The sequence below is a fragment of the Vitis vinifera genome, chromosome 3, assembly GCF_030704535.1.
Source record: "Vitis vinifera cultivar Pinot Noir 40024 chromosome 3, ASM3070453v1".
Taxonomy (NCBI): Eukaryota; Viridiplantae; Streptophyta; class Magnoliopsida; order Vitales; family Vitaceae; genus Vitis; species Vitis vinifera.
This window is the reverse complement of record NC_081807.1, coordinates 19,464,402-19,536,490: the sequence shown is the minus strand read 5'-3', so window position 1 is coordinate 19,536,490 and position 72,089 is coordinate 19,464,402. Positions and strand designations below refer to the sequence as shown.

Genomic DNA, 72,089 nt, shown 5'->3' with positions numbered 1-72,089 from the left:
CAAGAAAATCTCACATAAAAGCTTGCCATTTTTTCCTCTTAAACCAAGATTACAAAGACTATTTATGTCAAGGCATACAGCAAGTGATATGAGGTGGCATAAAGAAAAGCAAGTAGATGATGGTGTGCTAAGGCATTCGGCTGATGCTGAAGCATGGAAGTCGTTTGATAGAATGTACCCCTCTTTTAGTAGTGAATCAAGAAATGTGAGGTTAGGTCTTTCATCAGATGGTTTTAATCCATTTGGTAACATGAGTCACTCATATAGTATGTGGCCTGTTATACTAGTGCCATATAACTTGCCTCCTTCGAAATGCATGAAAGAACTATTCTTAATGATGTCACTTTTGATTCCAGGTCCACATTCTCCTAGAAAAGAAATTGACGTTTACTTACGCCCATTAATTGATGAACTCAAAGAGTTATGGCATGATGGCATAGAGACTTATGATGTCTCTATTGGTCAATATTTTAAAATGCATGCAGCAATTTTATGGACAATAAATGATTTTCCTGCGTATGGCATGTTATCCGGTTGGAGTACCAAAGGTTACATGGCTTGCCTTGTTTGCAATGTTGACACATCATCTCAATCATTGAGAAGCAAAATATGTTATATGGGTCATCGTCGTTATATGCCGACTAATCATCCTTGGCGTAAAAGTAGATTGCATGATGGTAAGTTGGAAATGAATCCAGCACCCCAAAGTTTTTCTAGTGATGACATATTAAAGCAATTAGAAAATGTTGATCATGTTATTTTGGGTAAGAATCCAAACAAAAAAGATAAGAAAAGGAAGCAAATACCTAGTGAATTAAATTGGACCAAGAGAAGTATATTTTTTGAATTGGAATATTGGTGAAAATTAAGTATAAGACATATTCTTGATGTTATGCATATTGAGAAAAATGTATGTGACAATGTGATGGGGACACTATTGAATATTGAAGGGAAGACAAAGGAAACATATAAAGCTCGATTAGATTTACAAGACATGAAAATAAGAAAGGAGTTGCATTTAGTGTTGCATGGTAACAAATACTTGAAGCCTCATGCATGCTACACATTAACATCAATGGAAAGAAGAGAATTTTGTCCTTTTTGAAATCAATCAAGTTTCCTGATGGATATGCCGCAAATATTTCAAAGCATGTGAACATAGAAGATGGAAAGATATTAGGTCTCAAAAGTCATGATTGCCACATGTTGCTCCAACGACTTCTCCCAATTGGAATCCGTAAATTTCTAAGGAAGGATATTAGTACAACACTAACAGAACTCTCATGTTTTTTCCAAAAGTTATGTGCAAAATCATTGAGGATACAAGATTTGGAAATATTAGAACATGATATTGTGTTGATTCTTTGTAAGCTTGAGAGGATCTTTCCACCTGCTTTTTTTGATGTTATGGTACATTTACTTGTACATTTACCACATGAGGTAAAACTTGCTGGACCTATTGGACTTAGATGGATGTATCCTATTGAAAGGTAATATTTATAAACTTTATATTCAATTTTAAAAATTAATTTCTTTAACAATTTGAATAATGTTTCAATGACCTTTGTTTTTATTTAGGATTTTATCGACTTATAAGAGTTATGTAAGAAATAAGGCTTACCTAGAAGGTTCAATAGCAGAGGCTTATATTGTGAATGAATCATTAACATTTTGTTCCCAATATCTTCTTGGAATTGAGACTAAATTTAATCGACCAGATCGAAATGTTGATGATTTGAATGATCAGTCAAATGGGTTTTCTGTTTTTTCTCAAAGAGCTCGCCCATTTGGAAGTTACCAGCAGCTTGAGTTCTCTCGTGCCGAAATAGAGAAAACTCACTGGTATATCTTGAAAAACTGTAAAGAACTACAATCATATTTATGGTAAGACATAAAATTATTTTTGCAACCATTTATAATTATTTATGACTCAATAGCTAATTAATGCAGTGTACTAATAAAAATGTGTACAACTAGAGAACACATGGAGCAGTTGGAAAAGGAAACCAATGATAATTTATTTCAAAGGCAAAAACAGCTATTCCCAAAGTGGTTTGCGAATCATGTATGTATATCTAAAGACATTTTTTCTCTTAAACAAATTTAATTAGAATGATATTCTTAATTACATATCTTCTCAATTATGCAGATGAAAATATTACGCCATCAAGGATCACCAGAAGCTATTGATGAGTTGTATTCATTAGCCTCTAGACCTGATCGTAGAGTATCTTTATATCATAGTTGTGTGGTAAATGGAATTCAATTTCACACTAAAGATCGAGATGATCGACACACAACTCAAAATAGTGGTGTTCTTGTATTGGGTGACCATTATGAGGATATGATTGATTTCTATGGTGTGTTGCTGAATGTTGTTGTGTTAGATTATATCTTCAACAACCAAGTTGTTCTATTCAAGTGTGAATGGTTTGATACTGATCCCAATAAAAAGAGATTGCAAGATGATGGTGTCCTTAGGTGCATTAATGTGGATAATAAGTGGTATGAAGAAGATCCTTATGTTCTTGCAAGCCAAGCACAACAAATCTTTTACGTAAATGATCCAAAGTTAGGATCAAGTTGGAAAGTGGTGCAAAAAGTACTTCATAGACACATATTTGATGTCCCAGAGCAAACTACAACAAATGATAGTGAAAATGATAATGAAGATCCAACAACAGAAGAAGCATATCAAGAAAATGATTCAACTGATATTGTTTGGTCAGTAAACCAAGATTGTAATGTTCTACAATATCAAAGGGCATATGGTGATCCAAGCTATATTGATATTGAAAATGTGGTTGATCATGGGAGAAGATTTGAAAATGATGATTTAACTGCTTTCATAAATGACCAAGATGAAACACTTGTAGACTATTGTAGTGAGGATAATGAAAATAGTGATGAAGAAGATCATGATAGTGATAGTGATAGTGATAGTTAGTTTTATTATTTTAATGTCAATTTCAGTTAGACTTTTCTTGTTTATCATCTTATTGTTTTTATTTCATTACAATTTGATAGAGTTGCATAAAATAATTCAATTATGATGTTCATATGAGTTTTGAATTTCATTTAGTTTAATAATATAGTATTATGTTTATATTTCATATCAAATTTACATTTTTTGTACTATTTTGAGTTATTTATTTAATGCATATACATGATGTATCCCCTAAACTAAATTTTTTTTAAATCTCATTTATTACATCTTATGTGGAATTGAAGAACATAAATGAAAATATTTTATGTAACTATGTATTTGTCTAACTGAATTTAGTGCAGGAAGTATTATCATAGATGGAGCGTGGAAATCGACGTCGCCTTAAATATACTTCTAACATTAAGTCTCGAGCTCCCCCCAAGAATATGAATAATCATACTAAAACCACTACTAGGGTTGTCTCTCCTCCTCCTCCTCCTCCTCCACCACCACCACCACCTCTTCCTTCTCCTCCAATTTCTTCAACTCCTACTCCTACTAATAGTAATATGCCATCATCAATGCAGACAATAGTTAGGAATAGCACTGGTAAGAATACATTTTTTAAGTTTTTGTTTTTATTTTTATCATTAACTATGCATTCTAACTTTGTTTTTAAATTGTAGATTCATATCCACCATTAAAGAAGGGTCGTGGACCTACAAGAGGTAAGGGCACAGATACTATTGTACAAATGTCAGGGAAAATCAAGTTAGATTTCAACACAGAGAGTGGAAGACCAAAAGATAGTGATAAATCTGCAAAGTTTTCTAATGAGTGTGGATATCTCATTAGAAAATTTGCTCCACTACAATTCGAGAAATGGTCAGCTATTCCAACTATGGATACACAACCATTAGTTGATCGCCTTTTAGTAAGAGTTCTTATTAGTTAAAAATGTTTTAATTAATTAGTTAATCTATAATTATACTAACACATTATAATGCTTTTTATTTTATATTTATTTTAAATTTCAGTCAAAATTTGATCTAGATATGTCAAAAACATACATTACAAAGTATGTGCATGAGATTATGGGACAACGTTATCGAACATATAGATATGATCTTCACCAGCATTTCAAGCAGTTTGAGACAGTGGAGGAGGCACGTTTGCACCCGCTAGATGATGTCACACAAGAAGATTGGGATTACTTGTGCAATCTTTTTTCTCTTGAAAAATTTAAGGTATTGTGCATATTTAACATAATTACATATGAAATAGTAAACATATTTGATGTTGTGTGGGTATACTAGAGCATCTTGATCATTGGTATTTGGTATATTTTGAAGTAAAAAAGTAGGAATTTGTCACTTGAAACAAGTTGAAAATTGAAATGTTGTGTTGGATTGTTAGTTCCTTATGAATAATTAAAATATTATATTAGAATGTTTGTTTACCATGAATTATTGAAATGTTATATGTATTGGAATGTTGGTTTATTACCAAAAATTAAAATTTTATATATGAGAATATATATATATATAGTATAAATAATGGAGAAGATTTTACTAAAATCTTGGTAGAAAGACTACATTTTGTTACATGTTTCATTGTTTGTAAGGTTTTTATTTAACATATTTTCTTAATTCTTAGGTTACTATAATTTGTTTCATTTTCTTTTACTTACTCTTTTAGTAATATTATTGTGTAGAAAAGGGCTACTATAAATAGTGAAAATCGTGAAAAGCTTCCATTTAATCATCGTGGTGGATCTAAACCATTTGCATTTCATCGTCAGCATAACTCAATGGTATGACATATTTTTCTAAATTATATCTTTAAAATAATAGTTTTATTTTATTCTATTTATTTAAAAGACATGTTCCACCTAGAAAGTTGAAAAGGGAGTTTATTACTTATCTTTAAAAATAACTAAATTATTTTTTTATGTGCATGTAAAAGAGTGTTGCCACTGGAGAGTTGCAAGGGGAAGTGAAGTTATTTCATGCCACTCACTACAATGAAAGTAAGGGATGGATCAATGACACAGCTAAATCTCGATATGTAAGAGTCATGTTACTTGTAGTTGCAAAAATTAAAATTTTCTTTTCATTATATGCTATGTAACATGTTCACTAATTGAAAACTATATTTCTTAGGAAGAGATGCGTAAGCTTCAAGAGCAAAGTACCCAAGATGGAGATACTCCTATCTCTGACTTGGAGATAACTCAAAGAGTACTAGGGAAGCGATCAGGTTATATTCGAGGTTTGGGATATGGGTCACGACTTAAGCGTTCAACTACAACTGAATTTCCTGATGAAGAAACGGAGAGGTTACGACAACAAATCACAAAGTTAAAGGAGTTTAAAACAACAGCTACCACTCAATTGGAGGAGTTAAAGGCAATGATCCAGACTTTGATGCCACAACAATCCAACACTTCTAACCAACCACCACCTCATTCTAGCTCAACTTCCCAACCACCACCGTCACCATCGAGTTGATATTATTATGTGGTTTGCCATTATTTATTGGTCACTTTTATTTTAGACAATATTCGAATGGTACTTGGACAATGTTATTTGCACGTATGTTTTGCATTGATGAAACAAATGTTTTAATGTTTACTTATTTTCTATATATTATTCTATTTTTACATTATTAAATGTTTTATTTATATAATATCATTGTATATTTGAAATCGTTCAATATCATATAGGTTTATGTAGGTTTCAATAGGATTATTTAAAATTTTAAAAATTAACAATAATATTATATTTAGAGAGGAAATTATTTCATCCGAAAATAATACAAAGAGGAACTTCGTTTCATTATTTCATCTCCTATATGAATTCGAGATAAAATTATTTTATTGCCTATAAACATTATTAGTTTTTTAAGATGAAATCATTTTGTCTCCAATTGTAATTGAAACATTTAGAGACAAAATTTGTTTGTTACTCAAACTATCTGTCAACATTTTGGGACAAAAATAGTTTCTCCCCAAATGTAAGTGGAAGTATATGGAGATAAAATTATTTCGTTGTAGAAACTATGGGTTAACATGATGGAGATGAAAAAATTGTCTCCTAATATATGAAGTAACATTTAGAGACAAAATTTGTTTGTTACCCAAACTAATTGTCAACAATTTGAGACGAAAATATTTCCTCTCCAAATGTAAGTGGAAATATATGGAGATAAAATTATTTCGTTGTAGAAACCATGTGTCAACATAATGGAGATGAAAATAGTTTGTCTCCTAATGTACAAGGTAACATGTAGTGACAAAAATTTTTTGTTGCCAAATGAAATATTTTGTTACCAAATAGTTTACTCGATATTTGAAAATCTAATTCCAAACAAAACATTTTATCTTAGGCCACAAAAAAAACTCGTTTCCAAATAGTGTCGGCCACAAAATTTTGTTTTGTCATAAATATATTTTCGTAACAAACGTTAATTATTCGTCTCCAAAAACATAGGGTGACACAAATATCGAGACAATGAACGAGACGAAACTTTTCGTTAGGAAAGCCTTTTGGCTACAAAAGGCATATTGTTGGAGACAAAACATTTCATCCATGATCATGTACTTTGTTGTAGTTTTGGAGTAGGCACCAAGCTTAGTGCATGACTCCCAATGTTGATACATCGCCTCTAAAGTTCTAGTGCGAAAAATTTCTGGCAAACCCCCTAGAAGGTCTTGAGGATACCCAAACTACCTAGAAAACCAATGAGGATAATACAGTTGGATCACCCAATGGTTACCTTGTCGCAAAGATAAATAGCTAGAGCGAAGACTTATGAGATAAGAAGTTTTAGTAGCACTAATGGATTCATTATCAATCTAGTACACATGGTCTTTGTGTCGCAATGCCAAGTGGTCCGATTTTTCACCTTTACAAGACATTATCAAAGCCTGAGCTTGTGAATCTTTGAAACACTTAGTAGAAAACTCATCAATGTAATAAGTCATCCATGGGGGATGGTTCCAAGAAGGAGAAATGAAATGGGTATCAAAATATTCACCTAATCATTCATATAAATAATGAATAGGGAAAATATATGCATTGGTCTCAAGCTTTGAAGAACAAGCAATTTCATTTAAGCCATTGTAAATGCTTGCTAACACCAAAACAGCAAGGCTAAATGTCTCACCTTGAGCCATTTTTCTAGCTACCTTGAAGACTCCAAGATGAATCAAACTGACACCTCCCTAAAGAAGAATGAACTTGCATAACCAGCATGCTGGGAAAACAGCCAAGTAAGTTTCCTTAACATCTGCCTTAACTGTGCCAAGGTCGTCAAAAACTTCCATCTCCGACTAAGTACAAGATTTAACAAGATCAATATCCCCGGAGGGGTTATGAGTCTCCTTAGGCCTCTACGCCTTATTCCTTGTACTCTTTTTTGGGGGTTTTGCATACTTCATGGAGCCTTTGTACCAAAATGACACCCAAGAGGCTAACTTGATTGAAGGAGCTTCCCCATTTGGCCTCTCTATCACAAACACAAGAGCTCAACAATCCAAATTCATCATGAACTTTAGTAGTAGTTAGATGGGAGGAATTCAATAGTAGAACATCATAAACAAGTTTCACCTTATTGAGTTTTGAATTGTTGATATTTGTAATCTTTCAAGATTCAACTCGAGACTAAGAAAAAATGTGTAATGGATCCTTTATCACTGGCACTGAAAAAGATTGAAGGTCAGTAAGTGACTTATGCACTGACAAGGTAGTCCCCTCCTTAAAATCTTCACTATCATCTTCAAGAATGGTTATAATCTTCTCCTTGAAACATTTGAAGAACGTCATCCTACAAAAAAAAAAAAAGTAGAGAGAAAGATGAATAAAATATGGGTCTAATTTTTTATACACCACTATGCATTTAAGTCAGGTCAATTCGCATGAGTGAAGACCTTAACACTTAAGTTGTATTAAGTGCTAAAAGTACAACACCGCATAGCATCAGAGCCATAACTTGTTTGCATAGATACCAAGTATTATTATGGTTTTACTTAAATGTTTAAACTTGAACACCACTATACATTCAAGTCAAGCCAATTTGCATGAGTGAGACTTTAGCACATAAGTGCCAAAAATACAACACCACTTCATGTCAGGGCTACAACTTGATTACATGAGGGTCAAACTTTAAATATTCATTTTTATGGATATTTAAATTTATTAAAAATTCCTCCTCAAGTATTAAGGTAATTTAAAAAAAAAATACTTGAAATCAAATTTGTCTCCTCAAATAATGAAGGTCAACTCGCATTTGAGAAAGGCAAGTCTTTTCCTTTCTTAAAAAAAGAAAAAAAAAGTTAGCCAAAAATAAATAAAAAATTAAATAGGGAGGTCATGTGTCAAAATACATATATATAGAAACTTCCCATCAACCATTTTCCAGGAAACTTCCCATATATATATATATAAAAACCATCATCCACTGGTAGCCATTCATATATATTTACATATATGTATGTTGGTTGTAGTTGCTTCACAACCCCACGCATGCCACAAACAGGCTCCTATATTTGGCCACTATTGACGCCTCTCCACAACATGATCTTCATGGCATGGTCACTCCACGACGTGATCTCTATGTCCCTATGGTGAGCTATATATATATATGCACATAAAAAATAAAAAAAAAATAAAAAAAACACACACACACTTACAAGTTTGAAAAAGTGAAGACTTCTTGTAGTGAATTCAAGTTCAGTTTCTTAAAATTGGGTTGGAGATCACCCAAATTTTGAAAGAATTTTTTTAAAGAATTCAAGTCGGGTTCCTCAAGTTGATCGAAGAACGTCCAAAGATTGAAAGAATTCTTTGAAAAATTTCAAGTTGGGTTTCTCAACTATTGTCCCCTTTATATATATATATATAAATGTATATAGGGATGACAAATTGGAAGAGGATTCAAAGTGTAAAGCAAGAAGGAAAATGAATTGTAAGAGGATTCAAAGTGTGAAGTAAAACGGAAAATGAAGTGGAGTTTGGAAAAAAGTGGGCAAGAGATATTTTAAAAATAGGAAACTTCCTATTAAAATATTTCTTCAAAAAAAAAAAAAAACTTCAAGACTCACCCCATCCACATGACAATGCATGTACGTGATGCGTCTTGAAGTGGGGGTATTTGTAGACATAAAAATTTTAGTGGATTAAATTACCACTAATTTGGTCTTCAAAATGAATATAAAAAAAAGATATGGATAAGTTTCCAAAAAAAAACACACGCACACACACACACACAAATCTCCAACTATAAAAAAATATAATAATAATAATAATAATAAGAAAACTATTATTATTATTATTATTATTATTGTCTTGTTGGTAAAACCTCCTGAGAGAATAAAATTTGCTAAAATCAAGGAACTAAATCCCTTGAATTAAGTAACTAAATTTCAAGAATTCGAAATTCAAATTTCTTATCTTCACTTATAAATAGAGGCGTCTTCTTTCAAGAACAGGGGATCAGAATGGAGGAGAAATTAAAAAAATCATAAATTAAGAAATTGGAAAAAAAAATCCTAAGGAGAAAATCCAGAAACGACTTCGTACGAGAAAAGAAGCTTCACAACAAAAGAAAAAACTTCATCAAATCTCCCTACAAGTTCAGTAAATGGCAAAAGAACTGCTACACGCATTCTTCGTCATTCAACAAGTTCATTCGAGAATAAGCCACTTATAGCCCTCAATTGATCTTCGAAATCAAGAAAACGTCATTGTCGTTCTTCAAGTTATGGCCAAAGCGAAAGAATCAGAGGAAAAATATTCTTTTGTAAAGAATATTTTTTTTAGATTGAACCCCAATATTTTTAATTTCGATAAATATTTTGTTCGCATTATTTTTGCCATTGTTTTGCTTACATCATAGGACCATTTATGAAATATGTGTGTACAACTTCTTTTAATGATTTTTGTGTTTTTCTTGATTGATCTCATGTTTATGATATGTTTGATTGTTGATACGAGGTGGGTGAAGTAAGCGAATTAAAAGTTCCCTAAGAAATGAGGTATGAAGCAGAGCGATGTGAAGTTTTGGGTGTTAGGAAAGAAGCTTCATCAGTGAAATCGTGTAATTTTTTTTCAAAACATCTATACATGTTTCCTCCGTCTACAATATTTTATTTTCTCTTCTCATATGAAAGTATGATGATGATATAGAGTGATTGTTGTAGTTTTACTATAAGTACTCCATCAAAATTACTGTTTATTATATCCATTCTACCATTAATGCAAATTATTATCGCCCTGGTCTATTGACTCCACTCTACTATGAATGAGTAGGTGCTGAGAATGAAAGTAGTTTTGAGGAAAAAGTAAATCAAGGAATTGTTGTTTTCAGGATTGTGTAGGAAGTAATTATGGCACATGTGCCTAAGGTGTCAAGTCATTTAGGATAAAAATAAAAATAAATAAAAAATAAAAAAGAGTTTTGGGGCAAAATAGTGCTTTCTTGTAAAGGAATATAAGTTTTGGTCTCATGGCAAAACTTATGTTCAAAGTAAAGTAGCCCTTTTATTACCACTGTGACATAATTTTTTATTTTTTATTTTAATTTAAGTTGAAGCCTCAATTGCCAATTGATGCTTCATATTTGAACTAAAACCTTAATTTTCAATTGAGACTTCATTTTTAAACTGAAGTCTCAATTGGCAATTAAGGTTTCATTTTTTAACTAAATCCTCAATTGTCGATTGAGGTTTCAGTTAATTTTTTTTTTACTTAAAAATTTAATTAAATATATAAATTTGTAAATTATTGTTGAAATTAAAAATATCTACTTTAATAATAAAAAATTATCTATTTAAACTTGAAAGATCTAATATTACTTCAAAAAAGATAATTTATTGTATTTTTAAGATATAAAATTATATAATTTATTAATTTAAGTTATATCACATGTAGTACCTGTTACAATTAGGGAGAGATGTATTTTTTCCACTATATAAATATTTAGTAGATATTTTTTGTCACTTTGATGAAACTATTAAAAGTTACATGTTGTATTAGACTTTTTCTAATTAATTTTATTAACTAATTTTGAAATGTATCTTCAAGGCATATATATATATATATATATATATATATATATATATTTACATAAAATTATAAACATGTTTTAAAATAATGAAAAATCTATATATGAAAATTTAAGATAATACTATTATTTCAATAAAGATAAAATTTTCAAAATATAAATAAATTAATATCTTAAAAATACAATAAATTAAATATCTTAAATTAATAAATTATATCATTTTATATCTTATTTATATATCATATAATTTTATTATTTTAAGATTGTTAATTTATTGATAAATAAAATATTCATTTATCATGATATTTCTCTATCGATTTATCTTTATTGAAATAATACTAGATCATTAAGTTTAAATATATAAAATTTTTATTATTAAAGAATATTTTTTTAATTTCAACGATAATTTATAATTTTATATTTTTAATTAAATTTTAAAATAAAATAAAATAAAATAAAATAAAAAACCCTGAAATCTCATTATAGACCCCAAAATTTGTCCCAATTTTATTTTTACATTAATTTTGAACTCAATTTTATTAATAAATTTCAAACCCGATTACATTGGAATTAATTTTAGCTCATTCACCCTTTAATTCTTAGTTTTTCTTATTTTGTAAATTATTTTATTTTTATTTATTATTATATTATATTATATATATTTTTATATTATTTTCTTTCTTTTCTCTCTCCTCTCTCCTCTATCCTCTCCTCCACTTTCTCTCTCATCTCTCCTCTATCCTCTTTCTCCCCCACCTACCCTTACCGACCCCCCATTACCCACGTCCAAGCCATACCCCTATCCCCTCTATTTGGTTTTTTTTATTATATTTTCTTTTCTTTTCTTTTTTTCTTCTGGGGCCCCCATTCTTTTGGATATTTTTTTTTTCCACTCCCCCAACTGACACACTCCGCCCGGATTCTGAAGAGATAGGTGGCCGACCCCCCATTGCTGCTTCCTGCTCCATTTGCTCAGCTCTTTGCAACTTCTTCCTCTCATTCACTCCCCACACTCTCTCTCCTCCCATTTCTAGTCGGTAGCCCATCTCGACCCCCCATTTTTTTTTTCTTCTTCCCCCCGAACTTTAGCATAGACCACACCTTATACGATTAGTCACATCTTTGTCTTTTCCTTAGTTTGGTGACTTCGGTCATGACGACCACATCCCGTCTATTTTAGGTGCTTTCGGTCATTACGACCATGTCCCATTCCTTCTTCTATTTTCAGTGACTCTAGTCTTTGCACACCTTGTCCTCACAACTTCATATTTCATCTAACTTTTGTATAGTGGATGTGTGGTTTCTTCCTTTGTGCACATTTATTCTTATGCTCCTTGGTGGTTCAACTACTACTCAACTTTGACATTGATCTTCAAGTCACTTTTGGAGACATTTTAAAGGGAGTCTAGATCCATAGCGCATCTTTAGAGGCATTCTAAGAGCTACCCTTCTCTTAGGATTTTAGAGCCCTTTTTGTTCATTTGTTGGTTTGAGCGAGATTGTGTTCTACTTGTGTACCTTTAGGGGTCTTTCTTGTTCTTCGGTAGAGTTCACTTCATTACACTCATTATTCACACTCTCATTTCATTTTGATGTTCACATGCTTTGCACTCTTGAACTCTACCAAAGAAGGGCATATTTGTAAACCCTTTTGTGGAAAAGGGTTTTTTGTTTTCTTTTTTTTACCATCCTGAGAAGAGCTGGCAGAGTCTTGGAGGAGTGGGCGCTCGACTTTTTCAAATACTCAGTTGCATGCATAGGACGCATAGGCTAAGAACATACTACCACCTCACCATGGTGGTGGTTGAGATGGGACTTTTTCTGAATGGATGGCAGATGAGTAGATAGGGAGCAATAAAGTTAGAATAGCCGGACAAAAAAAGGGAGCTAGGGTGAGGTAGAAAAAGAGAAAATGGGAGCTTTTCAGGAAGAGGTTTTAGAGGAGGACATCTGAAAATAGAGCAAGCAGATAGCTTAAATAAATAAATAAATAAATAAAAATAGAGGAGTAAAGGAGTGTGAAAAAATGAACAGAAGGGAGGAGCTCTTAGGAAAATTCATTGTGCATCTTTGGTTTTAGTTTCACTACCACTGTCCTTTATCTTCTCATTTTGCTGCTTGGGGTTTTGGTTTGCTCATTTGGTTATGGATAACCAAGGTTACACATGAGTTTTGTTGTTTTCCAGCTTGTTCATATGCTCAATATTGTTGGAACTCAGTGAGACTATTTCATTTTGCTTTATCTAAAGTTATTAGTTGTTTCTCTCTTATTTGAAATCTCCAAAACCCTCCACCAAAGACGCCTCTATCAAACCCAAGTCTTAAGCCAAACTAGTCCATGTTGCGAAGCATTCACTATATTTAAGTCGCCACCTTCAGCTTGTCACTTTGTGACAATCTCACCATCTTCCCATCTTTCGTATCCATTAAAACTGGTCACCACGCCCAACCCACTACATTCAACTCACCACCCCTCTCATCTTTCATACCTATTACCTTCAACCCATTCACCGAACTCAAACCACACTCACCATCATCAACTAAGCCATCAAACCCACTTCTCTCACTTTCTTCATACTCATCAAACTCACTTCTCTCACCACCACCGAAATTGTTCATCCCACCACCAGTCCCCATCCTTCACACTTACCCAACCTACCACCCCCACTATTCATCTCCTCAACAAGTCCATCAATATCCTTCATCCACCGAACCCATCACCACTACACCCACCTTTTTCAACTAATTTCTTTCCATTTTCCCATGTGCATGCAATGACCATTTCGATGCATGCATGACCTCCTTTAGACACCCTATATGCCTAACCCAACTTGTTACCAATCTCATTTTCCAATATGTCAACACTTGCAATTGTCATTGTGAACTCATACCAAGTTCTAGTCTTCTGCTTGGTTCTAAAATAGAGAACTGGAAGTGCCTTCTGAAGACTAGGAAGGTTGCTAGATGTTTCTTGAAACTCGTATTTCTTAGCTTGATGGTCAAGTTGTGGAGTCGATCTATTTTCTAATCAACAAAATGATGATGAATAACCAGGTCAATATAGAAGGGAAGGAGAAAGAGTGGGAAACCTCTTCATTACAAAGAGAGTACATTCCAAAGGCTTGTTTCCAACTTTATGATCCAAGGAAGTGATTTTACCCATGGTGATGGATGAGGTGGAAAGTCAATCTATGGTGAGAGGTTTGCCAATGAGAACTTTAAACTGAATCACACTCGTCCAAGACTTGTGTCAATGGCAAATACTGGGCTTGACTCCAATGGATCGCGATTCTTCATTACAATAGTAGCAACTCATTGGTTGGATGGCAGACATGTTGTGTTTGACAAGGTGCTTTCTAGGATGGAGGTGGTCTACAAAATTAAAGAGTTGGCACATGAAAATGGCTACAGAAAAATGATTGTTGTTGAGGAAGACGACACCACATGCCTTTGGTGGGCCATTCTTGGAGCATAAATGCCCATATTCCTTTTTGATCTTTTATGCTCACACGTTTTCACAAATTATTTTTTAAAATAATTTTCAAAATTCCAGATTTTCAAATAATCTTATTTTCACTTCAATTTTCAAATAATTTTTCAAAACTCCAATTTTTAAATTTTCCAAAATTTCATTGTAGAAATAATTTTCCAAAGTTCCAATTTTTAAATTTAATTTTTCGAAATTCCATTTTTGAATAATTTTCCAAAACTACCATTTTTCAAAATTTTCCAAATTTTCAAAATTCCAAAATTATTATTATTATTTTTTTAAAAATGCCATAATCAAATAAATTTTCCAAAAATTCCAATTTCCAAATTTAATTTTAAAATGCCATCTTCAAATAAATTTTCCAAAAATTCAAATTTTCAAATTTAATTTTTAAAATGCCATCTTCAAATAAATTTTCTAAAATTCCAATTTCCAAATTTAATTTTCAAGATTCCATTCTCAAAATAAAATTTCCAAAATTCCAATTTCCAATTTTTTTTTTTTTAAATTGCCATCTTCAAATAAATTTTTCAAAATACCAATTCTCAAATTTAATTTTTAAAAATCTCATTCTCAAATTTTTTTTTTTTCAGAATTCCTATTTTTAAATTTAATTTTTAAAACTCCCATTTTCTAAATTCCAATTGTTAAATTTAATTTTCAAGATTTCAAGTTTCAAATAAATTTCAAAACTCTAGTTTTCTTTCAAATAATTTTAATCTCACTTAAATTTTAAAATATTTTTTAATTCTACCACTTTTCATCCTTCATCAAGGTTTTATGTCACTAAAAATCCCGTTTTTAAATAGGCTTACTACATTTCCTTTCAGGTAAGCATTTTCACAAATTCTCTTTGATTTTAAAATAATTTTCCATTTTCCTTGATTTTAAATAAGTATGAATGATTTTTTTTCATAATTCCAAAATAATGGAATTTGTGGGACTAATTCATGCAAGATAAATTGGGCTTTGGTGGGGGCCCAATATTTAAGATATTTTCTTTAAAAATGATATGAGTGAAAGGCATAACTACCATTGAAGATTGCTTACTCTATTTTGTGACACATGCAATATATTTTGTATTCATTACTGTGCACTAACCTCATTTCATGATAGCACACTATGACTTGCTGCTAAGGTACAATCTCACTCCCACTTTGCTTATTCTCATACATGACTCATTTTATTATTTGATCATTCCATTGGTATTTATTGATTTCCTTATCAATTGTTGCATTTGTCTCACTTTATTTAGTAAAGACCCATTTTTAGGGACTCAGAGGGGTGTTACGGTTTTCTTACCGTACCTTCCCAATAGGTTACCTGACCCCTGAACCCAGACTTAGTTTTTCACAGACCTGTTTTTCTTTCAGGAGTCACACTTAGGGTTTTTCTTTCTTATTTTGTTTTTCCCTTTAAAAAAATTTAAATTAGTTGTGACTCCAAGTCTTTTTTTTTTTAAAAAAAAAAAATCCCATACGCCAGGCCCCAGATTTTTTTTTTTCCTTCTCCATCTTCTTCCTCTCTCACAACATTCCACCTCACCCCCCTTCCAGCAGCATGACCCCAACACCCATTCCTGTTGGCGCCTTTTCCAATGTCCCTTCATCCCTATTTTCTTTCTCCCATTTTATTTTATTTTATTTTGCTTCCCGAAAACCCGTCCACCCTCACTATCGCTGGTAGGGCCACCAACTAGTGGCGTCAACGAGCCACTACCGGCTAGCGACCCCTTCCATTATTATTATTATTATTTATTTGTGCAGTGATGACTTGTGATTTTAGGTTTAGACTATTTAGTTATTTATTTATTAAATTGAGTTTGGTTTTGATTGTGAATTGGGTTAGCATAGAGTGGGCTTAATTTTGGTTGTGAATTTGGGTTTCTTTATTAAATTAGGTTTGAATTATGAGAAATCAAATTTAGGCCTACTCGGATTTATTTTGATTTATTGTATTTGGGTTTGACTAATTGTGTTTATATTTTGGCTATTAATTTGGAAATTTTAGATTAGGGTCTATGACATGTGAGATATTTTTGTTGGGTTATATTTGCTAATTTGAGCTCGTTTGGATTGATGAAATTTATCTGATTAATTTGAAGTTTGGATTTGGGCTCGAATATTTGTTTTGGACTTTGTATATTTCTATATACTTACAATTGGACTATTTTTGTTTTTGCATGGGCCTATTCTGCAATTCTGCTGGCCAAGTATGGATTTATGACATGTAGAGCACAAAATTTCATGAAAGAAAGTAAGACTCAAAAAGCCTTAGGAAGACATTAAGCTTGTTGTAAGTTTTTTTGGGTACATATTTTATTTTCCACTCTTATTCGGTTTTTATTTCAATAAATATTTATCTGTGTATATTTACTTGTTATGTATAGAATTGAATATCGAGTAAACTAGAAATTTTGTTTAAATGAGAGGAAGAATTCGGTAAATATGTTTTAATAAAATAATAATTTTAAAATATTCTTCTTAATAAAAAAAAATGTTTTTTTATTATTAATAAAAGTTCAGAAAAATGTTTTTAGAAAAATCCAAAAAAAAATATTTTTAATAGAATTTGAAAATTTGTTTTTAATAAAATTGTGCAAAAATTTCTTTGTTTAATAAAAATTGTCCAAAATTTGTTTTGTAAATAAAGTTGTCCCAAAAATTAATTTTTAATAAAATTGTCCAAAAAAATGTTTTTTTAAATGAATTCTTTTTCCTTAATTAAAATGGGATTAAAAGTATTTTTTAGAAATTGAGGATTTAATATTTTTTTTTTTAATTAAAAATTATTTTGTAAATAAAGTTATTCTTTTTAATAATTTGTATAAGTCACTTTTTAAAAAAAAATGAAAACAAATTGAAATACTTTTGTAAATAAAATTGTAAAAATTCATTCTTTTTTTGTAAAAACAAGTGAAAATAATTTTTGTACCAAAATTGAAATTTTATAATAAATTCTTTTGATACAATAAGTGTAAATAATTTTTTTTTGAAAATTGAATATAAATGAAATTGAAAAAATAAATTGATTCTTTTTTTGTAAATAAATAAATTAAAATCATTAATTCAAAATCATTTTTAATAAAATCCTTTGAAATTTCTTGAAAACCATTTTATTTTATTTTATTTAGTTCAATGAATAATTTTTGCATAATCCTCTTGTCATTTATTTTGTGTATTTAGGTAATTAGATTTCATCATTATTTTTTTGTATATTGATTTTCACCATGACTTGTACATATTCATTTGCATGATTATTTTCCTTAGTATCCCTAATTAGTTAATTAATTGTCACAATTCCCTCAATTCGATTAGTAGAGACCGTATGTATACGGACTTAGAGGGGTGCTACGGCTCACCACCGTACCTTCCCAATAAGTAACCTGACCCTCGGACCTAGACTTGGTTTTTCACAGACTTGTTTTTCCTTCAGAAGTCATACTTAGGGTTTTTTCTTTCTTATTTTGTTTTCCCTTTAAAAAATAAAACAAAAATAAGTGGCAACTCCAAGTTATTTTCTAATAAATAAATCATTTTCAAATAAAAATCGAGCTCGCCATCGAGTGGAAACGCATGAGCCGAAATGCAGGGTCTACACTTACTTGGCAATTGAGGTTTCAACTTAAATGTTAAAAAAAAAATATTTTTTTTTATGCCACGGAGGCATTTGAACATGAGTTTTGCAATGAGGTTAAAACTTATATTTTTTTTCACATGAATGGGCTATTTTGCCCCAAAACTCCCAAGAGAAGGAAACAATATATGATGCATGCCATGCATTTACAAGAGGGCTAACTGTAAATGCTTCACATCATTTGTGAGACGTGGATGTTGGTTTGGGTAAGACATGGGGATTAAAAGGTACATATATGGATTCTGCCTTTATCATTATCTTCTTGCATGCTGATATATGACATCATCCTGGGCCATGAAGATGACCTGGGGATCTTGTATTGCAGAGCTATGCAAGCATCCTCTCAATTAGCCTGGCATTATTTTTTTATCTGAACATTTAGAGGTTGGTCAAGGGGACTCATTGTCACACCACTATCAGTTATGTTTGTGCTTCTTTTAATGATTTTTGTGTTTTTCTTGATTGATTTCATATTTATGCTATGTTTTGAAATTTGTGGATATGTCACAATTATGTAAAACAATGTTTTCAAAATTATTGAACCAAAAAAGTTATTGGTTCACAATTCATTGATCAGACCGGCAATTGAATTGTGGTCAAACCTATGGCATCATAAATACATATTTTATATATTATTAAATTATTAAAATAAATAAATAAAATACATATTTTAATGATTTTATTAATTTATTTAAACTCAAATTAGGTATTTTAAATATCAATATAAAATAAAAATAAATAAAATAAAAATAAAGTAAACAAATATGTAAAATCTAAAGTTTTAAACAAATGATTCAAATGAAATTTCAGTGAATAATGAATATTGATAATTTGATATTCAATAAATCAATATGCAATAAAATTATAAAATATTAAATATTTAAAAATAAAAATAAATTGCAAGATTCCAAAGTTTTTGCAATACACATTGGGAAGTTTCATATTTGGAATTCATTATCCAGTGGGGTCCTCGTTGGCGATAGCTCCAGCTCTAGGCAGCTCCTGGAGGCAAGGTGGAAACTAGAAAGACAATAGGGGGTGGCTAGGGTTGCTAGGAGAGGAGGAAGGTAAAAGGGCTTATATATAAATCAAAATGGCATCATTTGGATGCTAGATGCATCAAAACGATGTCATTTGGATGGCAAAAAGAAAAGAAAAAAGAATCAACTGTTTGGTTCGAGTAAAATCGGTTGATTAGTCCAGTTCATCTGTTCAATCGTCGGTTTGGACGGTTTGTGATCAGTCCAACCTCCGGACAGTTCAAATGATCGAACTTAACTGGAACGGTGATTGGTCGAGTTGGACCGACCAGTCTGATTCAATCCAATTTTTAAAACCATGATGTAAAGGGCCACAGGATAGTCGTGGATATTGGTTACTCATAAGAGCATGCTTCAGTTGGAGAAGGAGAAGATTCATCTACATGTTAAATTATCTCCTTAACAAAGAGACTAAGTCAAGATTATGGGATTTTTAACAAGAATGTGGTAGTTTAGAAAAATAATTCCTAAACTACCATAATGGAAAAAATAATTCTAAATCTACCATTGCTAAGAAGGAAAGAGAAAACTAAAAATCGTTATTTCCTTTTAAAATCATCTCTTCAAAAGACAATTTATTTCCTTTTAAAATCGTTTCTTCAAGAGACGATTTATTTACTTTTAAAAAAATTTATAAAAACCCCAACCTACCCCTCACATCAAGAGACATTCCCTCGTGACTCTCTCTTTCTTCCCCTCTTTATTTTTCTCTTCTCATTTTTCCTTCTTTTTAGGGGTTTTTTTTTTCTTTTTTTTCTTTTTTCTCTTTCTTTTTGGGGATTTTCTCTTTTTCTTCCTCCCCTTACTCCACCCATACTTCCAGAGACACACACAACCCTCTTTCTTTCCAGCCACTTCTCCCATTTTCTACCTCCCATTTATCTTTTTTTTACTCTTCCTTTTTCTTTTTTATTTTATTTTATTTTTGTTCCCAAAAACCCATCAACTCTCACTGTCGCTGATAGCACCACTGGTTAATCACAAGTCGCAACCCCTTCTTCCACTCTCTCAATTTTCCATTTCCCTCACTTTCTCTCTCATTCTCACCTCACCCATTTTCCTTTCTTTTTTCTCTTTATTTTATTTTGGTTTTTCTTTCTTTTATCTCCACTACCACTCTCTTCTCTTCCTAAAGATTTGAAATTGGGTAAGTTTTTTTTTTCTTTGATTTTAATAGTAATTGTGGCCTTTGTGTTTGGGTCTTGCATCATGAGATTTGGATATGCATATTGGATATCTCGTTGGACTTAATTAAATTTATTGGACTTTTTTTTTCTTATTGCATTTGGGCTTTACATAGTATCTTGATTTTGGTTATGGATCTAAGTTTGCTTATTAAATTATGCTTAGATTATGGGATATTAAATTTAGGCCTAATTAAATTTATTTTAATTTATCATATATTGGGCTTGTTGATGGCTATTGGATTATGCTTGTATATTGATTATTAATTTGAAAATCTTAGGCTAAAGCCTACAGCATGAGGGACATTTTTGTTGGGTTACATTTGCAAATTTAAACCAATTTTAATTGGTGAAATTTATTATATTAATTTGAAGTTTGAATTTGGGCTTGAATATATTTTTAAACATTGTAGTTTATGTATATTTACATTTGGGTTATTTTTGTTTCGCATGAGCCCATTCCACTACTCGTATTAATAGTTTGTTGGTTGAGCATACATTTATGGCACATGGAGAATCGAATTTCATGGAAAGGAAGGAGGCTTAGGAAGGTTGTAAATAGGGCGTTAAACTTGTTGTAGGTATTGGGATACACATTTTATTTCCCACTTCCATTTGGTTTTATTTCTATTGGTTCTTGTAAATATTTGTTTAGATATATTTATTGAGTGTGTACAGAATTGAATGTCAAACAAATTAGAATTTTTTTTTAAATAAGAGGAATAGTTCAGTAAATATGTTTTAATAAAATAATAGTTATAAAACATTCCTATTAATAAAAGAAAGTTTTTTTTAAAAAAAAAAATTATAATAAAAGTGTTTTTAGGAAAATCCAAAAAATTATTTTTAACAAAAATTTTTAAAAAAATGCTTTTAATAATAATTGTCCGAAAATTTATTTGTTTAATAAAAATTGTTGAGAAAATTGATTTTTAAATAAAATTGCCCAAAATGTTATTTTTTAATAAAATTATCCAAAAAATGATTTTTTTTTTAATATAAGTTCCCGTTTTTTAATTAGAATGTGACTAAAATTAATTTTTGTAAATAAAGATCTTAAATAATCTTTTAATGAAAATAGAATGAGAACCTTTTTTGCGATTTTGGATTGAAAATAATTTTGTAAATAAAGTTTGTAAAGAAATCAATTCATTTGTAAACAAAATCAAATTGAAAAACTTTTGTAAATAAATCAATTGAAATCATTAATTCAAATTTATTCTTAATAAACTCCTTTGAAATCTCTTGAAAAACTAATTTTTGAAATTTTCTTTTATTAAATTCCTTTAGTCATCTTAATAAATCAATATGCATAATTATCGTCATTTATTTTATATATTTTTATAATTTGCTTTTATCACTATTTTCCTTTATATTGATTTGTGTCTTTCTTTTTATCGGTATCCATGATCAGTCTATTAATTGTCACAGTTTCTTTCATAGTTTAGTAGAGATTGTACGTATATGAGTTTAGAGGGGTGTTACGGTTCACCATCATACATTTCCAATAAATAACTTGATCCTCGAATTCATATTCGGTTTTTGTAGACATATTTTTTCTAAATAATAAATCATATAGTGTTTTATTTCTTATTTTGTTTTCCTTTACAAAGAAAAAAAACTAGAATAAGTAGCAACTTCAACTCTTTTTTTTTTCAAAAAATTCAATTTTAGCTAGTCTTGCCTTTGAATGAGAACGCACGTGGAAAACACGGGTCAACACCTATATAGAAATAAGTAAATAATTAATAAAATTTAATCTAATTTTTTTAAATATTTTATTAACAACCAAACAATACTAAAAACCTAAATTATTATCTAATTACTACTAATTAATATCATTATAAACTTTTTTGTTATTGTAATTGATTTTACATTTTAAAATATTTGAAAATATATTAAATTTAAAGTAATAAATTAAATTATTTACTTCATATATAACAATTAATAGTATTTAAATTTTAATAAATACCAACTAATACTTGATGAATCTATATTTGTAGACTAAAATTAAATGTGCTTAAATAGAGTCTCACTCCACCATCTATCTAATCGGTACCTCTCATAAAATAGGATCAATCACATTGTGCCATGGACATACTTTATACTTTAGGTCAAATTATTTTGTACCCAAATCTCAATCCCATTACTTTCTATCTTTGTTTTGTTCTTTTTATATCTTGGTTTTATTTTATTTGTATCTTAAGACTTTTATATTTATACCCTTATCCAATTACGTAGATTTTATCGTACCATTCCAATGATCCAGATAGTAAGTCTACTGATTCGGTTTTTTTTTTTTTTCATTTAAAGATAAAAACAATGAACTTTCCTTATGCTTTGAATTTTCAGGATCCATATAAATGTTTGAAATTTATGTCTAATATGAAGCTCACTAAACTTGAGCCAGTCTGATCATCAAGCTTTACGCTTGAGTTCCATATCCTACTTGATCCAGGAATTTAAAGAAGAGAACAAGAAGAAAAAGAAGTGTGTTAATCTGTGATCATGGTAAGCTAAAACTGTGCACTGGGCAAGCTGGTGGCCCTCACCGGGGTGAAATACCAGAAACAGTGAGATGATTTGTAGAGGGATTACTGCTTGGAGATTGATCAAACTGAACACCTCTGCCAACAGAAAATGCGGGTTGCTTTGGTTCAGGAAGAGATACTGATTTACTTTCAACCAGAACAACCACAGATGAGATTGTGGGTCTGTCTGTTGGATCTTCCTGAACACACAAAAGCCCAATATGAACGCATCTAAGAATTTCCTCAGCGGGGCATGATTCTGTCAGCAAAGAATCCACTAATTCTAATTCGTTTCCTTCATTTCAAAGCCACCATGCCTGTCCATTAACAATTCTTTGAACTAATTCTCGAGGGAAAACATCCATTTGCAGGTTTTGCTTATAGATTAGGAGATTCTAATTAGAGCGGATAAAGAGAACCTACATATGCTAGGAGTGTCGGAGCAAGCTGTGTGAGGTAGAAGCCACTGTTTCTTTTCCGCTGATGATCTCAAGCAAGAGAACCATATCATGGTCTAGTAAGACATTGTTGGGCTTTAGATCCCTGTGAATGATTTTAAGCCGGGAGTCCTCACGGAGATAAAGAAGTCCTCCAGCGATTCCATGGATGATGTTATGGCGTGTCTCCCAATTGAGTTGTGACCCTTTCTCTTCATCTCAAATTAAAAGGCCTAGATATCTGCAAAGTAAAAGGAATATGGTGCAAGGGACAAACCAAATATGAAGATGTCAAGGCTTTTGTTGGGCATGAACTCGTATATGAGCAGCTTTTCGTCTCCCCCTATGCCACAGCCCAAGAGTCTCACAAGTTTTCTGTCCTGAAGTTTTGCAATTAGTATGATCTCATTCTTGAACTCCTCGGCCCCTTGCCATGATTTTCTTGACAGTCTTTTAACTGCTATCTATATTCCATTTGGTAGCACACCCTGAAAGGCTCTATTTGAATTTTCACACATCAGAAAAAGGCATCTAGGCCCATGAAGCTCAACCAGAAGAGGAGTCACCTTGAAAACAGTGCCAAATCCACCCTGTCCGAGCTTGTTTGAGTATAAAAAGTTGTCTGTAGCTGCCTTGACAGTTGCTAAGTCCATGAAGGGCAATTCCTGAGGACCGAGTAAACTGCCTTCTTGTATCATTGCAACTGTAGTGGGGATCGCCAACTCATGTAATAGTGTATGTTGGCTTTTCTCCTCATCTACAAGACAAGAAATTTAATAGATTGTATTTCCAATATTAACTAAGAGGGGCTTTCCATTTTGATAAGCATGCCATTTTGTGTTGCCTTCCTCCTCCGACAATAGAGAATGCAGGAGTCGATAAGAACTGCTAGTGCAAATATTGGTAGCTTCCATTCCCCTGCTGGACAAAGCTTGAATCTTATATAGGTTCCATATATCATATGAAGGACTATAAACTATATGCTAAAACCAAGCAGGGAATCAAGGTCTGATGATAAAACCTTTTTCAGACAACTCTGTAAATCTAGAAAAGGTAGATGTGGAGCATCATTTTACATAATAACCTAGTTGAACCTTGACATTTTCCATCCTAAATTTGATCAAATATAAATAATCCTTGGCGAATACAGAAAATTTACATACATGAACAATGAATCATCTATACATGCAAATCAATACACCTAGGGAAATCAATTCATCTATGAGGTGGTTAATTAAAGATACAGGGAACTTACCATGGACAGTTGGGACTTTGTAAAAGCGGTAAACCTCAAACCTCATGTTACAACTCCTACTAAGAATTGTCCCACCTTCATGAGTTTTGCAGCAACCTGAAAGATCTCCAAATGCAGACATCAAACAGTTACTACAGAAACCCCCAGGTTGGTCCCTGGATACTGTACAAGTCCATATATAGTAAGATTCCTCAACAATTTGGTTTCTCCAACTGCAAACATGAGCTTAGCATGATCAAATGCAGCATCATTTGTGAGGTTCCCCATTAAATCCTTGAAAACACTATAAAAATGGCCTGGATCAGAAACATATTTCTTCTGAGAATTTGAATCTGGATATTTTCCAGTATAAACCTTTACGCTGAACATCTGGTAGGAATATTGGACTTGGCAAAATTCATACCATGTAATTGCCTCTTCACTCTTGCAAACCTTCATGATTTCTTGGCTTGCATTTTCCACACAGTTCTCACAATCCTTAGCAGCAACATCCCCTCTACAATTAATGCTCTTCCATGAACCTGATTAATATTACTTCCAACAGAGGTACTGTTAAAACCTGTGAGATTTGTATTGGAAGATAGAGACCGGAGAAGGCCCTTCAGGTTATTTTCAAATGGGCTATTGGGTGTGTAGGTCTTATTTGAACAAACTTTATCGAGAGGATCTCCAGTAACAGGGGTAAGGAGTAAAACCAGGGAAGGAAGCAACAATAGCATAGCTGAAAGCGAATCTTTATTGGTCTTCATATTTTTGGAGCACATTGTATCACACCTTTCCCCAAAAAGTAGGGAAATGAAGATTTGAAAAGTGTTAGCACGTCTCAACAAATTGAGCTCTAATCATGCTAAATAACCTGTCATCTTTTGAACAAAAGGGTGTGGCCAATGCTGGCGTATAGTTGAACAACATTTTGAAGAAACAACCATACTTGAAGCAGGAAGCTGCCAGGAAAAAAAGTTGAGGGTAGGACCAAGTATGCCATATGATGATGGCAATTAGGCAGAGATCATCAATATATTTCAAAATCTTGACCAACCATTGTTGTATAAAGAACTCATTATCACATTATTTTCCAAAGTTTATCATAAATAAATCTCAGTAAGCCGGTTCTTCTCCCCTTGGTATGTGAAAAAAATAATAGTTTACTATCAGGAGAGTTCAAGAAGGGGCTTATTGATTCATGGGAAATTCATGGTCCATAACCTGCAGGAACTGAGTAATTTACTAGAAATAATAGTAGTTGGGTGGCTATATTGGTGACATTAATCTAATACACAGAAGACAAGTTTTCCGGTATGACCAACTTGGATTGAGAAGTCAAGGTCTTCCTGCAGCTTTGTGGTACTAAACCTTCAACACCATAGGATGAGACACTGGGTTAGGTACCACATGATACTAATGCATAGCAGAGTATCTAGAGAGACAACTGCTATTATAAAAATAACCATTAATTTCTCAAATATATAAGAAATGTATCCAAGTATAACAGAAGTTTATATCAATATCAAATGACTGAGATTCTTGTCTCTTCAGAAAGTAATGAACCAAAAATGAAGTTGAATATAATTTTGAATTTCATCTTTGAACCATACTGAAATCCATTTAAAATGCCCATGTGATGGGCTAAGGTAGGACAACCCACCAAAGGACAAAGCTTCAGCTCTTGGGCATATGCTGCAAGAACAAATACCATTGACCAAACCCAAGTGCGAAATTTAGGATAAATTGAGAACGAGGTTCTAAAGAATCACAAAACCAGCCTAAGTCAGCTTCATGGAAAGATCAATCAACTAATAATATTTCTTAATGAATTCTGCCAACGTCAAGCACCATTAGATATTTTAAATTGAATGTTTCTGGATATGCTTCTGTGGTTTGCAATGAATATCAATCCCAGTCTTGGCCTTGTTGGATCATATGGTGGATTATGATATTGTGTGTATCTGCAAGAGGCTGCTTAATAGCTTTTGTGGTCCACTTTGCATTGCATTTAAGAAATGTGTTCGTTTGTCATCATCCTTAATCTGTTTTATTATACATGAGAAGATGAAAATAGCTTTTAAGTCACTTTTCCTGAAGTCAAATACAACCTGTTGCCTGATAATTGTGCATTTCATAGAATTATGAGTTCGGTTCTTATCCTATTCTTCTGCTTAATTGTTTGTGTAATATAGACCCTCATAAGAATGATGGAACAAATTGTAGGTGATCTTGTTTGAAATCTTTGGAACATTTCAGTTTATTGAAATGAATCATCCTTCAAAAATCAAGTTAGAAACTGGAACTGAGATCAAATGTATTCATGAAAGTGATCTTTTCTGAATTATACAAGACAACAAGGATTTGACTACAGATAGCAATATTAGTGTATATCGGTCCACAATATGATGAAATTGTGTACTTGTTCACCAGCTCCATCAGCAAGGCCCGATATTTGAAATTGTCAAACCATTGACAGACAACCACAGACATTTTTTCATCGCAGTCGGTGAATCTCCCAATGGAGAAGGCAGGTCCTTCAGGCTGGCGAAGGGTCACAGTTTCACTTTTCAACATGACAACTACAGATGACATGGTTGGCCTGTCAAATGCATCTTCTTGAGCACATAGTAATCCAATATGGTAGCATCTCAAAAATTCATCCGGGCAGCATGATTCAGTCAATAATGGATCCATCAACTCCAACCCCTTTCCTTCATTCCATAGTTGCCATGCCTGCAGCATCATTCAGTGGGGTCAGGCTAAAGCAAAACTGAAACGGTGAATCTCAATAATGGAATACACCTAGAGGGGGGTGAATCGGTGTTGTAGAACAATTTAAAAATTCTCCCAACAAAGATTACCTAACTTTAAACTTTCTTAATGTCAAGAAATTTCTCTTCCAACAACTATTCAACAAATCATAACATCGACAAGCAAGAATGTATGCACCAACACTCTCCCAACAATTTATAAATGTCTTACAGATGCAAATGTATCACCAATCCTCAAAAATAAATCAAAAGAACAATTATCTCCTCAACTCATATCAATTTACTTCTTGATATCATTAACCAAAATGAGCAAAAAAATTATTAAGGATATTCCATGGATCATCACACTTATATCACCTCATATTTCTTCCATTCAACACGTATGCCCAAGTAATCAATGATATCAAAAACAGAAATTAAGTCAAAGAGTAGAGTGAGAAAAAGAGACAATTAACACTGGATTTTAATATGGAAAACCTCCGAAGAGATCAAAAACCACGGGCCTACCACCGATTGAAAAACTTCACTATGAAGAATAAAAACTGAGTACAAGGTTTTACCTAGCTCAAGCCAACCAATCCTTCCCAAACCACTTGACTAGTACCTTCACTTTCAGCTTCTCACCTTCATCTTTAGGAGCACACTTGGAGTCTGCACCAAGCTCAATCTTGGCCTCTTCTTGAATCCACACAAGAAGAAAATTGGTTTTTGCACAAATCCAAATAGAATGAAAGATTGAGATATGAATGAAGGAATTAATGAACCCATTTATTGCTCAAGAAAAGCCATTAAAAACTAGTTTGGAAAACATTAATAGAAGTGGATTTTCTTTGCAATCAAAAACCCCCAAATTAGGGAAAAATATGAGAAAATGAAGAACGCATGGAGTGGTTGTAACTCTCTCAACATTTTCTACAATCTCTACCCAAAAAATGAGAGAATATTGTTTTTTAAAGTGTAAAAAGAAACCCTTAATCTAATGGTTGAGATTTGATCTAAAAAACAAGTTGGTTGGATCGATCTGCCCCTACACCTGGATCGATCCAGAAACAAGGGAAAAAACAGTCTTGCACCAAAAACCATTTCTCCCAGGTTTCTAAGACATTTAAAGATTAAAAACAAGGTTGATTCACATTCAATCACCACACACTCGGCTACATACCTCAGCCTCTTAGTAAAGTCTTAGTCTTCAAAGTCAAGTAGTCTGAAGAGGGATTGGTAAACCGAGTTTAGGGACACTTAGGAATTTTGTCTGAAATAGCCAACCTAGCTAAACACTCACAATAACATAAAATAGCATTATCATCTGGAAAAGTATAGTTTAAGTTAATCCAGATAAACTCACATATGATAGGAGGCTAGGAGCGCGCTTGGAGAGATGGAAACCAGCATTCCTTCTCTCAGTCATGATCTTAAGCAAGAGAACTCTGAAGCCAAAAACATCAGACTTAATTGAATATAGCCCTTCCATAACATAGTTTGGAGCCATATATCCACTATCCAAAGAAAAATGGATGAAATCAAAGTTGGGGATGGCCAGGGCTAAGCATATAGCATGGTGATGGGTATTTTCTTGAAAAAATCAATACAATCTATTGTTTAGACAGTTAATCACCAGCAAGGAAAGCTACTGAAAATTAATCACTAAGGACTTACTGTATTCCAACTATTGTAGCGGTGTTAGTTTCACCTTCACTTCCTCCAAAGATCCTTGCCATTCCAAAGTTAGAGATCTTTGGATTCATATCACAGTCCAATACCACATTGCTTGCTTTTAGGTCCCTGTGAATGATTCTAAGTCGAGAATCTTTGTGAAGATAAAGAATTCCTCGAGCAATTCCACCAATAATATTAAGTTTACTTCTCCAATCAAGTTGTTCACGTCTCCTTGGATCTAAGCATACAAAGTAAAAAATGACAGTTTCTCTTTAAAGCAAGCCTTTTAGTATTGAACAAAAACAAATTCAAACCCAAAATTTAAGAACTTAGAGAGAACAAAATGATGTATACAAACCAAAGAAGAAGACTTCTAAGCTACTGTTGGGCATGTATTCATAGACACGCATCTTTTCCTCCCTGTCCACACAAAAGCCCAAAAGCCTGACCAGATTCTTATGTTGAAGTTTCATTATTAATAGAACTTCATTTGTGAATTTCTCTTAACCTTGCTTAGAATCGCTTGAAAGCCTCTTAACTGCTACTTCCTTGCCATTTTTTACTTTGTAAATAGGGTCAAAACCACCTTGTTCGAGCTTATTCAATTCAGAGACGTTATCAGTAGCTTCATGTATAGTTGCTAAATCAATAAAAGGAAATTCCTGAGAATTTAGATTTTTCCTTCCTTGAAATTGATATGGACCTGTGTAAGTGGGGTAGTGAATATCAGGTTTTTGAACTTGTCGATTTAGATTTTTTTTTTCTCTAAAACAAAAGGAAGAGAATGGGGTGTGTCAATACCAAGGGGATCCATGAGGTAGAGAGAAACCACAATTATTTATGAAAATATACATTAGTACAATCATTACTTTTTTCTTTCCATTCCTCGTTGCTAGACAATAGACATAGAAAGCCAAAGTTGCCATAACCAAAGATACTAATACACTTGTAATGATTAGAGTCATCCCTATTTTCCTTCTTCCATCTGCATTTGAAAAAACGCATGATTAAAAATCCAAAACTTCATTTGTTGTTTATCATTGATCTCATTTCATTTAATGAAAACTATAATGGTAAAGATTTTGACTATCTACAAATACTTGTTTTTCCTTGCCCCCGGATTTTGTGGAGAAACAAGAGCTTTGGGCTCAATTGCACCTTCATAAAAGGGGTAGAACTCATACCTTAGATAGCAACTACAACTGAGAAGCCTTGCGCCCTGTGAAAAATAATAGACCGCTAAGATTTTTGTTGTGGCAGTCTTAAGGCATATACTACAGTTATCTGGCGACAAGTCTGGAGTGCATTGCACTAAAGCATATAAGGTATCTATATCTGTAAAGACTACTAGTTTGGTGGCATACATGTCAGTTGAAGAATTGAAAGTTGCTTGCTTGATAAGGTTCTGTAAGGTATCGTTCACAACATATTTAAATCTCAATTATTTTGAATCTAAGTCTGAAACATTCTTCTTATCATCTAGCAGCATGTTTCTTGTAGTACTCAAATGGCCTAAGAATGTTTCATTAGAATAGAGCATTTGGCATTCTTCCTCCCATACGATGGCTTACTCATGCTTGGATAAAGTTTCTTGACATCATATGCAGTTTCTGCATTGGTCATTTTGTAATATAATTGAGGCACAGAAAGGCACCATTAACTCTGTTTAGGCCATTTCCAATGGAGGTATTGTCAAAGTGGGAGACAAAAGCTTTAGAAGGTAAGGAATCAAGGAGATTTTCAAGATTACTTTGAAATAGACTATTAACTCGTGGTGGTTGAACACGTTGAATTTTGAATTTTTCCTTAGTATATGCTAGAATTTGAATTTTGAAGTTAAATATTACAGTTGGAGTCTTGCACAAAATTTGTAACATCCAAATATTTTCTTGTTTTTATTTTATCAAGATTTGGTTTCTATTTTATAGGAAGTAGTTGTTCATCATCTAGTAGCTTGATTTTTTGCTATTCTAATTTCATTTCAGTTACAAGCTCATGTATAAATTCAGCACTCTTCATCAATAAATTGTGTGTTCCAACAGCCCAAAAATATATATTATGCATAAGTGTTTAATCTAAGGTCAACATTGTGGTATTAGAGCATAAGTTATCTTGAGGGGCCCATGAGTTGAGTGAGCCTGAATGCCTTGAGAGGGCCTAAACACCTAAAGACCCGTGAGGTGAGTGAACCCAAAACACCACGAGTGAACCCAAACACCTTCTAAAATCATCTAGCAATGGAGGAGTCAAGTCTCACAACTGCACCATCAATTCTTGATGGAGACAATTATGAAACTTGGGCTGTTAGAATGACAATTCATCTACAAGCACTTGATGTTTGGGAAGCAGTGGAAGAAAATTATGAAGTTCCTCCCTTGGGAGCCAATCCAACTGTGGCTCAAATGAAGTTGCATAAAGAAAGAAAGACAAGAAAGGCTAAAGTGAAGGCTTGCTTGTTTGCTGCAATTTCACCATCAATTCTCATCAAAATCATGAAAATTGATTCAGCTACAGAAATTTGGGAGTATCTCAAGGAGGAATACAAAGAAGATGAAAGAATCAAGAACATGCAAGTGATGAACTTTATTTGAGAATTTGAAATGAAGAAAATGAAGGAGTCTGATGCTGTTAAAGACTATGCTACACAACTTCTTTCAATAGCCGATAAAGTTAAGCTGCTTGGAAAAGAATTTTCCAATGAGAAGATTATTCAAAAGATATTGGTTACACTTCCTGAGAAATATAAACTACAATTTCCTCTTTGGAGAATTCAAAGGACCTGTCAACTTTTAGCTTAACATAATGATTACATTCCTTGGAGGCCATGGAACAAAGAAGACTCATGAGACAAGGAGATAATGTAGAAAGAGCATTTCAAGTAAGAATGCAGAAAAATGCAGGCCATAAAAATGGAAAGAAGAACAAGAAGAACAACAACAAACCAAGCAGCAACAACCAAAAAAAATGGAGTTTTTCCACCTTGTCCTCATTGTAAAAAGACAAATCATTCTCCACAAAAATGTTGGTGGAGACCAAATGTGAAATGCAACAAGTGTGGTAAACAAGGACATGTGGAAAGGATTTGAAAAAATCAACAGTAGAAAGAAACTAGTGCAGCAGTTGACCAATGCCAGGAAGAGCAATTGTTTGCAACAACGTGTTTTGCTAATAAAAGCACCTTTGAAAGCTAGCTTGTGGATAGTGGTTGTAAAAACCACATGATAAATGATCAAGATCTTTTTAGAGAACTTGATAGAACGACTATTTCCAAAGTCAGAATTGGAAATGGTGAGTATATTCTAGTGAAGGGCAAAGGAACGATTGCTATCAAAAGCCAAACAGGTTTGAAACTCATTTATGATGTTTTGTTTGTGCCTAACATTGACCAAAACTTACTCAGTGTTGGAAAGCTCATTGATAAAGGATTTAAAGTTTATTTTCAAGATAGGAACTACATTATCAATGATGCTGAAGGCAAAGAGGTGTTTAACATAAAAATGAAGGGCAAGAGTTTTGCCTTGAATTTACTGGAAGAGGAGCATGTTGTTCTTTTACAACAAGATAGCACAACCAAGTTTTGGCACAGAAGGCTCGAGCACTTTCATCATGATGTTATGCTCTACATGAAGAAAAATCAAATAGTTGAAGGACTTCCTAACTTAGAAAAAGATCTTTATATATGTGTTACTTGTCAATATGGGAAGCAAATTAAACTTCCTTTTCCAAAGAAAACATCCTGGAGAGCAACCCAAAAACTGCAATTAGTGGATACTGATGTTGGTAGACCTCAAAAGACGTCATCCTTGAAAGGGAATGCAGGCATTGTTCACCAACTCACTGCGCCATATAATCCACAACAAAATGGAGTCGTGGAGAGGAAAAATAGAACGATTTTGGAGATGACAAAATGTCTTCTGCATGAAAAAAATCTGCCTAAAAAATTTTAGGCTGAAACTGCAAGTACAGCAGTATATTTGCTGAATAGATTGCCAACAAAAGCATTAAAGAAGCAAACCCCTTTCGAAGCTTGGTTTGATTATCAACCTAAAGTAATGAATTTGAAAAGATTCGGTTACTTATGTTTCTATTTCGTTCCTAAGGTGAAAAGGGACAAGCTAGATAAACAATCAGAGATAGGAATTTTCGTCGGACACAGTGACACTTCAAAGGCTTATAGAATTTACTTACCACAAACTAATAAAATTGTGGTAAGTAGAGATGTCAAGTTTTTGGAAATAGAAAAATGGAGTTGGGATGAAAAGATGCAGCAGTATAATGATGAAAATGTTGATGAGCTTCCAATTAGAGGTACCCGAAAACTCTCTGATATTTACTGTAATGTTGTTGTCCTTGAACCAGTAGGGTTTGAAGAAGCAATTGAAGATGAAAAATGGCGGGTTGCAATGCAAGGCGAGCTAAATATGATTGAGAAAACAACATGTGGGAGCTGGTGGACAGACCTTCACACAAAAAACCTATCGGAGTTAAATGGGTTTATAGAACCAAACTCAATCCTGATGGTTCTATAAACAAGTATAAGGCAAGGTTGGTTGTTAAAGGTTATGAACAAATGTTTGGTGTGGATTTTTTTGAAACTTTTGCACCGGTAGCTTGTTTAGACACAATTAGAATGTTGTTGGCAATTACAGCACAAAAAGAATGGAAGATTTATTAGCTGGCTGTGAAGTTAGCCTTTTTAAATGGTGACAACCCGACTCTTGGTAGCTTGGCATGTAAGGGTATCAGCAAAATTTATACCTAAGGTCCTTACACTAAAGTAGCAAAGCTACTATAGCATAGTGGCTCTAGGATCGAACACTGGGAAGGGTTTTTACTTTAACTGGTGAAGTTCGGAGGATGGAGTGAACTTTTCTTAATAAAAATTAGGTTAAGATGAAAACATAAAAAGATAAAGGTGTTGTAAACTAAACTAACATGAAAATAGGTTAAAAGATGGAAAAAGAAGTTTCTCAAAGCTTTGGATAGCCATGCTTAACTCACTGTGTAAAAATGGAGATTTTGGGACTCTTCACCTCGAGTTGGGGAAGCAACTAAGGTGATGCTTACTTCCCGAACCGGTATGAGTTTAACAATTGAGTTTTAGTCCTTGAAAACTTACAAAAAGGGTAGTTGAACCTCATAAATGCTCTTTTAATGATATAGGTCATCTCCTCGACTTGCAATACAATGGCTCGTAGGAGATAACTAATGAACATCAGTGGATCTAACAATAAGAATCCACTGAGACCAAAAGGTTATCAAGTATTGGCCATTCAAAGCAAGTCAGAGGGATTAAAAGCTTTACTTTGAATGAAAACATTTATGACGCTCAGCTACTTACATTCATGGCTTGGAAATCTCCATCCTGACACGAGAGCTTCACATGGCATCCATTAATTCAAGAAACTAAAAGGTTTTAGCCTCTCATCCTTGGGGATTTCATCCTCCAAGGATGTTTGGCTACTAAGAAAATGAGAAAGAAAAGAGAAAAGAAAAGTATGAACAAAAGTGCTCTTATAACTTATAAAGTTACAGGTTACAAGATTAGATGATGCGTGTTTGAGGCTCTTCACCTCTATTTAAAGACAATAACAAGCTAAATTACAAGAGCTATTACAAAAGCAGCCTATTCATTGGTTGATTACAAGGGTAAAATAGGTATTTACAAAGCTAAAAGCCAAGCAAAATATCTTGGAGAACCGGCAGTGGAATAACATCAACAACGTCTCAAAACAGGGGATTCAAAGGAATTTCGCAATGTGCCTAAATCCACCTGTGAAATTTTCGCAAGGTGGGTCTTCATGGTGTGAAATGGCAAAATTTCGCACCATGAAGAAAATCTCCTTGCGAAATTGGTCATTTGACATGATGCAGTTGTCTTCCGAAGGCCATATCTTCCTCATTTCAGCTCCAAATCATACACAGTTTGAAGCGTTGGATTCTTGACTTCCTAAGCTTTCAAAAGGTATATAGCATGCAAAAAATAGACTTCGGGAAGTGCTTCAAAAGTGCGAAAGAAGACTGCAGCTGTTTTCTTCACTCTGTTTTCCTCTTCTCCATTGCTTGTGCTCGTGTTTCCACTTGAAATTCAAGCCTGTAATTGTCCAAAATCCTTGCTTAACTCGCCCAAATAGCTACTCCATCAATTGGCATGCTTGAATTGGTTCATAAGCTAATAAAAACATGTAAACTTGCCACAAAATGGTTAAAACCAATTACTAAGGACCTTAATGAATTAATTGGGATAAATGAATATGATTACTACTTAAAGGTGCTTAAAACCATTATAATTAGATCTACAAAATAGCACTTTTTGGTAGTAATCAAATGGCTATCTAGAGGAGGAGATTTTTGTTGAACAACCAAAAGGATTTTATGTCAAGAGAAAAGAAGATAAAGTCTACCTTCTAAAAAATGCCTTGTGCGGCTTGAAACAAGCCCCAAGAGCTTGGTATAGCAAAATTGATGTCCATCTGCTTACCTTAGCCTTTCAAAAGAGTTGGAGTGAATTTACTCTCTACATCAAGAAGATTAAAGAAGATATTCTAATTGTTTCTTTGTATGTTGATGACTTGCTTGTAACAGGAAACAATGTGGGGCTGGTCAATGAGTTCAAGGCTAAAATGAAGCAAGTCCTAGAAATGATAGACTTTGGAGAGATGACTTATTTCTTGGGAATAGAAGTACATCAGCAGCAACATGATATTTTCATCTGTCAAAAAAATATGCAAAAGAAATATTGAAGAAATTCATAATGGAAGAATGCAAGCCTACATCAACTCCTATGAACCAAAAAGAGAAGTTTTGTAAGGAAAATGGTGTTGAAAAGGTTGATGAAGGACTTTTTAGAAGTATGATCGGATGCCTAATGTACTTGACTGCAACAAGACTGGATATAATGTACGTCGTAAGTCTACTTTCGAGGTACATGCATTGTGCAAGTGAAATTCATTTTCAGGCAACAAAACATGTGTTGAGATATGTTAAAGGTACAATTGATTATGGTATTAAGTTCAGTCAAGTTAAAAATTTCATTCTTCATGGATATTCCGATAGCGATTGGGTTGGATGTGTTGATGATATGCGAAGTACTTCAGGCTACTGTTTTAGTTTTGGTTCTAGTATATTTTCTTGGAGTACAAAGAAACAAGAAGTTATGGCTCAACCCATGGCTAAGGCGGAGTATGTTGTTACTACTGCTGCTATAAATCAAGTTTTATGGCTTAGGAAGTTGTTGATAGATTTGGACATGAAATGAGTACTCAAGTGTTTGTTGACAACCTAGCTGCTATATCTATTGCCAATGACCCAGTTTTTCATGGTAATATAAAGCACTTCAAGATTAAACTATACCTTCTGAGAGAAGTGCAGAAGGAAGGAGATGCACAGCTAGTCTATTGCAACAGGGAGAGTAAAAATGTTGATATATTCACTAAACCTCTTCCTAAAGCAAGGTTTGAGTTTCTACATGGAAGACTTGGAGTTTGCATCTACTAAGTCAAGGAGGAGTGTTGAATTTTGAATTTTTCCTTAGTAACTGCTGGAATTTGAATTTTGAAGTTAAATATTGCAGGTGGAGTCTTGCACAAAATTTGCAACATCCAAATATTTTCTTGTTTTTATTTGGTCAAGATTTGGTTTCTATTTTATAGGAAGTAGTTGTTCATCATCTAGTAGCTTGATTTTTTGCTATTCTAATGTCATTTCAATTACAAGCTCATGTATAAATTCAACACTCTTCATCAATAAAATGTGTGTTCTAGCAGCCTAAAAATATATATTCTGCATAAGTGTTTAATCTAAGATCAACAGAACAAACATTATAAGGAGGATCAACACAGACGAGATCAGGAAAGCCAACAAGAACAGAATAAATGAAAAGCAATTAAATGGTTTTTGACACACTTTGGGAGGACACCATATTTTCCTTTTTTGAGAACTGTCTAGACAACACTTATGCCCAGTTTTCCTTATCCCTTTAGACTATAAACAGGTCAATAATCAATTGGATTTTCCCGAAAATTGTTTTTCTTGATCTTAGGACCAATATTTGGTCCTTAGAAACCTGAGTTTCTTGGAAATTTTTTGTGTGCTTAGAAAAATCAAAGACAAATTTGACTTTAGTTTCAAGACAGAGTCTGGTAAAATATTCATCAAGGTTGTAGGCTATTTGTGGCCAATTGACTATAGATTTTTTCCAGGAAGTTGTCTATGCTTCAAATATTAAATTTAACTGGAACAGGCCATACTTTCACCCAAAGAAGTTGGACTCCAGTGTCATTGTATGGAACACAGCAGAACAATATTAATTCTAACAAAATATTAATTGATTTTGCTGCAGACTTTCATAGTCTTTTAAAAATTCTAAAAAAAATTATAATGTTACTCAATTAGGATTAATATATATGAAATCAACAAACTATAATGAACTAAAGATAAAGTCGATGTTTTAATCTTTTCATGAATGATGTGGTAGTTATGTTCTAATAAAAGTTTATAATGAACTCAAATATTATAAAACTTGATGCATGGTGAACACTAATTATGTCATATCCTACATTCAAATGTAGGTTTTTTCTTCTCTCTTTCCTTTATAAATGACATGACAGTAAGCAGGAGAGGAATCAAGTGGTCAAGACTCAATCCAATGTTTGGTAGATAGAGCTACATAACTGAAGCCATATATAGATCAAATCAACTCTGACTTTTTCTTTTTTCTAGTTTAAATCTTTGTTGCTTCGAGTCTTTGTTGCTCTATACTATAAAAACAATAATTTTCCCTGGTTAGGTAAGATAAAAATGATTATTGTTGAAAATAAGGATATGGAAAGAGACTGATAAGGCTTGCATAAATCTCAGCTTGAATAAAATCTCAGTCAATAGAGTATATTTCTTAAATATTCAACAATGGTTGTTGTTAGCATTACTACTGACTAGCCTTTTTTATGTAGGATGAACGGAAGTCCAATGTCCCACATCGACCTATTACTAAAGTTTATTGGGCCTCATATGTGGGGCTACCTCTAACCCGTTACCTTAAGCTTTTAGGAGTGTATGTGATCTTGCATCATTTGGTATCCGAGCCTAGCTCACCTAGTGCTCGTTGACGTGAGCATCAACAATTGAGTGGGGGTATATGTGAGGCTACATTTACCCCTATTAGCTTAATCTTTTGGGAGTGTATGTGGTCCTGCATCACTTTTCATCCACATTTTACTAGTCAACATCCTCAAGTTAATTTCTACAGGTTGTCCGATAGTGACTTTAGCAATATCAAGTCACCATCTTCCAGCTACATTAATGGATGGATAATTAAAACAACCCTTTCTCTCGCAATCATCCATTTTTAGACATTCATTCTTTTCCGTTTGGTTGGTGATCTTTTGCTTCCACCAATATGTGTGAATATTTGAGGCTTATCGTTATCAACAACAAAAAAAAAAAAAAAAAAAAATTGTTCTTTCTATATGGGAATGATTATATTCTATTTATATGGCCTTTTCATTTTGAAAATATATGTAAGAATTGTTCAAAAGTTGCATAACAATATGAAGAAATGCTACAAAGGGGAAAAATCCTCCTTCAAAGTTTAAGATAGAAATTAGAACTGAAGATATCTATTAGAGGGGTAATACTAGATATTGTTACATGCCATATAAAAGTAAATCACAATCAATGGAAACTGATATTTAGAATTTGTTGGAAATTCATAGAACAATTACCAACAATAGAAAGCAATGGGAATGCTGGTTGCTATCACCATGGCAGAAGACTAGAAATAGTGAGCTCGTTTACAAAGTGAGGTGTTGTGGGAGATTGATTAAACTGAACAGCTCTGCCAACAGACAATGGTGGTTGTCTTGGTTCAGGAAGAGCAATTGATTTACTTTCCAACAGAACAACCACAAATGACATTATGGGTCTGTCTGCTTGATTTTCCTGAACACACAAAAACCCAATATGGATACATCTCCGAACAACTTCTGTGGGGCATGATTTTGTCAGCAAATGATGTCCAAATTCCAATTATTTTCCTTCATTCCATAGTTTCTATGCATGTGCATTTGCAACTCATTGAATTGTATCTTAGATAAAAAGTACATTACATTAGAAAATCCTAATTGTAGACCAAAGACAAAAAAAATAACCTATGCTGAGAATGTGTGAGCATGTCCCGTGAGGTAGAAGCCACTATTTTCTTTTCCCACTGATGATCTCAAGCAAGATAACACTAAAGCTGAATACATCATATTTCACAAAGAACATTCCCTTCATTGCATACTCAGAGACCATGTATTCGTTGTTGCAAGTGATGCCCATTACTTTGTTTTCTACCATATTAAGTTATCAGAGTTATGTGAAAGGCAGGGGAGTAGACTCACTATGTTCCTACAATTCTACGAGTATTAGCTGCATTTTGATTTTCACCAAAAACCCTTGCCATGCCAAAATCTGATATCTTTGCAACCATATCACTTAAATGTTATCACTATGAAAAGCAAGGGCACGTAAAAAAGGAGTGTGGGCACTACAAAGGAGGGGTAGAGAAAAACATGAAAGAGAAAAATTTAAGCCATCAAATGCTTAGAGTTATGTAGCAAGTACTTCGGATGTAGGTGAAATCTTGTACAATGAGGCAACAACAATTACGAAGGGCAGAAAATGATATGTTGAAGTTAGGTCAATTGACTCAACAGCAACATGGCACATGACTTCTCATAGAGAATGGTTTCACCAATATGAACCTATCTCAGGAAGATCAGTGTACATGGGTAATGATCATGCCTTGGAGATTGTTGGCTTTGGCTCCATCAAAGCAAAGATGGATGATGGTGTGATTCGCACTATTCCAAAGGTATGACATGTAAAAGGCTTAAAGAAAAATATGTTATCAATGGGACAACTGGATGACCTTAGATATGAATTCCATGTTAAAAGGGGAATCATGAAGGTTATTAGAGGTACGTTTGTGGTGATGAAGGTAGAGAAGATTGCTGCAAATTTGTACATGTTGCATAGGAAGACATATCAAGACGCAGAGACTTTTGTTGCAAACTCTGGAGAAAAATTAACAATGAGGTGGCTCACATGTCAAAAAAGAGATTGAAAATTCTCTCTGATCAAAAGTTGCTTCTTAAACTCAAAACTGTAAGTCTACCATTCTATGAGCACTATGTTATCAGTAAACATCATAGATTAAGATTCAATGGATCTACTGTAAGAAGTAAGGACATTTTATACTTGGTTCACTCTGATGTTTGGAAATCACTGGTCACATCTCTTAGGGGAGCAAACTATTTGGTGTTGTTTATAGATGATTATTCCAAAAGATGTTGGGTGTACCCCATTAAGAGAAAGTCAGATGTTTTTCCACTATTCAAAGCCTTTAAAGCATAGAAGGAGCTTGAAATGGGAAAGAAGATTAAATGTTTGAGGACAAACAATGGAGGAGAATTCTGTAACCAAGAGTTTGATGCATTTGTAGTCAAGAAGGCATACAACGACAAAAGATTGTTGCTTACACTTCACAACAAAATGGCATAGCAGAGCAAACAAATAGAACTCTCGTAGAAAGAATGAGAGCTATGTTGAAAACTACAGGACTACCCAAAACATATTGGGCTGAAGCAACCAAAACTGCCTACTATATAATTAATAGGTCTTCATCAACAGCAATTGAGATGAAGACACCTATGGAGATGTGGACTAGTAAGCTAATAGACTATTCCTTCTTGTACATATTTGGGTGTCCTGCTTATGTGATGTATAATGACCAAGAAAGAACAAAGTTGGATCCAAAATCCAAAAAATGCATATTCTTGGGTATGCTGATGGAGTAAAGGGGTATCATCTGTAGGATCTCATTGCCCGCAAGGTTATCATCAACAAATATGCCATCTTTGTATAAGACATGCTACAAAGTGAAAAAAGAGATAACACACTGATAAAAAAATCCAGATACTATAAGTTTCATTGGAAACAAACAGCCAGAACAAGAACAACCAGAATCTTCTGAAATAGTTTCAAAGCATAATGAACAAGTACCAGTTGAGTATGAGATACCTGAAGTGCAGCGATCAATCCGAGAAAGAAGAGAACCTTCCTAGCACTCAGTGTTTGTTATAGCAACCGATGTTGCATATTGCATGTCTTCTTACAGAAGATGGAGAACCTTCAAATTATCAGGAGGTCATAAACAATTCAGATTCATCTTTATGGATGGCAATAATGCAAGAAGATGTTGAAGCCTTGCATAAGAACCAAATATGGAAACTTGTGTTACTACCACCTGGAAAAAAAAAACTATTGGAAACAAGTGGGTTTATAAGATCAAATATGATAGTAATGATAAAGTAGAACGGTATCGTGCAAGACTGGTGGTTAAAGGATATGCTCTAAAAATAGGTGTTGATTTCAACAAGATATTTTCTCCAAATGTTCGACTTACATTGATTTAAGTAGCCCTAGCTATGTGTGTTATATTTGATTTTCACTTTGAGCAGTTAGATGTGAAAACTATGTTTCTTGATGGAGAGCTTGAAGAAGAAATTTATATGCTCCAACCGAAAAGGTTTGAAGAAAATAGGAAAGAGAACTTGGTTTATAGGTTAACCAAATCTCTATACGGTCTAAAACAGGCGCCAAGATGTTGGTACAAGAGATTTGATTCCTTCATATTAAGCCTTAGATACAATACACTCAGTTAAGATCATTGTATATATTATAAGAGGTTTAAGGGTGATGATTTTATTATCTTGTTATTGTACGTGGATGACATGTTAGTTGCATGTTAGTTGTAAGCCCCAACAAAAATTGAGTCCAAGAATTAAAGGCACGGTTGGCTAGGATGTTTGAGATGAAGGATATAAGACCAAAAAACAAGATTCTAGGGATGCAAATTCACCGAGATAGACAAAGAAAGAAGATTTGGCTCTCGTAGAAAAACTGTTTGAAGAAAATTTTACATTGCTTCAACATGCATGATTGTAAGCCAATTTCTACCCCACTTCTTGTGAATTACAAATTATCCTCAAGTATGAGTCCTAGTAATGAAGCGAAAAGGATGGAAATATTTTGAACACTATATGCATCAGTAGTGGGAAACTTAATGTTTGTTATGATTTGTACAAGACAAGACTTTGTACAAGCAATGGAAGTAGTAAGTTGGTTCATGCAAAATCTAGGGAAAAAGCATTGGAATATAGTTAAGAGGATCCTTAGATACATCAAAGGTACCTCAATTGTTGCATTATGTTTTGAAATATCAGAATTACTCGTTGTCAAAGGCTATGTTGACTCAGACTTTACAAGTGATCTTTGTGAAACCAAGGTTTGGTTAATCTTGATTTTGATGATAACAAAACAAGGTTTAGAACTAATGATCATATTTCAAGTATGATTAGGCAAGATGATTTCCAAAGTGGCAATCATAAAGACAAATCATGCCAAGGAGAAATCATGAAGAAGAAGTCCACCTTAAAGAGAAGAGTTTTTCAAGACCAAAGCTTCATAAGATCTCTTTGTAAGGTTGTTGGTGCACTAGGACTTTCATGCATTTCATTCTTTATTTATGCACCAAAATCATCCAAGAGTAATATTGTTTTAAATATCTTAAGAATTGGATGATTTCATGTTTTCAACTAAAACCTTGTGTTAAATGATTTTCAAACTTGTGTTAAAAGGTTTTAAGTTGAAAAAGGTTGGGTGTTGAGCCAATAAAATGGCTCAACTGGTTCAACTGGTCGACCGGTTGTGCTCATCCGGTCGAGGACCGGTTGTGCTCATCCGGTCGAGGACCGGTTGTGCTCATCCGGTCGAGGACCGGTTGAGGGAGGCTAAAAAGTTTCTCTCTCTCCCAATGGCCTTCTCTTCCCGGTCAAGGTTGAACCTCAACCAATTGAGGTCTTGTCAAGGTCCGGTTGAGGTCCGGTTGAAGCCCAACGGTCACCTACCAAGCATTAAATACTAACGGCTAGTCAACCGGTCGACCCCTAGCTCGACCGGTCGAACCCCCAACGGCTAGTTTGACTTTTTTTCTTTTATAAAAAGGCTCCAATCTTCATTGTTTCATGAGCTTAACCTTCCCAAATCTTTCTTGATTATATTTGAGCCTTGGAAGAGTATTTTTTAGTGCACCATTGTTTCAAAACTTGCATATCTTTAGTGCACCTTTCAATCCTAGTTTTTCTTGTATCATTTGAGTTTAAAGTTCTTGTGCTAGGATTTTTGAGAGATCATTCATTTGTAAATCTTTGAGAGGAAGTTTCTCAAGTGTGAGGTATCACTTGAGGGGTTGTTCAAGAGTGGGATATCTCTTGAGAAGTGTAAAGGGTGTTTAGAGCCAAAAGTCCAAGATGGTGAATTGGAACCATAATCCAATTGTATTGCTTGAAGGCTTGGTTTGGAAGCCTTGGATTAGTGGAACCTCAAGCTTGGGATTGAAGCTAGAGGAGAGTGGATGTAGGTCGGGTTGTACCGAACCACTATAAACTCTTGTGTTTGCATTATCTCTTCCCTACTCTTTAATTTATATGCAATTGTCTATATATTGATTATTATATACTTGCATATAATTGTCTCTTGCATTCACTTGTTTAAATTTGCGAAAAGAGATCATCACCCTATTCACCCCCCCCCCCCCCTCTAGGGTGATTACCATAGGTTGGATTAGCCTCAAATTCCTAACAATTGGTATCAGAGCTAGACCTCTTTTTTTAAGACTTAATCATCTAAGAAGAAATGGTTATTCCATCAAGCTAATCCCAAGCTGAAAATTTTTCAAAACATAGAGCTCCATTCTTTACGGGAACCAACTATCCCTATTGGAAAACTAGAATGACTTGGTATTTGCAATCTACTGATTTAGATGTATGGGATGTCATTGAAGATGGCCCAACTTTTCCCACTAAACTAGTTGATGGAGTTTTGGTTCCAAAACCCAAGCAAGAATGGAATGAGCTTGATAGAAGAAACTTTCAATTAAATGCTAAAGTCGTTTTTACTTTGCAATGTGCTATGGATAGAAATGAATATAATAGAATATGTCAATGCAAATCGGCAAAAGAAATTTGGAGGTTGCTTGAAATAACTCATGAAGGAACTAATCAAGTGAAAGAGTCAAAGATCAATTTACTTGTTCATAACTATGAATTGTTTTCAATGAAAGAAACTGAGACTATTGTTGAGATGATTACTAGGTTCACTGATATTGTCAATGGTCTTGAAGCTTTAGGAAAAACCTACAAGGAATCTGAGAAGGTGATGAAGATATTGAGGTTTCTCCCATCAAAATGGCATACCAAGGTCACCGCAATTCAAGAAGCAAAAGACTTGACTAAGCTACCTATGGAAGAGCTCGTAGGGTCATTAATGACATATGAGATCAATTTGACAAAGAAGCTACAAGAGGGTGAAGACAAAAAAAAGAAGAGCATAGCCCTCAAAGCTACAACCAAGGAAGAAGAAGATGTTGAAGAAGAAAAGCCAAGTGATGAAGATGATGATCTAGCCCTCATCACAAGAAAGCTCAACAAATACATGAGAGGTGAAAGGTTTAGAGGAAGGAAATTCACCTCTAGAAGGGATCCTTCTAAAAATGAATCTTCATCCCATGGTGACAATGAGAAATGGGAAGAGAAAAGAGATTTGACATGCTTCAAGTGCAAAAAACTAGGACACATCAAATATGATTGTCCTCTCTACAAGAGTGAAGCCAAGAGAAGAATGAAGAAGGCAATGATGGCCACTTGGAGTGAAAGTGAAGAATCCTCCGAAGAAGAAAATGAGAAGGAAGTGGCAAACATGTGCTTCATGGCAATAGATGATATTGATGAGGTAAACTCTAACTTTAGTGATGAAGATATGCATGATGTTTTTGAAGAATTATATGAGGATTTTGAAAAACTTAGTTTGAAAAATAATTCTCTTAAAAAGAAAATTCAAAAACTTGAAAAGGAACTTGAAGAAGTGAAAGAAAAATTTTCAATTGATGAATTATCTAAAACTCATCTTAAAAAAGAAAATGAGATTTTGAGGAGTGAAAATGAGATTTTGAAAAAGAAAAATGAATGGTTAACCTCCTCTCTTTCAATTTTCTCTTGTGGACAAAAATCTTTTGAAATGATCTTATCTAGCCAAAAATGTGTCTTTGACAAACAAGGGCTAGGATTCAAATCATCAAAAAATCAAAAGTATTTTAAAAACTACTTTGTAAAAGAATACGTAAATGCAAATTCTTCCACCACTTGCAACTTTTGTGGAAGAGGAGGGCACATTAGTAGTACATGTCCCTTAAGAAATGGTTCTCAAAAGAATTCAAATGCTAAAGCTAAAAAGGTTTGGGTTCAGAAATCCAAGGTCACTAACCCTCTAGGACCCAAAAAAATATGGGTACCAAAGGTTACTTAATTTGTTTTGTAGGGATCCATACAAGAAGGAAGATATGCTTACCTTGGAAAAAATGCATTGATGATATTGGTAATGGTATCCCTTCTAAAAGCTTAATTTGTTAATATCATTTTTGCTAACACTTGGTATATTTTTGGCATATTAATAATATATCATTTGGTATCACTTTGATAAAATTAGTATATTTGTTAAACCAAGGTTTGGATTAAAAAGAAGATTTTTTTTAGACCTAGGTAAAACTAAATGATCATATACTTGTATGCCCTAAAAATGTTATTCAATGCATGTTATATATCTTTTTAAATGCAAATGTTCTCCCATATATATTTTTCCAAATCATGCTTTAAATTGGGAATGCTCTAAAGATGAGCAATCTTTTATTTGGAAACTATTCTCAAATGAAAAAGGAGGAGATTCTTTTTCATGAGAAATCATATCATGCTTATTGTTTATTTTTTAAACTTTTGATAACATGTGATTCCCCTTATATACTTTATTGAAACTTTTTGTTGATGACAAAAAGGGGGAGAAATAATGGTAGGTTGCTAACTTGGGAAGATATTTCAATATTGTTTTAGCAATCCTATTCATATTGATGTTACATGCTTTATTGGTTATATTTGTATGCATCATATTTAATAAATAATGTCTTGCCAAATTGCTAAATGCTTTTTATGCTATTTATGTTTGATTATATCATTTTGAGTATCCTTAATATACTCCTTAAAGTTTCTAAACTTGAAAGTTTTCTAAATTCAAAGGAGCATATATTGAGGGGGAACATTTTAGCAACCTTGGTTTTGTCATCATCAAAAAGGGGGAGATTGTGAAACCAAGGTTTGGTTAATCTTGATTTTGATGATAACAAAACAAGGTTTAGAACTAATGATCATATTTCAAGTGTGATTAGGCAAGACGATTTCCAAAGTGGCAATCACAAAGACAAATCAAGCCAAGGAGAAATCATGAAGAAGAAGACCACCTCAAAGAGAAGAGTTTTTCAAGACCAAAGCTTCATAAGATCTCTTTGTAAGGTTGTTGGTGCACTAGGACTTTCATGCATTTCATTCTTTATTTATGCACCAAAATCATCCAAGAGTAATATTGTTTTAAATATCTTAAGAATTGGATGATTTCATGTTTTCAACTAAAACCTTGTGTTAAATGATTTTCAAACTTGTGTTAAAAGGTTTTAAGTTGAAAAAGGTTGGGTGTTGAGCCAAAAAAATGGCTCAACCGGTTCAACCGGTCGACCGGTTGTGCTCATCCGATCGAGGACCGATTAAGGGAGGCTAAAAAGTTTCTCTCTCTCCCAATGGCCTTCTCTTCCCGATCAAGGTTGAACCTCAACTGGTTGAGGTCCGATCGAGGTCTGATTGAGGTCCGGTTGAAGCCCAACGGTCACCTACCAAGCATTAAATACTAACGGCTAGTCAACCGGTCGACCCCTAGCTCGACCGGTCGAACCCCCAACGACTAGTTTGACTTTTTTTTCTTCTATAAAAAGGCTCCAATCTTCATTGTTTCATGAGCTTAACCTTCCCAAATCTTTCTTGATTATATTTGAGCCTTGGAAGAGTATTTTTTTAGTGCACCATTGTTTCAAAACTTGCATATCTTTAGTGCACCATTCAATCCTAGTTTTTCTTGTATCATTTGAGCTTAAAGTTCTTGTGCTAGGATTTTTGAGAGATCATTCATTTGTAAATCTTTGAGAGGAATTTTCTTAAGTGTGAGGTATCACTTGAGGGGTTGTTCAAGAGTGGGATATCTCTTGAGAAATGTAAAAGGTGTTTGAAGCCAAAAGTCCAAGAAGGTGAATTGGAACCATAATCCAATTGTATTGCTTGAAGGCTTGGTTTGGAAGCCTTGGATTAGTGGAACCTCAAGCTTGGGATTGAAGCTAGAGGAGAGTGGATGTAGGTCGGGTTGCGCCGAACCACTATATACTTTTGTGTTTGCATTCTCTCTTCCCTACTCTTTAATTTATATGCAATTATCTATATATTGATTATTATATACTTGCATATAATTGTCTCTTGCATTCACTTGTTTAAATTTGTGAAAAGAGACCATCACCCTATTCACCCCCCCCCCCCCCTTTAGGGTGATTACCATAGGTTGGATTAGCCTCAAATTCCTAAAAATCTTGATAAGAGAAAATCTATTACAGACTATGTGTTCACTTATAGGAGGAGTTGTGAGTTGGGTTTCAAAACTTCAAACTATTGTAGCTCTATCTACGACAAAAGTGGAGTACATAGCAACTACATAGGCTTGCAAAGAAGCTATTTGGATTAAAAGGTTATTGAAGGAGCTTCGGCACAAACAAGAAAAGATTTCACTGTTTTGTAACAGTCAAAGTGCCTTACATATTGCAAGGAATCCCATCTTTCATTCCAAGACTAAGCACATAGGAGTTCAATATCACTTTATCCAAGAAGTGGTGGAAGAAGGAATCGTGAATATGCAAAAGATTGACACGAAGGTCAATCTAGCAGATGCCTTAACAAAACCGATTAATATTGATAAATTCAATTGATGCAGATCCTCTTATGGTTTGGCAGTAACATAAGCAATATATGATAGGGCAAGACATAGAAGAATGACTTCAAGTGGGAAAATGTTATGGTTAGAGTCATCCCACATCGAAAAAAGACAAAAAAAAAAAAAAGGAAGCTTCCTAATCCTATAAAATGAGGTCTCTACCTTTATTTTAAAAAAGGGCTTTCATTCTTTTGTAAGCTTTCATGTTCTCTCTTCTTAATTGAGAGAGGTTGTAATTTTTTCTTCATATAGTGGATATTTTTCAATCTTGCCCCGTGGAGATTTCCCTCTTAATTAAGAAGGTTTTACCACATAAGTATTTTTGCCTATTATTTTATTCATTGTTTTATTTATTGCCCTATTTTTCTTTTTTATTATTCCATTTTCAAATTATTGTTCCGAGTATCATTTCATAACATCCTATATGACATAAGAATATGAATTGTTGAATTGTGCTATAACGAAATGAATGGTTAAGACCAAAGCTACATCTATGGTTGATGGTGCAATCTACTTGTTCAAATAAAGTGACTTTGAATTTTTATCTTCAAGCTCTTTCCTTTGAAGCCTTTGGTCAGGTCATCTAGAAGAACGAAGAAGAGAAATGAGAATCAGGTAGAGTTTAAAATTGATCTTATTATAGATATAAGAAAACAAACAAATTTCACAACATCAAGAAAATGTATAGTGGATGAAATTTGAAATTACTAAGAAAATTCAATCTCATTTGTCAAGACAGAAACTGAAAAAGAAATCAGAGATATTCCTGAAACAGTTTGTCCAAATCTGGATGTTGTTAACATGTTTTTGTAAAAGAATAACATTATCAAATACAAGATGTAAGTATAGATGAGCTGGTAAGGACATCAAACTCACGGAACAGTCCCATCATCGAGGCATCGTAGTAGAAGTTGTTAGACCATTGATAGAAGAACTACTACCACTTGTTATTTCTTGGTTATTTGCAAATCTCCCCACATAGAAGACAAGTCGTTTGAGATGTCATAGGCCACGTTTTTCACTGTGTTTGCTGCGTGCGTGCACCTATCTGGAGGATTATTTCAAAACCAGCCTATACAAATCTCATCTACGGTGCACCTAAGGCGCAATTCCATTGGCTGTTGAATCATGGAGGTAGACCACTAGTTTCCTAGTGCACTGAGCTTTTCTTTGAGGAGGGTGAGTCTACTTTAAGGATGGACCATTGTCACGCCTCAGCTGACAATACCGATAAGTTTTTATTTCCTCTTTCTGTTCTTTGATTGCTTTTTTTGGGCTAGGTCAATTACGTTGTCTTCCTTATACCCTTGATCCAACAATAACACATCATATTTTAGTGGGGTTAGGGTAAGAAATAGTTACAAATAGAGATCTTGCTCATTTCGAGTGAAAAAATAATCCAATTTTTTTGAGTTGAAAACCAATTTTGTATGGTAAGAAAAAAGTTGAAGAAACAAATCATGGAAACATAAAATGGATGAAGTTCTGAAAATTAGGAGCAAAATAAAGTGAGGATAGAAGAAAGAAGGGTAGATACGCAGGAAATATTTTTCTTTTTATTTATTTATTTATTTTGTATAATTATTCAACTCAGTTTGTAGTCATTTCCAGTTCAATCAAATGAGAGAAGATGAATTGTTAAGGAACTCCAGATCACATGATACTAACATGTTATCACATTATTTCATTTGGAGATTATAATGCAACTACCCTAAATAAACTTACATATGATAGGAGGCTTAGACCCATTCCAGAGAGATGGAAACCAGAATTCTTTCTCCCAGTTAACATCTCAAGCAAGAGAACTCCAAAACTGAAAACATCAGACTTACTGGAGTATAACCCTTCCATAGCATACTCTGGAGCCATGTACCCACTTTCAAGGATAAAGGGCAAATACAAGTTCAATAAAAGTTGAAATACAACACTATATACAGAACACATTTTTGAAAATTAAAAGAATGTACTTGCTATGATCCCACTATTTTAGCAGTGTTAGTTCCATTCTCACTTCATGCAAAGATCCTTGCATGTCACCATCCAATAAAACATTGCTAGGCTTTAAGTCCCTGTGGATGATCCTAAGGCGAGAATTCTCATGCAAATATGAAATGCCCTTCCAATCTAGTCGCACACCTCTGTTGAATCTGATAATCATGAAGTCAAACCAAATTCTGATCAGATGTGCTGTCTTTTCTTATCTTGTGGAGGAATTAATATGAGATAGGATTCAGCTGCAGTACCTACAAAAAAATGGTAAAACTCATACTGCATATAGAAACTATGACAGAAATTTAACAGCATTTTACAACATCCATCTGTCATGCATGACTGGCTAACATGTTACAATATGACCAGCTACTAAACCATGTTGATCAACTTGAATAATTAATAAATTTTCTTCATTAAATGAGATCAAGCACCATTTCATGTCAGCATGAAGTGTGACCAACATTTCAAGACTCTTACTGGAACTGAAATTAGTGTTGTTCATGATATATATATATATAGTTAAGTTTTCAAAATAATGGAAACATAGTTAAGTTTGATCATTGTTGATGTGTGAAATGGAAATTGGAATTGTAGAATTGTCAAAGTTGTGAACAATATTGTTAGTGCATTGTGCATATATTAGATTTTCAAAAAGTCTTAATTTGTACCATAATTAAGGGCATTTTACATAGAATCAAATAGGAGAAGACCATTCCTAGTGTACGATCATTTCACAAGAGAAGAATGATAAGAGTACTACTGTTCCTTGTAGTTAGCCCACCTAATTTGAAAAATACTTTATAAGACGAAGATTTTCAACTAGTCTCTATACCATAAAGGGCATTTTACATGGAATAATCCTATAGGAAAAGACCATTCCTAGTGTACCATCATCTCATATGGGGGAAGAAAATGCTCTTGGGCTATTTATGTTTGAAAAGTAATAAGATTACTGTTCTTTCTAGTTAGCCCACCTATTTTGACAAATACTCTATAAGACGAAGATTTTCAAGAGGTAAGGACCATAATTAAGGGCATTTTACATGGAATAATCCTATAAGGGAAGACCATTCCTAGTGTACCATCATCTCATATGGGGGAAGAAAATGCTCTTGGGCTATTTATGTTTGAAAAGTAATAAGATTACTGTTCTTTCTAGTTAGCCCACCTATTTTGACAAATACTCTATAAGACGAAGATTTTCAAGAGGTAGGGACCATAATTAAGGGCATTTTACATGGAATAATCCTATAGGAGAAGACCATTCCTAGTGTACCATCATCTCATATGGGGGAAGAAAATGCTCTTGGGCTATTTATGTTTGAAAAGTAATAAGATTACTGTTCTTTCTAGTTAGCCCACCTATTTTGACAAATACTGTATAAGACCAAGATTTTCAAGAGGTAGGGACCATAATTAAGGGCATTTTACATGGAATAATCCTATAGGAGAAGACCATTCCTAGTGTACCATCATCTCATATGGGGGAAGAAAATGTCTTGGGCTATTTATGTTTGAAAAGTAATAAGATTACTGTTCCTTCTAGTCAGCCCACCTATTTTGACAAATACTGTATAAGACGAAGATTTTCAAGAGGTAGGGACCATGATTAAGGGCATTTTACATGGAATCCTGGAAGAGAAGACTATTCTAGTGTACCTTCATCTCATAAGGGAAGAAAATAGCTAGCTCTAGGGCTGTTTATGTTTGAAAAATAATAAGAGTACTGTTCCTTATAGTTAGCCCACCTTACTTCTCAAATTTCAGCTTTTGATAATTAGTGATGCAACTTGCATGAAATTAGTGGAGTTGATAGGACTTGATTGTTTACCTATTTATAAGATGTATTTCTGGTTAAAGGACCTTTGCTTATTTAAATTTGTTTGATCCATTTACTTAATGTTAACATGATATAATTATAACCCACTACCCAAATTTGTTTGAGTAAATACTCAAAAATTCTTTGAATACATGACCAAATCCTCCAAATGTTTTGAATCCAAAACTAGGTAGCTTAACCATGATCAACTTGACAGAGTTTGATGAAAGACTTGATCAACAGATCAGATCAATCCTAGGAACCCTCTGAAGAATTAATCTAGTACCACCATGGACCGACTGATAAGAATGCAACATAAAATTTCAAAATAGAAACAGGAAATAAAATCAGGGATATTGCTGAAATTTGGATATTATTACATGCTTTGTTAAAGAATACAATAATCAAATCCAAGATATAAATACTCTGTATCTATTTCAAAAGCTTGACGCATGAGCTGGTAAGAGCATCTAACCAGTGGAAAAGTCTATAAATCATCGAGGCAAAGCAATAGAAGCTGTTAAACCATTGACAGAAGAACTGCTACCACTTGCTGTTTCATGTTGATTGGTGGATCTCCCCACAGAGAAGGCAGGTCTTTCAGGCTGTCGAAGGCTTACACTTTCACTTTTTAACATTACAATGACAGATGACATGGTTGGCCTGTCAGATGCATCTTCTTGAACACACAATAACCCAATATGGTAGCATCTCAGAAACTCATCTGGGCAACATGAATCACCCAATAATGGATCCATCAACTCCAACCCTTTCCCTTCATTCCACGACTGCCATGCCTGCATCATCATTTAGCGGGGTTAGGCTAAGCAATACTTACACTGGAGGTCTCGCTCATCACGAGTGTTTGTATGGTAGGAAAAGGTCAAAGAAACAAATCATGGAAAAATAAAATGGATGACGTATTGAAAATTGGGAGGAAAATAATAAAGTGATGATAGAAGAAAGAAGGGTAGATAGGCATGAAATTTCTTTTTTCTTTTTATTTATATATTTTGTCTAATTATTCAACTCAGTTTGTAGTCAATTCCAGTGCAATCAAATGAGTTCAGGAGGTTAATTTTAAAGAAACTCTAGATCAAATGATACTAACATGTTATCACATTTTTTCATTTGGAGATTACATTGCAACTACTCTAAATAAACTTACATGCGATAGGAGGCTTGGACCCATTCCAGAGAGATGGAAACCAGCATTCTTTCTCCCAGTTATGATCTCAAGCAAGACAACTCCAAAACTGTAAACATCAGACTTAATGGAGTATAACCCTTCCATGGCATACTCTGGAGCCATGTATCCACTGTCAAGGATAAAGAGGAAATACAAGTTCAATAAAAGTTGGAATACAACATGCAATATATATAGAACACAATTTTGAAAATTAAAAGAGTGTACTTACTATGATCCCACTATTCTAGCTGTGTTAGTTCCATTCTCACTTCCTGCAAAGATCCTCGCCATTCCAAAGTCGGAGATTTTCGGGTTCATGTCAGAGTCCAATAACACATTGCTAGGCTTTAGGTCCCTATGGATGATCCTAAGGCGAGAATCCTCATGCAAATATGAAATGCCCCGAGCAATTCCATTGATGATGTTAAGACGGGTTTTCCAATCCAACTGAGCACTTGTAGTTGAATCTGACAATGAAGTAAACAAACTAAATTCAAGATTACCATCATATTTTCATAATTAAACTCTCTTCACGACATGTACATATATATAAACCAACAATGCACTTGAAAAATTAATTGGGCCATACCAAAGAGGAAGACATCTAGGCTTTTGTTAGGCATGTATTCATAAATGAGCAGGGATTCATTTCCCTCTAAGCAGCAGCCCAAGAGTCTCACAAGGTTTCTATGTTGTAACCTGGCAATTAAGGTAACTTCATTCTTGAATTCCTCAAGTCCTTGACCAGAAGTTCTGGAGAGCCTTTTAACAGCAATTTCCCTTCCATCTGCTAACGTCCCCTGGAATCAACATTTCATAATAAGAAAAGCAAAATGCCTATTTGAAATTAATAGTTCATCAATTACTAATCCTCTCATAATACTATTTCTTTTTCATACTTCATACCTATGTATGATGAGAGGCAATAGCTATTGGCTGCTTTAAAGATTAAATGTCCAACAACAAGCTTAATTACCCTGTATACTGGGCCTAACCCACCTTGTCCAAGCTTATTTTCTTCTGAAAAATGTTGTGTAGCTTTATGTATGAGCTCTAACCCAATCAAAGGGAGGTCCTTGGATTTCGCTAGGGTATCTCCGTGTAAATTTTCACTTGGGTAATCATAATTGAATCTTCCTCCATCAAAGTCGAGTAAAACAACCTCTCCCTTGCTTTCTTTCTCCTCTACAAGACATAGAACAACAAATTATTTTAAAAAATGAGAATGGAAGGAGAAAGGGAGATAGAACTGTTGGTTCGTTAAGCAAAATCCAGTATCTCCCTTCATCTCCTTCCTTGCTTCTCCGCACATAGTAAACACAAGAGCTGAACACCACCACCACTAATAGAATTGTTGATATGCTTGTGCCTATCGCCACCCATTTTGTTTTCCTTCCTTTCCCACCTTTGTCAAAGCAAAAGAATTAATCATGATCATTTTCTTTTAAATGAAAAACTGCAAGGAATCCAAAATTTCTTATTTGATTCACGATGAAAAATATGAAAATAAAAAATCTAACATCATAAAACTTTTTAAAAATTTTAAGTATTTTAAATAAATAAAAAAGAGAAACAAATTTATAAAAGTATCTATGTAAGAAATACTTGTTGAGTTTAAACTAGTGTTGTTGATCTTTCATGACCTTTTCTTCCTCTTTAGTTTCTCTCTTTCCTACTCTCTATGCTCCAAAAGAAGCATAAGGTTAAGCAACAAGAAAAAGCAAATTTTATAGAGATCAAATTTGCATCTGTTAATTATCTACCTACAAAATATTATTCCCTATAAGCAATTGCTAAACTAAGTAGCCATAAATATATGCTCACCATTGGGATCGAGTGAGGGAACTGGTGCTTCAGTAAAGTTTACAATAGGGTACTCCTCATACCTTATGTCACAGGTAGGTACAAAAACTCTCGCACCTATCCTCCAGGCAAGGACAGAGACTTATTCTGATTTTATCCCTCTTAATTTAATGGCATCTAAATTTCAAACTCATAAATGAGCATTAAGTAATTCATTTCCCTCTAAGATGGCTGCAGCAACCCAAGGGTGTCACGAGGTTACTATGTTGATTAACTTCATTCTTCAACTCCTCTAGTCCAATTTCCTTCCCATCTGAGAAGCAATTTTCAGTTTGTGTACCATTCCACATCAAGACGATTAACCAAAATGCCCGTTTTAGAGTGGACGTGAATCTATTTTCGGGGATTACATTGTACGACAAAAAATCTCTAACTGTTACAAGTAATAAGATGAAAATTCAATACCGTATCGTTAGTCATGGCAATCAGATTCACACAAAATAGTGATTAGTTGGTAGTATTTACAAAACTTTATATCCATGCACCGATGGAACTCACAAACTTATTTTTATAAATCAGAGACTCTTTTTCTCATTTTTGGAATTAATATTGGATACCTATATTTTCTTTTTCTCTTCTTCCCATCAAAAAAGACTTAAGGTAGTTTTCAATCGAATCAAATATCTCACATTTGTAGATATGGGTGGTTATTCCATAAGAGATGTGACCCACGTTTCATTTATTTTAAGAAAAATAATATTTAAATGGGTCACAATTAAAAATATATATATTTATTTTATTTTATTAAAAATACAAAACGGTTCCAACATACATACCAAAATATAAATGAATCAATCAAACCAGTAGAGGGAGTAGCAGTGACTGATACGCCCAACCCACCTTCCCCAAGCTTTTTTTTTTTTTTTTCTCCTATTTATCTTCACATTTTTCCAACCAAACACAGCCTTGAGTAGTTGAGGGGAATTACTCTGTTTTCCTTGCTTAAGAGTTGATGTTTTGAGTAGAGAGATCAGGGCCTATTCGAAACTGCCCAATACAAAAAACAAATTTTTTTAAAATTCCGTACACACATTATTTGTTCTCAAAACACCATCTTCTAAGATAAATTTTAGATATTTTCAATTATTTTGTAGCGTTATGAACTATAATACAAACTTTAGAATAATTTATAAATTTTCTATTACATATATTGTAAAATTTTTATATCTAAAAAATCTTATCATTATTACTAATTATCTTTTAAAGCATTATTTTTTCTGGTCAATTTTACCAGTATCACATGTTATTATGCAAAAATAATTACTTTTTAGTGAATAAAACGAAATTTTAATATTTGTATTAAAAAAATTTATTCAATGATACTAATTTTAAAAATATAATACCATTCATTACTAATCATTAAAAATGAGTAATTTAAAATTATTTTTAAACATTCAATGATTTGATATTTAAGTCATCATAACAAATTTTGATTTAAATAATTTTATTGAAACAATAATTAAATAAAAATTTACATAAATATGATAAATGAATGCATATATTAATTTTAATTTTTATATAATAAATTTATGACTTAGAGGTGAGCCATTTTTATGTATGATAACAGTATCATCCACATGCGTCAATTGCATATCTCCACCTACTAGTATATATAAATGAGTGAGTAGCAACCTTACAGGAAACGGATTGCCCGCTGGCCACAATGACACTCAATCTCACAATGAAGCAGGCTGCCCATCTCCAACAAAGGAACTTGCTCTCTCTTCTTCTTCAACACCAAATCAGACGCAGTGCAATGCAACAACTCCACTCTCACTTGATCACCACTGGTGCACATTCCCACTGTATGGATGTTACATCTTGGAACGTTTTGCTTCGACACTATTCTCTTGTCATCTTCCCCCAAGAAGCTTTCTTGCTCTTCAGGCACCTCCGCCTCCATCATGTCTCTCCTCCACTCTCCTTCGACAGTTTCACCTTTTCTTTCCTTCTCAAGGCATGCGCTAATCTACAGCACCGCGAGGGAGGACTTCAACTCCATGCTCTTACTTTTAAGCTTGGATTTGAATTTCATGTCTATGTACACACTGTTATGCTAAACGTGTATGCAGCCAGTGGGGCTTTTCTTGAAGCCAAGCAAGTGTTCGATGAAATGCCGGTAAGAAACTATGTTACTTGGAATGTCTTGATTACTGGTCTAGCCAAATGGGGTGAGCTTCATCTTGCTTGTTCTCTCCTTGATGAGATGGCAATGCCAATAGTTGTTTCATGGACTACTATTATTGACGGAAACACTTGGATGAAGCAACCCAAGCAAGCTCTAGCTTTGTTTCTCACTATGTTTTTAGATGAGGGTATCAAACCTACTGAAAAAACACTTTTAGCCATTTTCCCAGCCATTTCAAATCTTGGGGCTCTTGAGATTTGCCAATTGGTCCACACGTATGGAGAGAAAAGTGGATTAAATGCATCTGATATCAGAATTAGAACTTCCCTTCTATAGATACTTATGAAAAGTGTGGGTGCATAGAGAGTGCATCAACGGTCTTTGGAGAAATAGGTGCCAAGAGCAGAAACTTGGGGTCTCATGGACATCAGTAATCTCCGCATTTGCAATGCACGGAATGGCAAAAGAAGCCCTAGAAAATTTTGAAAGAATGCAGAAAGGAGATTAAATGGATTATGTCCTTTTGTCCAACATATTTGCTGGTGTTGGAAGGTTTTGGGATGTTGAGAGGGTGAGAAAATTGATGGATGAGAGGAATGCCTCCAAAGTTCCAGGACTGAGCTTTTTCTGATTGACAGAGAAAGAAGCCATTTTTAGGGAAGTTTGGAAAGGTTTTCTGGTCAGTTAATATCCATTGTGGTGATCAGGATTAAGGACCTGGTTGTTTCTAGAACCAATTATAAGTTTGTGAGTCATGTTGCACCAGGAGTTCATATGGGAATTGATCCATTTAATGTCTTAACTCCCGTGTTAAGGGTCTCTTCACTATTTGGGGACTCGAGGGGAAATTCCTTACAATCAAGTGGTTGGGCTTCTAGAAGGATTTAGACCTTTTTGAAGGCAATGACATTGACCTTTTTGGGGGTTTAATAGGCAAGACCTTAATGATTGATTTGGAAGAATTTTGGTGGTAGACGAAGGTGTCAGTCTAATAGTGACTTCATTTGCTTTTCTGTTTTCGAAAGCAAGCCAAAAGAATGTTAAATATTTTTCTTGGAATATATTCATACAGTATTTGGAGACAGATAAAGACCAATGACTTTGGATGTTATCATCCAACCATCATAAGGTATATGTTGATAAATCACTTATTGTTTAATTAGAAGTTAGAATACAGGTCTCACTCATAGATATTATTATGTTCCTTTATGAAAAATCTTGTCACTTGAGTTAGAAAATGTCTGATACTGGTTTTAGGAAGCATTTCTAACATTTTTAATAATTGAAAATATTTATAAAAAATATTACTTTTAAGTATTTGAAATGTTATAAACACTTTCTAGAATTACTGTCGAACAAGCTCTTAGAGTATGTTGGATAGTATTTTTATTTAAAGCGCTTTTAATAGAAGTGTTTTTAGAAGAATTATATATGTATTAAGTGCTTCTTCAGAAAACATTATTATTGAAAAGGCTCAATATTAACATGCTAAATGACTCTTGAAAAATTGAAGCCACATGAATTTCACTCCCATATCTTGAGATCCAAACAATAGCTATTACTGTGTACTGGAAGTGTACTGTCCTGCTGGAACTAAGCTGCAGGATGGAATATGCATATAATCAGTAGGGTTGCTGTTAATAATTTTATTTCATACTGGTAGTTTTTTATATAGAAAGGTTGTAGGAAGTTCTAGATATTCCTTTTTTTTTTTGATAAATTTTGCTCGTTGCAGGCTGTAAACATGGTCAAGAAGATGCCAGCTTACAAAAATAGGCTGTGGTCATTAGAACTTGAGCACACTGGAGGTGCCACAAATAAAAAGAAGACTCACAAGCAGATGAACAAGTATGACCCTATTTTTATTGTGTATGATAACAAGATAACAATGAGAATATATGGATATGATGCCATTTTGTTATTATTATTTTCACTATTGTTGTTCATATGTTTACCAAGCTCTATGAACATTTGACCCTCTTGAATTTCTTGATGGGCCCTTTTTCTTGTGGTTTCTTGTTTATCCTTACGTTTGGGCAATTCATTGATGGTTCTTAACCTGTAGTTAAGACAGGGCGATTCATGTTTTTTGGCAGGAAAATGGAGGAAGAGCTCAGCAAAGAACTTGAACTGCAGATGAAGGGGGCTAAAAAAACCCTCTATATATGGGAACTTATTGGTGTCCATATTGTACTCCTACCTTTGGTTTGTAGATTAATTAAGACAGGGCGATCCATGTTCCTCGAGTGTTCTCTGGTGACTGGAAAGTCTGCTGACAGGTGTTTGAATTGATAGCAAAGCTAGATTATTGGTGCCATTGGTTGAAGCATTAGGAGGAGTTTTATTATTATAGGGAAGTACACAGTTGAATAATAGGAACTGGATTGCCCACTGTAAACAATGACACTCAGTCTCACAATCAAGCTGGCTGCCCATCTCCAACAAAGGAACTTGCTCTCTCTTCTTCTTAAACACCAAACCAGACGCAGTGCAATGCAACAACTCCACTCTCACTTGATCACCACTGGTGCACATTACCACTTTATGGATTTTACATCTTGGAACACTTTGCTTCGACACTATTCTCTCGGCACATTCCCCCAAGAAGCTTTCTTGCTCTTCAGGCACCTCCGCCTCCATCATGTCTCTCCTCCACCTTCAACAGTTTCTCCTTTTCTTTCCTTCTCAAGGCATGCGCTTATCTACAGCACCGCAAGGGAGGACTTCAACTCCATGCTCTTACTCTTAAGGCTGGATTTGAATTTCATGTCTATTTACATACTGTTTTGCTAAACGTGTATGCAGTCTGTGGGGCTTTACTTGAAGCTAAGCAAGTGCTCGATGAAATGCCTGTAAGAAACTCTGTCACTTGGAATGTATTGATTACTGGTCTAGCCAAATGGGGTGAGCTTCATCTTGCTCGTTCTCTTTTTGATGAGATGCCAATGCCAACAGTTGTTTCATGGACTACTATTATTGACGGATACACTCGGATGAACCAACCAAAGCAAGCTCTAGCTTTGTTCCGCACTATGTTTATAGATGAGGGTATCAAACCTACTGAAATAGCACTTTTAGCCATTTTCCCAGCCATTTCAAATCTTGGGGCTCTTGAGCTTTGCCAATTGGTCCACATGTATGGAGAGAAAAGCGGGTTAAATGCATCGGATATCAGAATTAGAAATTCCCTTCTAGATACTTATGCAAAGTGTGGGTGCATGGAGAGCATCAAGGGTCTTTGGAGAAATAGCTGCCAAGAGCAGAAACTTGGTCTCATGGACATCAGTAATCTCCGCATTTGCAATGCATGGAATGGCGAAAGAAGCCCTAGAAATTTTGAAAGAATGTTTGAAACCAAACCGAATAACATTCTTGAGTGTTTTAAATGCTTGTAGTCATGGAGGATTGGTTGAGGAGGGGCGGCTCAAGTTTTTCGCAAAGATGGTTAATGAATATCAAATGTCGCCAGATGTTAAGCATTATGGAGGCTTAATTGACATGTTGGGCAGGGCTGGGAGGCTAGATGAAGCAGAAAAGATGGCTTTGGAGTTTCCTGATGATGTGGTTAATGTTGTAATTTGGAGAACGCTTTTGGGTGCTTGCAGCTTTCATGGTAATGTTGAGATGGGCGCAAGAGTGACAAGGAAGATATTAGAGATGGAGAGAAAATATGGGGGGGATTATGTCCTTTTGTCCAACATCTTTGCTGGTGTTGGAAGGTTTTGGGATGTTGAGAGGGTGAGAAGATTGATGGATGAGAGGAATGCCTCTAAACTTCCAGGACTGAGTTTGGTCTGATTGACATACCAAGATTTTCCGGTCTGTTAATATCCATTATGGTGATCGGAACCCTGGCTGTTTCTAGAACCAATTATAAGTTTGGGAATCATGTTGCACCAGGAGTTCATTTGGGAATTGATCCATTCAATGTCTCAATTCCCGTGTTAAGGATCTCTTCACTAGTTGGGGACTTGGGGGAAAATTCCTTAGAATCAAGAGATTGCGCTTCTGGAGGGATGTAGACCTTTTCTAAGGCAATGGCATTGAACTTTTGGGTTTGATTTGGCAGATTTTTGGTGGTAGACAACGGAGTCATCTCCTTTTCTGTTTTCAAAAGTGAGCCAAAAGCCTACTAAAATATGTTTCTTGAAGTGGTGTTTGAGACAGGTAACTCCAATGACTTTTAATGTTATCATCCTACCCTCATAACGTGTATTCTGAAAAATCGCTTACCGTCTGAGCAACAAGTTAGAACGCAGGTGTTACTCATACATATTATAATGTTCCATTCCATGTGATGGAGCTGTTGGCTGTAATGCTATATATGTCAAAAGCACTTCATATGTTGTTCTTTGTTATGCTTACTGTTTGGCTACACTAAAAAAAAAATTTGTATTTTTTGTTATGGCATTTGTCGAAAATGCATTACCAATCCTATGATGTTATAATTTCGGTTGTTTGTACTTATTTATCTTAGTTTCATTCATTTGTATCATTGTTGGCCGGGCCAAATTAATCTTTTTCCGCATATGTCTATACTTGAATTTTTTGTTATTTAGCAACCACGAGGTGTCTTAGCATTTTCTTATACTCTCATAGGAAACATCTTGCTACTTAGAGTTAGAGTGCGTTTGGTAGTGATTTTAGAAAACATTTCTAATATTTCTAATACTTAAATAATACAAGTTTTAAAGTGTTAAAAAAATTAGAAACACTTCCTAAAATCATTACCATTTAGTGTGATTGAGCATGTGAGTGTTTCCCCGTATGTTTTTTTGATATGTTTTTAATTGATAAACTTTGTCCCGTTGCTTGAGTGAAAATAGTGAAACTGCACCTAAAGTATAGTTGTTTTGTTAATCACCTAAATTGAATTTGATTTATCTTGTTTAAAGTGTTGATGATACATTCTATAAAATTCTTGTAATCATGTTAAGAGTGTTTGGTAGTGATTTAAAAAAATGTTTTAAACCATTCTAACACTTGAATGGTAAAAAATTTGAAGTATTAAAAATATTACAAATACTTTCTAAAATTTTTGTTAAATGGATTATAATATTCTTAAAAGATTAAAATTGTTTCTTGATGTTTATTATTATTATTATTATTATTATTATTATTATTATTATTATTATTGGGTGCTTCTTAAATATATTTTTTCAACTAGATTTGTTAAGTCTTTAAAAATAAATAAATCAATCAGAAACATTATGTCATTATTTATTAATTTCTATGGTTTGGTTTGTTGGAAAATTAAATTATAAATAAAAACCATGCAACCAACATGCCAAGGTTAGAAGACAAAAAACTTGAGCTATTTTATAGGTTTAGAAAAAAAGTTGCTATTTATAGATAATTTAAAATTATTAAAAGATAATTTAGAAGACAAAAACTTTACATGGAATAATTTTACATTGAACTCAGTGTTTTTTTAATAAACAAGTTCTAATTTTACACTAAACTCGTATGTTAAAAAGACCAATTCTAATTTTACATTGAATTGGTCTTTTCAATAATTAGATACTGAATTTATCTTTTCAACAGACAGGTCCACATGGAATCTCACTCACAACAAACTCTCGTAATTTTAGAAATAGTTTGGAGAGAATAATATTTTAATAAATATTTTCAATATATGTTACACTTTTGTAGACACCAATAATAATGAGGTACTTTTTGCCTAGGTAATGAAAAAGGAGTTTTCCCATGGCCCTTCAAAATTTTCATTGAAATTCCATTTTAAAAATCTTTTTTTAAATTCAAGGATTATCTATAAAAATCTTTGAAATATCATAAGGATTATCTATAAATTATAAATAGGATAAATTTAATTATGTTATTTTTTTTCCCTAAAAAGTCTTTTTTTTTTAAAAAAATGGAAAAATATTTAAAATTTTACTTTTTATATTTAGATACCATGGAAAAGATAAACAAAATAATATTGCAAAAAGATGTAAGAAAAAATATTAAAATAATTCTCTTATTTTTCTTAAAAAGATTATGAAAATGGAGAATCAAATAACAATAACTGTTATTTACTTATCTTTCTCCATTACCAAAACTTGACAAAAAGCAAAATTCACACCTTTTCATTCCATATGAGCTTGCCATCTGTTGAGGTCTACAAACAGACTATCAATACTAATCATACAAGTAAGTGGGTCTATCAACAGACAAAAAAATATATTAAATTAAATTAAAGAAATAAAAAATAAACTCTCTTGAGGGCCACTAGAAAATTGAAGAAATGGAGATGTCAAGGTCTTCCTTTCGTCTGCTACTTCTCCTTCTTGGTTTTCTTCTTGTTTCATCATATGCAGCTTCAGATTCAGTATATGATACCTTTGTTCAATGCCTATCAAACCATTCAGCCCCATCTCACCAAGCTTCATCAATAGTCTACGCCCAAACAAATTCTTCATTCACAAATGTGCTTCGATCTTATATCCGAAACGAACGGTTCAACACATCTTCCACGCCCAAACCCTTGATCATTGTCACCCCCTCGGATGAATCCCAAGTCCAGGCTGCCATAATTTGCTCTAGAGACATCGGCATACTGCTAAAAATCCGAAGTGGTGGCCATGACTACGATGGCCTATCTTCTGTCTCTGATGTCCCATTTTTCATCCTTGATATGTTCAATCTTCGGTCCATCAACGTGAATATCACTGATGAAACTGCTTGGGTTCAAGCTGGTGCTACCCTAGGAGAACTCTACTACAGAATTTGGGAGAAAAGCAGAGTCCATGGATTTCCAGCTGGGGTTTGCCCCACTCTGGGTGTAGGCGGGCACTTGAGTGGTGGGGGCTATGGTAATATGTTGCGAAAATATGGACTCTCTATTGATCATATTGTGGATGCCCAGATAATCAATGTTAATGGCAGCATTCTCGATCGAAAGTCCATGGGAGAAGACCTCTTTTGGGCCATTAGAGGAGGTGGCGGAGCTAGCTTTGGAGTCATATTGTCATATAAGGTCAAGCTTGTCCGAGTGCCCGAAATTGTTACAGTTTTTCGGGTCGAGAAGACCCTGGCCCAAAACGCCACTGACTTAGTCTATCAGTGGCAGCACATCACTGACAAGATCGATAATGATCTTTTCATGAGGCTTCTCCTCCAACCTATCACGGTGAAAAGCGACAATGGGTCCTCCAAGACTGTTAGGGTGACCTTCATATCACTGTTTCTTGGAGACGCGACCCGTCTCATTTCAGTGATGAACAAGGATTTCCCAGAATTAGGGCTAAAGAAAGAGGACTGCAAGGAAATGAGCTGGATTGAATCAGTCCTCTACTGGGCTAATTTCGATAACAGAACATCAGTGAATGTTCTGCTAAACCGGACCCTAGAGTCAGTGAAATTCTTTAAGGCGAAGTCAGACTACATGCAGAAACCCATGTCCAAGGATGGTCTAGAAGGGCTGTGGAAGAAGATGATTGAATTAGGCAAACCAGGGATGGTGTTCAATTCATACGGAGGGCGAATGAGTGAAATCCCCGCATCTGAAACCCCCTTCCCACATCGCGCTGGGAACATATTCAAGATCCAGTACTCAGTGAATTGGCATGAAGAAGGGACTGAAGCAGACAAGAAGTATGTGAACTTGATAAGAGAGCTTCATAGCTACATGACCCCACTTGTGTCCAAGTCCCCTAGAGGTTCATATCTCAACTATAGAGATATTGATATTGGTATTAGCCACAATGGTAAAGATAGCTACCAAGAAGGTAAGGTATATGGGGTTAAGTACTTTATGAACAATTTTGACAGGTTGGTGAAAGTGAAGACTGCTGTGGACCCTCAGAATTTTTTCAGGTATGAACAAAGCATCCCACCTCTTCCATATCAAAGGGACATTGATTGAAAGAAAGCTTTGAGTTGTGTCATTGCTTAACTAGAGAAATAAATTTGGCTCCTTATTATCAATATATATGGTTCTTGCCCTTATTAGATAATACCTCTATGTCATTGTTTCTCAAGAGCCTATATCTGTTTCTATTTCCATTTGAGAAATTTTATCAAAAGAGCTCTTAATGTATACCTACCCGTGTTGAACTTTTTATCTACATACCCTTGCTAGTAGCATCTGTATTACTTTTGCTAGTAGCATCTCTATTAAAAGTGCATTTAAAAGCATTAGTTCCGTATTTTAATATTGTTAGAGAGAATTAGTTACAACTACATCTTACCTCTAATGCATGGTTAGTTCCTTTTAAAAGCTCCCTGCAATCTTTCTTCTTTCATATATATCTATCCTCTCCTTTCTATTCTTTCTCCTTTTTCAACATGGTATCAAAGCAGGTTCTGTCTTAGTCATGGAAATCTCTTCCATGTGCACCATGGGAGACATCTCAAGAACCGCCAGTTTTTTACCTGTCTCCTTTCCCCACCCAATCTCATCCAAATTGGACAACAACAGTTTTCTGGTTTGGAGGAAACAAGTATTGACAACATTAAGAGGACACAAGCTGCAGCATTTTCTCACCAATTACTCAGTCTTGCCCTTAAAACTTCTATGTCAAGATGATGAAACCCAACATCGCATAAACCCTGAGTTTATAGACTACGAACAACAAGATCAACTCATCATGTCTTGGATTCTTATGTCCATATCTGATGCTATTCTCACACGCATGGTGAATTGTGGTACTTCAGCCCAGATATGGAAAACTTTTGATCTGTATTTAGCCACCCAAGTACGAGCCAAAGTAACCCAATGAAAGACTTAACTGCAGAACACTAAGAAAGGAGACCTACTTGTAAATGACTACCTCGTCAATATCAGAAATATTCTTGCCCTAGTTGGCCATAACCTTTTTGCCAAAGATCATATAGATGCAATCTTTGAAGGCCTTCCTCCAGAATATGAAACTTTTATTATCTCTGTAAGCTCAAAGACTGACTGTTGAAGAAATTGAAGCACTCCTTGCTTAAGAAAGTCGCATTGAGAAAAGCATCAAGAGTTCAGAATTTTCCAACCCTATCTGAGTCAACTTAGCCACAACCAATGGTTCTTCACACTTTAACCAAAGATCTCAGTACTTAACAAGATCTCACGAATTCTCTGGATATGGAAGACAACTTCCATGGAAACTTCTCTCAATTGGGAAGAGGACAACATGGCAGAAGTTCTTGTGAAGGAAACAACAAACCCCAATGTCAACTCTGTGGGAGAAAGGGTCATCTAGTCATGCAGTGGTACTATCAATTTGATTAATCCTTCATTAGACCCTCACAATTTCAAGGGTATCGTCCTTAAGGGAACATAGCTCACCTTCCACAATTCTCCCCTGGCATCTCTTCTACATCCACATAGCTTGCAACACCAGAAATCTCACAAGACACCAATTGGTACCCAAACTCCAAAGCAACAAATCACCTTATGTCTGACCTCAACAATCTCATGACCAAAACACGATTCTTTGCATTAGATCAAGTCTTCGTGGGAAATGGTAAGGGCCTTTCTATTCACCAAATTGGACATACATCATTTTCATCTCCATTTGTTCCTTCCAAGTCACTTGCCTCAAAAGCAGCTCCTATATGTTCCAGAAATCATCAAAACAATTGCAGACTTGAACCTTTATGGACTGCAAGAAAATTACGCGAGGAATTCATTGATGAGGTAAGAAGAAAACACACAGAAATTAAGATTCCATTGATGCCTAGAGTCCTCAATTCATTGATGTCTGGTCTTTAATTCAATATTCTCTACTATATTTCATTGGGATATCAAATTTTCCAAAATTGTTTTCACTTTTCCCAAAAAACATCAAACCATTCTCAAACACCAATGGCCGAAAACAGAGGATATACCAACATATCCATTCTTCTTCTTTATTTATATAAATTCAACATATAAAAATTAACCAAATAAGAACTCAGTTGTAATATACAAGTAAAGTTGATTGCCAATTATTTCTTACATGAGAAAATAATTTTCCTTGGTATTTTTTTTTTTTCTTTCCTTAGTACTTTCCAAGAACCAAACAAAGCCTTAAGATAATTGTCCTCTAAAGATTGTCTATCTGGGTTGAGGTGAATGGTTGGTGGCTACTAATAAATAGAAAACCTAGCAGACATTCTGTCCATGCCTTTGAAGGTAAGCAAGAGACAAAGGGAAACTCCCAAGTATTAATATTTTTTAAGCACAAAAATTAGTAATGGGTTCCAATAAGGAGTTATGTCATCTAACAAATTATAGAAAAGCAACATAATCTCCCGAATGAATTTGAAACTTAGATGGTGAATTTCCTACAACACAAATTCAAAACTTGGATAATGATATATGAAATAGGATGTAAGAGATCAATAGACAAGGAGCTATATTCTCATCACATTGAATTGCACACAATTGTGCATCAAACCTACTGCACCGCTGCGAACTCAAACTCTTACTACTCAATTTCTGACTACTACTATCCAAAGTAGAAACAAATGGAACATAGAGGTTCCTTCTGCGTATAGGTCTAAGGCAAGCCTATTTTGATATGGTGGTAGAAAAACACCAAACTAATAATTTTAATCTGACACAGCTTGTAAACAAAAATGAAAAATTACCACTATCTGTCGTCTTTTATTTACTTTCAGCAAGTGAATATGCAGGAAAGACTTTTGATCCCCTCACAATTTCCAACCAGAGGGTGGCACGTGTTACATGTGTCAAATATGAGAGACTAGAGATTACAGCCTCTAATGTTGGTGGTTGTTGTTGAAGGGACCTCTATACATGTTGAAGATATAGGTAGGTTTTCTAATTTCGTAAGTGGAGAAAAATTAGAAATCACACTCTGTTTCTAATTGCAGGACAATTTAGAAACAAACCAACAATATATAAAACTTATAAATTGGAATTTATTAATAGTTCAAAATGATGCATATAAAACTTACCTTGAAGCAAAATATCTGGTTCACTAGTATACACTTCTAATCTCCAAAATGAATGACCTAACATCTAAGAGGATAGGCTTCATTCTAACAACATCAGATCTTTGTTTCACTAGAGATATTGTTTTCAACAGTCAGAATATACCATTTAAAATAAATATCTCATAAGAGACTCATGAAGGTACAAAACTTGAATGACTAGAGAAAAAAAAAACCTAAAAATGGAGTTAAGATCCGGAAATATTAAAGTAATGCATTCAATTGATGCATTCTTCAGACATTCAACTAATTTAAATGAGGCAAGCCAGTGAACCTTTTTCTACAACTCTATTATTCAATGTATTGTCATTTTAATACCAAGAGCCTGTATCAGATGTTACCTATTATTGTCAGACACTGATCCATGTCATTTTCCTCTTCATACAGCTCCTAAGTTAATCAATTATAGTGAATGGGAAAATGGACCAAATTTACATGATTATTATTATAGTAAATGATTGATATATAAAAGTTTCCACATCCATGTATATTGAAAAAATTAAGAAAGGAACTAAAGGAACATGGATTACAAAAGGAGTTGTGTAGACTAAAATCTACTAAAATAAACTGTTATTAGCTTTCAGTCAAGCTAGGCAGTAATCAGTATTGGGTAAGTTATGAGAGAGAAAAGAAAGAAAGAAAGAAAACAAGAACCAATATGAACTAGCAGGTTTTAATGTCTATAGACAAACCTATATCATTTACCATAGAGAACATTTTCCATTTCTCAAATTCTTATTATTAACCACTTGGGCTTATAGGATCTACAACATGATGAAAATATCTCTAATTCTTGATGATTCCTTTTCCAATTAGAAATAATTAAAAAAAAAATGATTACATGATACTCTAAATGATAACATTTTGTAGAATATACAACAACTATGACTAAATCAAAATTCTAAGACAACATATATTATAATCAGAAAGTCTAACATTGTTTCCACTTGTAATGAACAGATATAGATCGTTACTAAATTAAAGGAAAGATAATTTTGGACCAAAAAAAAAAGAAGAGGGGCTTTAATGCATTTTGAAAAAGCACCTTGTTGAAACTATATATGAAAAGAAGCCTTTGAGAGGCCAACAAGGCGTGGATTTGGCTGGTGGTGAGAAGAAAAGGAAGAGGGGAATGAGGATTGGGAAGTTCCCTTGCTGATTGAACAAATGTGTCCATCCATTTGCTATTTTCGCCTTTGTCATAGAACAATCTTCCCAAGAGAGTGATTGTAGATTAGCCAGTAAGAAGAAAGAGGGTGTAGTTGACCGCTAGAAACCACCACTTGTAGTGTATGAGTTTAGGAAGATGTGGTTGATTACCACTGACTTTTGCATCACTTTGTGAGCTTCTTTCTCTGTTTTCAACTGGTTTGAAACACAAAAATAATTTAATATATTTAATCAATTCAATAGATTAGTAGGAGCAATAGAAACTAACCTACCAAATTGATATGGTTGTGTCCAAACTTAGATTCATCAACAGCTTTATGAAAAAAAAAAATTGTGCTGAATTAAAAACCAATTGCATGGAGAACTTGAGCTGCTTCCTTAATAGTGCTGTGGGAGTCTTCTATCTAAATACCGAGTAACTAACATCTGGTTTGTAGTTGCAGTTCTTGAGTAGCCTCCATGAAGATTGAAAGAATGATATGAAAAAGCTAAAGGGAATAAATTAAATTCAAAGACTCCCGGCTTCATCTTCAAAAAGAAGAAAAAAGCACCAAGGAAGAGGCCTACACCTAAAAGGAAAACTAAAAGGATTGCATCCAATAGGAGGTTAGCAAAGTTAAGTTATCTGAACAAAAGAAAGAAAAAAAAAAAAAAGTGGGATGCAAATAGGCGTATAAGATTAACATTAAAAAAGCAGTGTCATAATGAAAATATGCATCAACTCATAAGATTTTTCAATAAAAAATTACCCGGAGAATGATTGGATGAATTAAAACTGCTAAATCAAAAACTAGAAGCTCGCTTTATTGCAACAAACAACAGATCAATCTCTTTGGCATACAATACCTAATCACACCTGTAAAGATCCAAATTCCCATTCCTCCCAACCAAAATGTTGAACACCACATATAAGAACAAAAGCAGCTACGATAACCCAACCCAAGATTATTCCCAAATGTATCTTCTCAGTGAGCAATTGAAACAATCCGAAACTCATCAACAACAAAAATGGACCCGATAAATCAGTGTCCTTGTGAAGATTCGGGTTCACACGAAAAGGGTTGAAAATCAGTACCATCTTGCTCCAGATTTGCTGGTTATTGATACCAAGCTCTTCAAGAAGCGACGACTCGTCGTTAGAGTTGGCGTCGTTGCCCATGGTGTTTCCGCGGAACAGTGACAGTAGAGATTTTGGGAAAGTTAGGGTTTGGGAATAAAGAAGGATGTCAGAAAGATTAAGTCTCCTATAGCTCCCCGTTCGGTCCTGGACACTGGTTGATTTTGGCATGAGCATTTTGAGGGTTTGAAACGGTGGAGGGAATGTTTGGCGGGTGAGAGATCGTGAAGGGGGATCAATATTTTAGAGAGGAATATTTATACCCAAAATTCAATGACGCTTCTTTAAAGCGCCAAGGTATGGGATTACTGCCATGACGCTTCGAATAAGTGCCATTACATACCAAATAATACCTAAACAAGCCTTGTGAAATGATGACGCTTCTAAATAAGCGTCACCGAATCTCACATTATAATCTAAATAATGATACTTTTTAAAAACCTAATTAGCCTTAATAAAAATCAAAATTCATGGATTTTCATTCCATGTAAAAGCAAGTGAATATGAGGTTGTCATCCGTTGAGGTCCACAACTTTATCACTGAACCAATACTAACGCAAGATACTTGGTCTATCAAGTCTATCAACTTTCTCTTTGGAGTTTTCTTCTCAAAAGCAAGGCTGATTAAAGCTTCACTTTTTCCTACTTTTAATGTATAGCACATGAGTGTTATTCATGATGGGTGGATGGAGAACTTTTGCATCAAGAGTTCAAAAAAATTTCAACCTTATCTTAGTCAACTTAGTTACAACCAATGATTCTTCACACTTTAACCAAAGATCTCGATATAGTAACTCAATTATGAATTGGCCTTGTCGTCATGAAGGAAATCAAAACGCATTTCAATACTTAACAAGATCTCACGAATTTTTTGGATATAGAAGACAAAACTTCCATGGAAACTTCTCTCAATCGGGAAGAGGACAACATGACAAAAGTTCTTATGAAGGAAACAACAAATCTCAATGTCAACTATGTGGGAGAAAGGGTCATGTAGTCATACAGTGGTACTATCAATTTGATTAATCCTTCATTAGACCCTCACAATTTCAAGGGTATCGTCCTTAAGGGAACATAGCTCACCTTCCACAATTTTCCCTTGGAATCTCTTCTCCATCCATATAGCTTGCAACACTAGAAATCTCACAAGACACCAATTGGTACCCAAACTCTAGAGCAACAAATCACCTTATGTCTAACCTCAACAATCTCATGACCAAAACACGATTCTTTACATTAGATCAAGTCTTAGGAAATGGTAAAGGCCTTTCTATTCACCACATTGGACATGCATCATTTTCATCTCCATTTGTTCCTTCAAATTCACTTGCCTCAAAAGCAACTCCTATATGTTCCAGAAATCATCAAAAACCTTCTTAGTGTTTCAAAATTCGCTAATGACAATCATGTGTCTTTTGAATTTCACCCCATCTCTTGTTTTGTCAAGGATCTTGCCACCAGAGTAGTCCTCTTGCAAGGGCAGCTTAAAGTAGGGTTATATGTATTCAATAATATACAAAGGAGGCTTAAAGAATGAATTTTTGACACTAGCTGCCACATCCATCTTTGGTTATCCCAAGCATTTTGCACATTTTTTTTAATATTGACTGCTCAAATTGAAAAGAAATTCCTAAATTTTAGATACCCAAAACCATTTTCTCTAAAAATCATAAAAAAAAAAGAATAAAAAATATATTCTTTCTCAATTTTGGTATATAAATCTTTTAGAATTCATAAAGACCATTCTATAATTGTTGGTCCGTTATTATATTTATCGATTTTACAATAGTAATATAGTTTCTCTTAAAATTATCAACCTTTCGGTTTTTCACATTTTCCTATCAAATTAAAAAATAAATAAATAAATAAAATTGTAACATATTAAATACTAAACCCATTTGGATATGTCTTAATATCAATAATAACAAATTTCTCTTAAAACAAGAAGAAAAT

At 33.9% G+C, this 72,089-nt stretch overlaps 3 protein-coding genes and 3 pseudogenes across 3 annotated transcripts; 3 read left to right on the top strand and 3 right to left on the bottom strand.

The window, feature by feature from the left end:
• Nucleotides 1-22,888: 22,888 nt before the first annotated feature.
• On the bottom strand, nt 22,889-25,327 carry LOC100254680 (cysteine-rich receptor-like protein kinase 10; annotated as a pseudogene).
• A 1,510-nt stretch (nt 25,328-26,837) lies between these two features.
• On the bottom strand, nt 26,838-30,598 carry LOC100249568 (cysteine-rich receptor-like protein kinase 10; annotated as a pseudogene).
• Nucleotides 30,599-52,071: 21,473 nt separating this feature from the next.
• LOC100261531 (G-type lectin S-receptor-like serine/threonine-protein kinase SRK) lies at nt 52,072-53,485 on the bottom strand. Its single transcript, XM_019218886.2, has 3 exons — nt 53,159-53,485; nt 52,909-53,059; nt 52,072-52,537 (listed from the first exon to the last, which is right to left on the bottom strand). Exons 1-3 carry the CDS (start codon nt 53,245-53,247, stop codon nt 52,235-52,237), a joined length of 543 nt encoding a protein of 180 aa, XP_019074431.2. The 5' UTR covers nt 53,248-53,485; the 3' UTR covers nt 52,072-52,234.
• A 2,902-nt stretch (nt 53,486-56,387) lies between these two features.
• LOC100852442 (pentatricopeptide repeat-containing protein At1g09220, mitochondrial) lies at nt 56,388-61,412 on the top strand. Its single transcript, XM_019218425.2, has 3 exons — nt 56,388-56,911; nt 58,656-58,768; nt 59,017-61,412. Exons 1-3 carry the CDS (start codon nt 56,456-56,458, stop codon nt 59,210-59,212), a joined length of 765 nt encoding a protein of 254 aa, XP_019073970.1. The 5' UTR covers nt 56,388-56,455; the 3' UTR covers nt 59,213-61,412.
• On the top strand, nt 59,398-61,412 carry LOC100256443 (pentatricopeptide repeat-containing protein At1g09220, mitochondrial-like; annotated as a pseudogene).
• Nucleotides 61,413-63,096: 1,684 nt separating this feature from the next.
• On the top strand, nt 63,097-64,961 carry LOC100264985 (berberine bridge enzyme-like 21). Its single transcript, XM_002270103.5, has one exon. The coding sequence runs from the start codon at nt 63,168-63,170 to the stop codon at nt 64,785-64,787; it is 1,620 nt and encodes a 539-aa protein (XP_002270139.2). The 5' UTR covers nt 63,097-63,167; the 3' UTR covers nt 64,788-64,961.
• Nucleotides 64,962-72,089: the final 7,128 nt, after the last annotated feature.

Excerpts from the sequence above, each read along its gene's own strand:
- LOC100261531 (XM_019218886.2), bottom strand. The coding sequence starts at position 53,247 with ATGAACCCGAAAATCTCCGACTTTGGAATGGCGAGGATCTTTGCAGGA. Across the intron at positions 53,060-53,158 it reads GCTAGAATAGTGGGATCATA|TGGATACATGGCTCCAGAGT; the intron begins GTAAGTACACTC and ends TATCCTTGACAG. Across the intron at positions 52,538-52,908 it reads GTCCAAGCCTCCTATCGCAT|GCATGGCAGTCGTGGAATGA; the intron begins GTAAGTTTATTT and ends ATGATGATGCAG.
- LOC100852442 (XM_019218425.2), top strand. The coding sequence starts at position 56,456 with ATGACACTCAATCTCACAATGAAGCAGGCTGCCCATCTCCAACAAAGG. Across the intron at positions 56,912-58,655 it reads AAGTGTTCGATGAAATGCCG|GCTGTAAACATGGTCAAGAA; the intron begins GTAAGAAACTAT and ends TGCTCGTTGCAG. Across the intron at positions 58,769-59,016 it reads ACTCACAAGCAGATGAACAA|GAAAATGGAGGAAGAGCTCA; the intron begins GTATGACCCTAT and ends GTTTTTTGGCAG.
- LOC100264985 (XM_002270103.5), top strand. The coding sequence starts at position 63,168 with ATGGAGATGTCAAGGTCTTCCTTTCGTCTGCTACTTCTCCTTCTTGGT.